Consider the following 60,948-nt stretch of genomic DNA (forward strand, 5'->3'; position numbering starts at 1 on the left):
CAGGTGGGTAAATAAAAAAGGTGAGGGGCACTTCACTGGAACTTAAAACTGGACATTCAAAGCAGATCAGGGACTCGGGAGGTTGGATATAATAAAATATGGAAGAAATCCCCAGCAGCACAGCCACTGCCATGGCCAGACCAGAAGCACCAGTCAAAAGGGTCCCTTTGTGAGCAAAGTGGAGGAAAAGGGAATTAAAGGAACCCGCACTTTTTTTTTTTTTTTGCACCAGGGATTGAACTCGGGAGCACTTGACCACTGAGCCACATCCCCAGCCCTATTTTGTATTTTTTATTTAGCCCTATTTTATTTAGACAGGGTCTCACTGAGTTGCTTAACGCCTCACTTTTTGCTGAGGCTGGCTTTGAACTTAGGATCCTCCTGTCTCAGTCTCCCAAGCCTCTGGGATTACAGGTGTGCGCCACTGTGCCCAGCTAGGAATCTGCACTTTTAGGAGGCCTGAAGCATATCTAGGTATGGAGCATTTAGAGATCAAGGACATTTTCAGATTAAACTAAAAGGCACACCGCATAATATTCTTGGACTGGAAAGAAGCCACCATCTCTCCAGGCAGCGGGCAGAGGACAAAGGGAGGAGCCGTTTTGCAGCAGTGGCATGGGGGGCTAGCAGCTAAGGGAGCCAATTCCTGGCAAACCCAAGTTTGGCCCAAAACACAGGCCCAGTCAACACACACTGAACAACACAGAGTGTGCTTAAGTGACCAGCAGAAAATCATACATGGAGAGAGGTTTACCCAGGAGACAATTGGTCTCAGAAACCCACTCAGGTCTACTCCTCCCCCTCCAATCCAGCTGCTAGCCAAAGAGACTTACTTGTCTGGGAATTTGCAAGGGCAGAGGTAGGAGAGATTGAGTTTTTGAGACTGAACCCAAGATCAGGAAATGTGGGGTCTTCAGGTCACATAGAGGACTAAGAATTGGCTCCTCCGCCCAGGAGTGGAAGCCAGGGGAGATCCCTGAGGTATAGTCTTCCAGTGTGGACTGGCAATTACCGGGCCCTGGAGGTGCACTGATTTAAAATCTTCAGAACCACTTCTCAGAGGAGGACATACAATCAATCAACAAGTACATGAAAAAATGCTCACCATCTCTAGCAGTCAGAGAAATGCAAATCAAAACCACCCTAAGATACCATTTCACTCCAGTAAGATTGGCAGCCATTAGGAAGTCAAACAACAACAAGTGCTGGCGAGGATGTGGGGAAAAGGGTACACTTGTACATTGCTGGTGGGACTGCAAATTGGTGCAGCCAATTTGGAAAGCAGTATGGAGATTTCTTGGAAAGCTGGGAATGGAACCACCATTTGACCCAGCTATTCCCCTTCTCGATCTATTCCCTAAAGACCTAAAAAGAGCATACTACTACAGGGACACTGCTACATCGATGTTCATAGAAGCACAATTTACAATAGCAAGATTGTGGAACCAACCTAGATGCCCTTCAATAGACGAATGGATTAAAAAAAATGTGGCATTTATACACAATGGAGTATTACTCTGCATTTAAAAATGACAAAATCATAGAATTTGCAGGGAAATGGATGGCATTAGAGCAGATTATGCTAAGTGAAGCTAGCCAATCCCTAAAAAAACAAATGCCAAATTTCTTCTTTGATATAAGGAGAGTAACTAAGAACAGAGTAAGGAGGAAGAGAATGAGAAGATTAACATTAAACAGAGATGAGAGGGGGAGGGAAAGGGAGAGAGAAGGGAAATTGCATGGAAATGGAAGAAGACCCTCATTGTTATACAAAATTACATACAAGAGGAAGTGAGGGGAAAGGGAAAAAAACAAGGGGGAGAAATGAATTACAGTAGATGGGGTAGAGAGAGAAGAGGGGAGGGGAGGGGAGGGGAGGGGGGATAGTAGAGGATAGGAAAGGCAGCAGAATACAACAGACACTAGTATGGAACTATGTAAAAACGTGGATGTGTAACCGATGTGATTCTGCAATCTGTATACGTGGTAAAAATGGGAGTTCATAACCCACTTCAATCAAAATGTGAAATATGATATGTCAAGAGCTTTGTAATGTTTTGAACAACCAACAATAAAATTTTTTAAAAAATCAAATAGAACTATCTTACTAATTATGTTAAAAAAAATAAATAAAATCTTCAGACCAACTGGCATTCAGTGAAGAGCCTGGAGCCCACCTAAGCCTAAACTTTGCCTCAAGGAATTCCACCTATGGAATTACCTCTCTCCAGCTGTCCAGAGACTGGAGCATCATGCTCCAGATGACCCAACCTAAAACTGCTGAGAAAGGAAGCTGAAAACCTTTTGAACTCCAATGGAGAGAATTCTTTTAACTTTTCATTAATTTTTTTTATTTTTTTTCTTTGTTCATTTTTTTTGGTTTCTCTTTCTTTTTTTCTTTCTTTTTTTTCCTCTGTTTAATTGTGACCTCAATGGTTCATGGGCATTTACACAACTCATATTTTGATTTTTTTTTCTCATTTCCAGCAGTTTTGAAGCCAGTCATTTTTCATGGATCCGGTTTTTGAGGACTAGGATATTTGATTAGTATATTTCAGTTTTTCTTTTTATTCTTTTACTTTTATTTTTAATTTTTTTTAATTTTTACTTTATATATATTTTTCTCTCACCTGTCTCTCTTGATTCTCTTTCTTTCTTTTCTTCCACTAACAAACAACCTCTATTGTTCTCTCTTTCATTCTTTCTTTAATTTTTTGCTTCTATCTTCTCTCCTTTCCCTCATAATCATCAAATCTTATACCACTTCTGTTCTCTCCCTGTCCACCATTTGAAATTGGAAACCCTTTTGCAAACATGCTGTTTGTCTTGTAGGCAATAACTGATCGTATCATTTCTGTTTATTGTGATAATTAGCACTGTAGATGTTGGAGCAGGAAATATTTGGTTTAATGCTGTGTATTGTTTTCATTGGTGGTTGTTATTATTTGTCTCTCCCTAAACAGTGAGGTACTATAAACCTTCAGAGACACTGTGAGTCCACAGGGTAGAAACTCTACTGCCTCATATCCACACTGTTACATGGGTAGACATGCAAGCAACATGAAAGGAAACAAATAGCCCCAAACAAACCAAGATATTCCAAGAATAGAATCTATTGATACCACAGTGGAAGAAATGTCAGAGAAGAAGTTTAGAATGTAGATAGTTAAACTGATCTGCAAAGTAAAGGATGGCATAAGGAGTGAAATCAGAGAGAAAATACAGGAAGTGAAAGATAACTTCATTAAAGAGATAGAGATTCTGAAAAAAAAAACAAGCAGAAATCCTCAAAATGAAGGAATCGATAAACCAAATTAAAAATTCAATTGAAAACATCACAACAGACTAGACCACTTGGAAGACAGAGCTTCAGGCAATGAAGACAAAATATATAATCTTGAAGACAAAGTTGATTGTGGAGAAAATATGTTAAGAGACCATGAACAGAACTTTCAAGAAATATGGGATAACCTGAAAAGGTTTATCAGAATAGTTGAAGACTCAGAGATACAAACCAAAGGAATGCACAATCTTCTCAATGAAATAATATTAGAAAATTTCCCAGACCTAAAGAATGAAATAGAAAATCAAATACAGCAGGCTTACAGGACCCCAAATATACAAAATTACAGCAGACCCACACCAAGGCACATTGTCATGAAAATGCCTAATACAGAATAATAATAGAATTTTAAAGGCTGCCAGAGAAAAACAATAAAATTTAGGGGAAAACCAATCCAGATCTCAGCTAATCCCTCAAAAGATAGGAGGTCTTAGAATAACATACACCAAGCTCTAAAAGAAAATGGATGCCAGTCAAGAATACTATACCCAGCAAAATTAAGCTTCAGATAGATGATTAAATAAAAACATTCCATGATAAACAAAAGTTAAAAGAATTCACAACTCGAAAGCCTGCATTAAAAAAACATATTCAATAAGATATTTTGTGAAGAGGAAATGAAAACCAGCAAGGAGAGGAACTACATTAAAAGAACAGTGACTCAATGGAGAAAGTAACTAAAATTAAAAACCAGAAATAAATCAAAATGACAGGCTCAGCAACATAGTTAGACCCCATCTCAAAAAAAGAATTCTCTGCTTTAAAAAAAATCAGGTTCTACATATGTGGTATGTAGAGAAGTAACTACGTTCATGAAAAAGTGTAATTTTTTAATGTAACATTGAAATATTCATGTAACATCCATATATCATTGGTTACCCCCTGGGAAGTGGTTGGAATGATGATGGAAGTCAAAAATTTTAACTTTTTACTTTACCTTTTTTTTGTATTATATTTTGTTATCCTAATAATTGATTTAAAAAATAAGGGGAAAATTTCTCTTTAAAAATTAAGTGTATTTGGATAGTAGTATCAGATTAATGTTGAATTTCCAGAATCATATTGTGGTTATATAAGAAAATAACTATCCTTAGTAGATCCTTGCCAAAGTCCTTATAAGTGAAAAGACATTACATCTACAACTTATTCTCACATAACCAGCCAAAAATAAATTGAACAATGGTGTACAGAGTTAGAAAACAAATGTCATAATGTAACAATGGGGGAATCTAGATAAAGGTTATATGGAAGCTCACTGCACAACTCTTGCCATTTTCCTGTACATTTGAAGTGTTTTCAAGGTAAAAAGAATTCCTAAAACATTATGCATGATTTCTGGAGTGGAGATTTTGGTGTGCCTCACATGGAGTATAGGAGGACCCCGGTGGTGGGTGATTTTTATGGGACATACTCAGGAACCCATCATTGTTCTTGACTGAGACTTAAATGCAATTAAGAAAGTCAAATGAGAATATTCAGAGTGGGAGGATGTGTTTACTGTAAGTGATGTAAATTGACTGTGTCCCTTGGACATTATGTGTTCTTGGAAAATGGCGATATGAACGTGTATATTCTTGTTATGAAGGAATGTGAATGCTATCATGATCAAAATGGAGCACTCGTGTCAATCTTAATTTTTTTAAAAAAGTAAATAAAGCAGGGATGTTATGAAAGAAGGATTCCAATACATGACTGCCTAATCATTACTATCACCAAATGCCACACCAGAACCTTATATAAAAAGTACTTCTTCAGGGACATCTGCCCCACAACTTCTTAACTGTCTGTTCAACCTCAGACTGACACCACTCCTATTATTAATCATCATGGTTAAGAATTATTGTTTCAAAATATCTGATGTAATCCTCCCTATTTTTGTCTTTGAAAACTTCCCTTTTTGAAAACTGGCCTTCCCCACCCCATTAGGTACTGGGGATTAAACCCAGAGATACTCTACCTCTGAGCTATATCCTGAGCCCTTTTTACGTTTGGGGTTTTGGGGGTATTTTTTTTTTTTTGAGACAGAGACTCACTAAGTTGCCCAGTCTGACCTCAAACTTATAACCCTCCTTCCTCAGTCTCCAAAGTAAGTGGGATGACAGGGGTGTGCCACACTGCCTCATCCTCTTTGAATCCACCCATAGTTTACTATATCATGCATATTCCTACTGCAATCTCTTGATATTCTCATGAACTATTCTGCTCTTTCCAAATAAATATCAATATTCTTTACAGAATCTGTTTTTTGTTTGTTTGTTTGTTTTGGTTTTTTTTGTGTGTGTTTTTTTGCTGATATTGTCCGATTTCACACAGATTAAAGCAAACCGTGGTTAGGGGAGAGACACTAATTCCTGATATTTCCTTCACTTTGTACTGAAGGAAAGATTAGAAGGAAGAAGAGGAGCAGGCACAGTGGCAAATACCTGCAGTCCCAGCAACCCGGGAAGTTGATCTCTTCCTAAGGACCTGAAGCCAGATGGACCCAGCCACCAAGGCATGGAGGTGACTGGAGAATCATGGGGCTGAAGAATGACCTAGCCATGTCAACAGAAGGTCAGACAGAGCTAGAGACTGCAGGCTGGAAAAGAGGCCCCAAGAATGGTCTTGGACCTGTGAACTCCACAAACACTATCAGCAGCTGCCACTGTAAGTCACCTTCTGCTCTCTTCATTTCCCTTTATCCCTGATCCTCTAAGAGGGTCTGTTCAGGGCTGGGCCTGTGGCTCAGTGGTAGAGCATTCCCCTAGCATGGGTGAGGCACTGGGTTTGATCCTCAGCACCATTATAAAGATAAATAAATAAAGGTATTGTGTCCATCTACAACCAAAAAATATTTTTAACAAAACAAAAGAGGGTCTGTTTAAAGTTGTTATCTTTTTTTAATATTTTTAGTTGTAGATGGACACAATATTTTTATTTATTTTTATGTGGTGCTGAGGATCAAACCCAGTGCCTCACGTGTGCAAGGCAAATGCTCCACCACTGAGCCACAACCCCAGCCCCTCAAAGTCATTATCTTTATATCATGGTCTCCACTGTGTCAGGGAGAATTGAGAGGATCCTGTCCCACATTTTAGGGGTGAGCAAAAAAATAACAGTGACCCCCAGATTTGGTGAACCATAAAGAACAACAAGGCCCATCAATCCCAGGGAGCCAGAGATGGCATCTGAAATCCTGGGGACAACAGCAAGGCAGTAAGACCAGGAGGTCAGAGAGCATACTGAGGAATGACTCCAGAATCCCCATCAGGTAATGCCAAGGACACTTTTGGAAACAGCGCTGAGAGGAAACAAATTTTAAGGAGACCTACATCCAAGAGTTGCAGAGATTTGGCTTGAAGTCATGATAATTTAAATCTACAAAGAAAGCATTAGTTTACTCTGGTCGAGTAGGGGACATGTGGAGGATCCTCATCGGTCCTTTTTTAATAGAAAATAACATGACTTGAATAAAATTGGTTTTTTTATATGCTCCTAAAAGGCCTGCAATGAAAGGAAGCCAAGACCCAAAGCACCAGAAACAGAGAGGACTTTAAAAATCCAGGCCCCAATAGAGGTTTTTGTTTTTAATTATATGATGCCATTTATATGTGCCACCTGGGGGTGCAGGGGGAACTTTATTGGGAAGATGGGGGATGGAGCAGGGGAAAGATTGTATTTGGTTGAAAATGAGCATGAAAAGAGTTAAATCCTCATGTTGTATAGCAGGAAGTCAAAAGCTGATACCTAAAGCTAATGATAAAGAGCTAATAGTAGAAATGTTTATTTAGAACTGTGAAGGCAAATGTCAAAAAGAATAGCTAAAAAAAAAAATGAATGCAGGTGACTCTGGGGCATTATAATTACACGTGATAGAGAACAGATAACATCTATTTTTTTTGGTTTATGTAGCTAGAAACCTTGTAAAATACTTTGCTTTTAAATTGGGTCCACAAGAAGATAATTTTGCAATTTAAAAAAAAAAAAGCACTCAGTTGGAGAGAACCAGAGATCCTCTAATTGATGAGGCAGTTTCAACCTACAGAAAGTACTTGAGTGCCATCTAGTGGCCAGAGTAAATAGCTACTCAGAAGGATGAAAAAGGAAAGAAGTCAAAAAGACATTCAGGATCCGTAAGCATTTATTGTGATATTGTGAGCCAGGCAATGATTTAGGCATAGGGAATATAAGAGTCCATAAAACAAGTGAAATCCTGTCTTCCAAAAGTTAACATTCTATTTGCAGGTGAGGATGACACAAAGTCTATAATGTCAGGTGGTGTCAATGGAAAATAAAGCAGGGTGAAGGGTATTAGAGGGAAGGAATGATGCTTTATAGTACAAGTAGCAAGAGTCTGGATAGCTGGGGGAAGTCATTCCAAGAGAAAGAACAGCCAGTGCAAAGACTCAGGGGTGAGAATGTTTTTGGTGTGTTCAAAGACTAGGAAGGAGGCCAAGAGGACCCCCAGCAGAATGAGAGAGGGAAAGGGATTTGGATATCATCCAGAGAGACCACAGGGCTGGATTAGAGCATCTTGTGAGCCACTGGGAGGACTTTGGCTCTTACTCATAGTGAGATGGAGAGAATTGAATTAATTCATATTTTAGATGGATAATTCTGGCTGCTGGGCTAAGTAGACAGCAAAAGAGCAGCATCAGCACCACGGAGAAGAATTTGGAAGCTAGAGCAGCGATCCTGGTAAAAGAGATGCTGGCTGGACCAGCAGTCTCAATAGGCAGGGGCAAGAAGACTCGGGATCTCTCTAAATGATGTCAGCACAAGTTGCTAGATTGGATGTGAGGTTTGAGAGACAGGAGTCAAGGAAGACCCAATGTTTGGGGCCCCAGTAGTCATTTACTGAAACAAAGAGCATGTGATCCAGGCAGGCTGCAGGGGAAAAAGGAAGTGATCTGATTGAGAGCTCAGCTCCAGGATGTTTGAAGAATGCCTGCTGAACTGGAGGCTCTTGGAAAACTTATGATGTCCCACTTAATTTAAAAAAAAAAAAAAAAAACAGGCTGAGGCTCAAAGACATGAATGAGCCGCTCAGGGAGCCAGTGGCCAAGCAAGCCATGGACTGAAGCTCCTGAAGCCTGGGCTCCTCCAGCTCAGGGCGAGTCAAGGCATCTTCTGAAACTCCTGCTGTTATTTATTTCACAATAGCAAATGAGTTGGGCAATGTCATTCTCCAACCTAGAGTCCCCAAACTCTGCCACTTTGACAAAAGAGGAAGAACATCTGTCTCTGATTCCCCCAGTGGCTGGCTTCGCGACGGTAAGGCACGGACTGTTCCGCTTTCGGGTGGAGATGTTTGCTAGCTGAGACCCGGGCAGCCTGCACAGCCCCCTCAATCTGGAATCTATCTATTCCCAGATAATATAGAGATAGATAGATAGACAGACAGATAGATGTCAGGATGAGCAAGTGGGGCTCAGGAAGCCCCCAAACCATGAGAGGCTGGAAATATGCTTCCTGGACAACTCTAAGAAGCTGCCCTGGCACCTACCCTGAGTGCCAGGGCACGGACCCCCAGCCCCTGCCTGGAGAGTCTGCACCCTGGCCCTGTAGGCAGGCTCAGGTGATGGGTGACAGGGTACAATGTGCTACACACAGCATGTGTCTGTCCTGGATGTAGATAGGCCTGTCCAGGTCCCTCCCCTCCCCTGACCACACCCCTCAGAGGTTTCCTCTGGGTGACTTGTCCTTCCTGCTGTGGCCAGCTCTGGGTTGTTCTCAACCAGGAGATGTCCCAACCAGGAGCATTCTGGAGAGAACTGCAAATGGGTCTGAACTGAATCTTGGGCTCTGAGCCCACCACTTGCATGGCCTCTCTCCCCCCTCCATCTCACCCCCTCTCAATGCTGTGTCTCAAGGGTTGATTCCAGGAGTCCAGATCTCAGGAGAAGGAAGAATCTGAGGAACCCAGAATAGTAAGTGTCAGTTACACCCTCATCTCCCCATCCCTCCATCCTCCCACCCCTCCCTCCTCCCATTCCTCCTCCCCATCACCTTTCCTGACCAGCCCTGGGCCCTGCCCCTGCACCTCCATGGACTCTGACTTCTTCCCGTATCTTCCAGTCCCCTTGGGTCTCCTCCCTCCTGTGGCTCTCCTACCACTCCTCTCCCCTCACTCCTCCTGATATCATCTATATTGGCAGATGCCCTCAGTTTACAAAACTGAGTCCCAAATGCTGAATCGGAGTTTGCCAGGCTAAGAGACATGATCCCCAGGAGAATCGTGCATTGAGAGACGTGCATTGTCCAAGGCAAAGGAAGATCACTCTTCTCTACCTGCCTGATGCCCTTCACCACCCACTCACTTACCCACTGCTCCCCCCATGAATATCCCCAAGGCTCTCCTGCCTGGGGCAGAGATGGCCAGAGGGACCCAGGACCAGCTGGCTCATTACCTGGAGCTACTGCCGAAAGAGGAGCTGAAGGAATTCCAGCTTCGGCTATCCAACAAAACACTCTTTGGGTGTCCTTCTGGTGTGACACCAGCTCAACCAGAGAAGGCAAGTGGTACGGAGGTGGCCTCACAACTGGTGGCTCAGTATGGGGAGCAGCGAGCCTGGGACCTGGCCTTCCATACCTGGGAACAGATGGGCCTGAGTCTGCTGTGTGCCCAGGCCCAGGCACAGACGACCTTGACTTCAAGTGAGTAGAAAAAGACCCTACCCCAGTCCCACTGGCACTACCACCCTCCCACCAAGCCACCTCTGGGTGGGTGACTTGGGACTGTCCAAAGGAGCATGCAGACTAGGCTAGAGTTAGAAGGCTTGCTGGGGGTCTCTTGCTAGACCCCTTGCCCTATACCCTCTTCTGTTCCAGTGCATTTCTATCCCCCATGGGATCCTCACAGTGCCTGGAGGGCTGATGGGGGGTAGACTGGCATTCAGAAGGGTACAGAGAGGAGTGGGCATGGGTTTCAAGCCCGGCTCCCCAAGAAGCCATTACAGAGCATTGTAGTTATGAACATGACTGGGAGATAGGCAGAGGCAGGCTCCTGTCACAGCACTGCCACCCTGGACAAGTCACTTTACTACTCTGCTTCTGTTTCTCCATGAGAGAGTTAAGAGCCTGTGTGGGAGTTAAAAGAGATAATCCATGTGAAATGGTTAGCAGAGTCTAATATACAGTAAATGCTCCATAAATGCAAGCTCTTGCAATTGATGCTGCTGCTGCTATTATCACTATTGGCAACCCAGGGAGGCAGGTGCTGGTAGCCTCACGTGGGAGAGCTAACGCTCAGAGGGGAATGTTAACTTACCCAAAGAAGCAACATCAGAACCAGGAAAGGTAGGCAAATTCCCTGAGCCCCAGATCAGGACTTTTTGCCCAGTGGTGTCTGTGAGGATGTCATTCTCTGGATGAGCCGTGGGGGGAGGTTGTGAGGGCCTCAGTGGGCTCATGGGTTTCTCCCAACCTCACTTGGTTAAGAAATGGGACCTGATTAATATGAAGAACCCCAGGCTCAGTCTGGCTTCTGTTCCTGCCCCTCGGACAAGCCCTCAACCTCTCTGTCTCCTTCCCATAGGCAACTCTTCCTTAATCATCGGCTCCCCAAAAACACCCGCCATGGAGTCCCCCAGCTGGCCCACCTCCACAGAAGTGCTGAAGTTCTGGAATTTTCCTTGCACCGGGTCCACCCGGGAATCAAAGAGAATTTTTCCTGTAACACCTAGCCACATACAGAAAGGTGAGTTAAGAGCCCTGCCTGGGGCTGGGGTGGGGCGGTGAGTCAGCCAGTGGGTCCCCACAGGTACACATGGACCTTCATGGGGACCTGGGGGGCATACTATAGAGGAAAGATGAAAGAGCCAGGATAGGGGTGGTGAGAGCCATACGGCTGGAAGGAATGGTCCTTCAAGGACCTCTCAGTGCTGAGACTGCTCCCCTTTCCGTTTGACAGATGGGGAAACTGGGACCCATGTGCATCAGTCCTGTGTGGCATGGTCCTTGACCATGCAGGGCTCATCCCATAATCTTGGTGGGCACCGAAGATCCACAGGGTCAGGGTAGCCCAGAAGTTCAAAAGAGGCTTCTGTTCTCCAGATGAACACACACACACACACACACACACACACACACACACACACACACATGCATGCACGCACACACATATCTACTTACACAAAATCTGAGCATGAGGCCAGGCTCATTCCTCATCCTCAGCCAGTTCCCTTTCCTAACTTCTCTTATTTTATTCTCTACCGTTTTGGTCACCAGGGTTCAAACCTCAGCTACACCCTTGCCTCTTCCTCTCTTATCCCAACAATCAAAATGGCCACCTCTTGACAGTGCAGAAGAGTTAGAGAGAATAGCCCGCCTGTTCACGCTCACAAGCACTTAGGGGCAGAGCCAGGGCTAGAATCCAGAGCAATCCATGCCTGGGGAAGTTATTTCCTTCTCCACCCTGCCACTGCTTTGTGGAAGTCGTGGGTTTGCCCCAATTTCCTTCCCTTCCTCTGTGCCCACTCTCGATCCTCTGCTCCCAAGTCCTGGCATGGGTGGCTACAGGATCCAACTCCATTGCCCTCAGTTTTCATTCTGACTTCACCCACTTGTGGTGTAATGTGGAACAAGTCTTTCCACCCTCATCTGAGACTTCATACTACTTAATTTTAGCTCCTTGTACCACCTCCAACTCCACAGGGTAGAATTAAGCTACACACACACATGCACGCACACACATATCTACTTGCACAAAATCTGAGCAAACACTCTACTTTGATATGATAAGAGGGGCTAGACTGCTCACATGTCTCCCCTAACAAAGATCCCCCACTATTTATGCCTCCCAAGAGCACTCTCCTCTTTCCATGCCCAAATCAGTACCAAACTGCTCTTCCACTCTCTATCACTTTGAACAATTCAACTCTACCTCCAACTTGCATGGCCTGAGTTCTCAGTGTCTGGCAAAACTGTGCACTGCAGTAAAGAGGATCTACCCTGCCCAGGAAGCTGCAGAGTAACTATGGTTACTTGAAATAGGGAGTTTGGCCTCTCAAGTGGTTCATCAAAATCTTGCACCCTTAAACGCACTATATTCCCACCAAAATGTTTCAGAACAGCCGTAAGAAAATAAAACTCTCCATCTACCTTGATATGGCTTAAACAATAAGATCTTAACAACTAGTCTGCAAGATCATTATGAGAGTCAAAGTGCATTTTCAGTAGCTAATCATTTCTCTTCTGTCATCCCCCATCCCCCCATCCAGGAAATCCTCCCTTGTTCCTCCACCGAGCTCCTTCAAGCTCCACAGACCAGGAGTCTCCAAGCCAAGAGTCACCCAATGCCCCCACATCCACAGTGCTGGGGGGCTGGGAACCTCCATCTCAAACCAATGCAGAACCAAGGCATCAGGGAGCTCCTGATACTGAGAAGCTTCTGGCTGAAACATCTGGAAACTATTACGGAGGTGAGGCCTTGCCGAGCTTCTGGGGCATGGCGGGGGTACAAAGGCATGCACAAAATCAGGTCCCTAGGGGCCAGGTTAACAGGCTGAGCAGAGGACCTGGAGAACCTCTGAATCCACTCCTTAGGACCCCTGACACTGCAGTCACCACTAGACCTAGGCCCTGCTTCTAGGAAGCCGCTAAAAGTGAGGATGTGGGTGCATTCTCCAGCACAAGAAACATACTCCACTGGCCTGGGGTCAGGTAAGCTGGATCTGATGTCCACAGAGCTTCTCACCAATCCCCTGCTGGAAGTGGTCTAGAGAAAGTCACGTGACTGCAAGTGCTCGCTAGACACCCCACTCCACATCAAACCCTGTGCCAGTGCTTCAATCTCATATTCTATTTAAATTTCACAACCACCGTTATGGTCCCATCTTGCAAATGAGAAAACTGAGGCTGAAAAAAGTAAAGTCTCACAATGAGGGGCACAGCTGGAATTCAGCCCTCCTTCTCCCCAACACCACAGTCCACACCTTTAACCCCTATGTCCTACTTCCTCTGCTGTGTAGGCAATGAGGACAGTCATTTCAAAGCCACAGCCACACTGGCTTCTGGTGTTATGGTCTTAACCCATGCTAGGGGATGCTCCTTTTGTATCTGAGGGGTGTTGAGTGAAAAAGAATCCTTCTACACACAACTGGGAGTTAATTTACAGAATTCATGGGCCGAAAATGTGGCCTAAGCTCAATGGGTGTCAACTGATTTAGTCACACCACTTCCCATTCAAAAAAAGAAAAGAAGGAAGAAAGAAGGGAGACAGGAAATGAGGAAAGGCAGAAAAATAGGAAGGAGTCTAGGCATCGTACAGAAACATACCAATGCAATATTACTACAATGTAATAATGATTAAAAAATTTTTAAAAAGCAAGTATAAAAACCGTGAAGGCAAATTAGTTGCTATAATTAAAGGTTCCATTGGTTCTGAGCATCCTGGCAAGCAGGGCAAAAAGAGCAATATAAATGGGTTACATAATAGCTATTATCACTAAGAAGAGAAAAGACCCACTCAAGGGAACCGGAGTCAAATTCCCTCTACAGCTAACCCATTTCCTCAAGTTTTCCCTGATTCTAAATTCTAAAGAAATTCTTCAAGGGTGGAAGTTGAACAGTTTCATAACAAGTACAAAAATCGCAGGCTTTCTGATTGATCAAGAACAAAGGCAAAAAAAATCTGCCTGTGTAAAGGAAATGATAAACAATATTTTAAACTGTGGGTCTTTGCTGCAGCTACTCAAACCGGCCATCACAGCCTTAAGGCAACCATAGACTATACACCAGCAAACTGTCATGATTGTGTTCCAATGACACTATATTTATGGACACTAAATTTTGAATATCACATAATTGTCACAACATGAAATGATATTCATCTTTTGATTTTTTTTCTCAACCATTTGAAAACGTAACAGTCATTCTCAGCTTGCAATTTGTACAAAAACAGGTGGCTGGCTGGGACTGGCAAAAACAGGCCAAATCCAGCCAGCTTTTATGGTTTTTGTGGATTTGGATGGAGCTGACCAACACCTACCTGGTCAGGCGTAACATTAAAATGAAACTCATTCAAGATAGAGGATTTTTTTTAAGTATTACTTAATTCAAGAAAGAAAATATTTTTTTTAAGTGTGACTTGATTCAAGAGGACAGTCCATGGTCACAGATCCATGAAAACTAGGAGGTTTTGGAAAAAGTGACATCAGAAGAGTTAAGTCCTCTCTTGGCATCTCAAGAGGCACAGCCTGAGCAGAGTGGGCGGTGGCCCCAGGTAACAATTGGCAGTGACCTATTGTTCCTAGAAGGTATTCACATTGCTAGAAATGTTCTCACAAGAGACAATAAAGGCAGACCCATAGATTGTGATTTCGGAGGTGAGTTGGACCCTGAAGCTGCAGTCTCACAAAGAATAACAATATGAATTGACTCCACACTCCCTACTCTCCCCAGATTTTCTTCATCCTGCCTGAAAGGTAGGACAGGTAGTAACCTTGACCTCCAGATATAGCCTACCAGGTGTCCTGGGGTAAACTGGTCTTCACCATCCCAGATGAACCATCTGGATCATCTTTAAAATTCATCTAGAGGGGAAAGCAAGAGATGTTCAAAATGTTAGGAAGTGAAATGTGGGGCGAGATTATAACAATTGCTCCATTCAGAATCTGACTTAATTTGGAGCCTGAGGACCCTCTGTGGGGAACGATCTCTTACATGATGAGCTCAGCTTCTCACTGTTCACTAGGCATCTTTCCATCTTTCACAAGTTGGTTCCCTTAGAAGCAGGTCCTGAGATGAGTTGTGTGTGCAGGTAGTTTATTGGGGAGGTGATTCCCCAGAGGCACTGGGAGTGAAGAAGGAAGTGAGTCTGGGGAGGAAGAATTCCTGCAAAGGTGTACCATGGAGCTGGCTACCCCTGTGAGCATCTGTCTTAGTTCATTTTCTATTGCTACAACAAAGTAACTGAGACCACGTACTTTATAAAGAGAAGGGGTTTACTTATCTCCTGCCAGTTCTGGATGCCAAGAGTCCTAAATCAGATGGCCGCATCTGCTTAGTTTCTGTTGAGGATCTTGTGCTGCTCCGTGTGTGGCGAGAGGGATAGGGGGCAGAAGAGCAAGCAGGAGGTTGCAGAAGAGAGGAAAGGGAGTCCAATTCCCTCCACAGCTAACTCATTTCCTCAAGAAATGAATGAATCTCTTCATGAGAGCTCCTCCCCCATGACCTAAATGCCTCCCATTAGGCCCCACCTCCAACACCACTACATCAGCAACCAAATTTCAATGAGTTTGGGGGGAAATAAATGACATCCAAACCAAAGCAGCAACTGAGGTTCAATGCTGTTGAGGATGTCTGGGAGACAATGTAGAACATTCCTCAGAGTTGCCTGTCCTGAGTACAGAGGACCCCATCTGTTGTCAGCTAATGCTTTCTCTAGAGCATTAGCTTTGCAGTCTTTCTGGCACATCCCACTGTGGGCCATGAGAGAGCCCTCAGACAATCACAGGTGCTTATTGAAGGATATGATTGGCAGGTCCTGCAAAGGTGGGTGTTGAAAAGATGCCATTCAGGAGACAACAGCATCTGCTCCGTAATCTATGATTTCCACTCCTCCTACAAGGAGATATCAAAATGCCCAACTTACAGATGAGAAAACTGAGGCTCAGTGCAGCTCATGGCCCAAGTCCTAGGCTTAATGAGGGCAGACAGTTGTGTCTGTCGGTTCACTCTTTATTCCCAGCCCCTAGAATAGTGCCTGACATTTGGAAAGCCCTGGATAAATATTTGAATTAAAAAAAAATATATCAGAGAGTATGATTTGGTAAAGATTTGAACTAAAATCTTCTACTCCAAAGCCCTTGTTCCTTCTACGTCACCTGCCAGAACCCACCATTATCTGCCGTTAATGTGCTATGTGGCTCAGAGTAGATACCTAAGTCCATTCAGTTGTTAAATGAATAAATGATCAACTCTGTTCTGTACCATTAGTTCCCATCTTTTCCTCCCTTATTTAGGAATCAGAGAAAGATATCAAAACCAGAGAAAAGAAAAGCTCCGCCACGCACAATCCTGGAAAAATGACAATATGCACCAAAAATTCACACAGCTGCTACTTCTACAAAAACCTCATTCCAGAGGCAAGAATCCCCTGGCCAGGAAAAGCTGGCATCGTGATGCAGTGGAGGAGCAAGGACATTTAATTGAGATCCGTGAATTATTTGGCCCAGGCCCAGGTTTCCAGAAAGAACCTCATATTGTCATACTGCATGGGGCTCCTGGAATTGGAAAGTCAACACTGGCCAGGCAGGTGAAGGGAGCCTGGGAAGAAGGCCAGCTGTACAGAGACCGCTTCCAGCACATCTTCTACTTCAGCTGCAGAGAGCTGGCCCAGTGCAAGTTGGTGAGTCTGGCTGAGCTCATCTCAGAAGATGGGACAGCCCCTACAGTGCCCATCAGGCAGATCCTGTCTCAGCCAGAGCAATTGCTCTTCATCCTGGATGGTATCGATGAGCCAAAATGGGTCTTGGAGAATCAGAGTCCTGAGCTCTGTGTGCACTGGAGCCAGTCACAGCCTGTGCATGCACTCCTGGGCGGTTTGCTGGGGAAAGCCATACTCCCTGAGGCCTCCTTGCTGCTCACATCTCGGACCACAGATCTGCAGAAACTCATTCCTTCTTTGAAGCAACCACGTTGGGTAGAAGTCCTGGGCTTCTCGGAGTCTGGCAGGAAAGAATATTTCTACAAATATTTCACAGATGAAAGCCAAGCAAACAGAGCCTTTACTATGCTGAAATCAAACCCTGAGCTCTTGACGTTGTGTCTCATGCCCTTGGTGTCCTGGATGGTCTGCACTTACCTGAAGGAGAACATGAAGTTGGGGAAAGTACTCCCACCCACCATTCAGACCCTCACAAGCCTGTATATGCACTACCTTTTCCAGGCCTTTCCAGCTCCACACCTAGGGACACAGCTCAAGGACTTCTGTTCTTTGGCTGCTGAAGGCCTCTGGCAAAGAAAGACTGTGTTCAGTGCAGGTGACCTCAGGAAGCACGAGTTAAATGAAGCCATCATCACCATTTTCTTGAAGAGGGGTGTTCTCCGCAAGGGCCCTGACTCCCCGACCTATAGCTTCATTCATCTCTGTTTCCAGGAGTTCTTTGCAGCAATGTCCTATGCCTTGAGGGATAAGGAGGAAAGAAGCCAAAGTCCTGATGGCCTTGGAGGTATGGAAGAGCTGCTAGATGTGTATGGAAGGAACAACCTCTTTGGGGCACCAACCGTGCGCTTCCTGTTCGGCCTCTTAAGTGATCACTGGTCAAGAGCAACGGAGGAACCCTTCACCTTCCAGTTGTATCCGGAAAGGAAATGGGAGCTGCTGCAATGGGTGGAGGCCAAATCCCCACCAGGAAAGCCACACTCTCTGGAGTTTCTCCATTGTTTGTATGAGACTCAGGATGAGGAATTCCTAATGCAGGCCATGGACTGTTTCCAAAGAACAAGGATGTATGTCCAGACAGACATGGAGCTTCTGGTGTTCATTTTCTGCATTAAATTCTGCGGTCATGTGAAGAGGCTTCAGCTGAATGAGAGCCCACAGAAGGGACAAGGATGGAGACCCCCTGGAGTTGTTCTGTGAGTATCCTGACCTCTCCTCTCATCAGCTCCCACCCACTTCCTGAGCACTGGAGACACTCACGCTCAGCCCCAGGGGCCAAAGGATGATGTCACCATGATTTCTAACTGCCCCATCCAACCACCATTCTCTACCTTCTTAAGATCCTCTACATGACTGGGCACAGTGGTGCATACCTGTAATCCCAGTGGCTCAGGAGGTTGAGGCAGGAGGATAGCAGGTTCAAAGCCAGCCTCAGCACCTTAGTGAGGCTCTGTCTCAAAATAAATATAAATAAAAAGGGCTAGCGATGTGGCTCAGTGGTAAAGCACCCTGAGTTTAATCCCTCAGTACCAAAAAAAAAACTCTACCCTCTCCAAGGATCAAGCAATCCATCTGCCTCTGCTCCTCTCTCTCTTGATATGCTATCTCTCCAGGAAATGATAAATTTCTATTTCAACTGCTTTAAGCACACCTCCCTCCTTCCCATGACAATGACATTGACCCTGAGATCTACCCCCATCACTTCAGGATACATGTCTATGAAGTGGAGTCCCCAATTTTTCCCTGAAAAACTGATTTCCTTATTTGCATCAATGGTGCCACTATTGCCCTGGACACTCAACCTGAAACACACTCTCTAAGCATAAAACAGTGGCTGTCTGAGTGGCCATCCAACCCCAGCAACCCTGGGAACTTCCCCTGCCTGTGTTGCAGTATTGATCTTTCAGTATCAGTATGAGTCTATCTTCCCCTCTTAGATGGTTCATTCCAAAAATATTAGTTTAACACTGATTTTGTGCCATGCCCTACAAATTACAAATCAAAAAAACAATCCCTGCCCTAAGGAACTGGGAGAGAAAACAGTCATCCATCAAATAATTACAATAGAATTTGACGGCCTGCGATAATAGAGGTATGGAAAAGGTATTATGGGGAGCCTAAAGAAGGGAATGAGCACACAAGTGAACCAGAAAAGGAGAAAGGCCCAGAGGGAAAAAAAATGTTTTATTTATTTGAGTCTTCTCTTTTCAGATTTTTAAAGCTTTTTCTCATAATAAAACCCATGTTCACTGTAGAAAGATTAAGATATGTAGATAAGCAAAAAGATGTATATTAATATCAATTGTAATTCTGTCACTCAGAGATGACCATTATTAAGAATTGAGGGCTGGGAATGTGGCTCAGGCGGTAGCGCGCTCGTCTGGCATGCGTGCGGCCCAGGTTCGATCCTCAGCACCACATACCAACAAAGATGTTGTGTCCGCCGAGAACTAAAAAAAAAAATAAAAATATTAAAAAAAAAAAAAAGAATTGAGTTATTGCCGGGCATGGTGGCTCTCACCTGTAATCCCCAAGGCTCAAAAGACTGAGGCAAGAGGATTGCAGTTCCAAAGCCAGCCTCTGCAACTTAGCAAAGCTGTAAACAACCCATTGAGACCCTCTCTCAAAATAAAGAAATGAATACGGCTGGGTGTGGCTCAGTGGTTAAGGGCCCCTGAGTACAATCCCTGACACCAGAAAATAAGAATAATAATAATAATTCAGTTATGTCTTCTACTCATTTGAACCATGCTATGCATTTTATATCAGTCAGCTTTATTTTCCTAAAAGGTCAAGTCTATCTTCTTGTGTTATTAAGTCTGATACAACAGCATTTTGAATGACCATGGGGTCATCCCTCAAGAGAGCTCTGTGGCTGATTTGACCATTCCCCTATTTATGGGATTGTTTCTAGTTATTCTTGGTTGTAAACATGATGTTGGCCTTAAAGGATATGGACACAGGTGTTGCAAGTGGCAGTGGCCTGATGTGCATCCTAGAGAGGCACAGAGGCAGAGACCAGATGGGGGACAAGAGGAACCAGGGACACCAAGGCCAGAGAAAGAGAGTTTGGAATGGATGGTAGCAGCATCCTATGGGAAAGTGGGAGGTATACAAGTGGAGAGGGAGATTTGAGAGGCTCCAAGTCAGCCAGGCCAGGCAGGGAGAACAGCCAGGAGACTAGAGTCCACCAACAAAAAAATTCCAGGAAAAGAGGCTAGGAATATAGCTTGGTCAGTAGAGTGCTTGCCTTGCATGTACAAGGCCCTGGGTTCAATCCCCAGCACCACCAAATACATCAAGGCAGGATGAGAGGCCTCAGGTATCTATTTGTCTTATAATCAAGCATCAAGCATTTTGAAGAATCAGTTTTGAATTTTGCCCTTCAGGTAGTATAAAATGCTACGTATGAATCAACAAAATCCATCCTTTGGAACTTTAATTATTTGATTTATTTTATATTTATTTAGTTTTGTAGAGCTTGAATAATACATGTTTAAATTTTTGTTTCAATCAACACTGGCCACCTGGAGAATCTTTTTTTTTTTTTTTGATGCATGCGTAGCATTTATATTTTTGAAGTCATTAATGTTTAAAATTGCGCTAGGATTTGGGAGAGATTCTGCAGTATCTTATAATCGTCACAAACCCTGTGCACCATCAAGTGCTATTGCTGTCCTGATTTTGCAGCTAAGGAGACTGAATGAGGCACAGGGAGGTGGACTTGCAAGCAGGAAGCTGGTTCCAGAGCCTCTGCTCCACACCTCTGCACTGCTCTGGAGGCTTTAGGGGAAAAATGAGTTAAGACTGACTGTAGTGGGTGGAAGAGTTACTGGAGTGTGGTGATAGAGACCTCTGGCAAGGAAACAGAAATGTCACTCTGAAACATGGAATCGAGCTTGAGCAGTTGAAGCCCTGTGCTTCAGTAAGCTTTTGCATCTCTGTGACCCAAATACCCAACAAGTACAAATTAGAGGAGGAAAAGTTTATTTACGGCTCATGATTTCAGAGGTCTCAGTCCATAGATGGCCAACTCCATTGCTCTGGGCTTAAGGTGAAGCAAAAATTTAAAGATGTGTTATTCAAGCTCTACAAAACCAAGCAAGCTCTGGGCTTAAGGTGAAGTGGAGGAAAGCTTCTGAACTCAAGACAAGGTCAGGAAGCAAAGAGAGGGAGGGGAAAGAGGCCACAGGGAAGGTGGACCTTTCCAGGGCACAACCCCAGTGACTTATCTCCTGCAGTCATGCCCCACCTGCCTATGGTTACCACCCAGTTCATTCAAACTAGAATGGACTGATAAGACTACAGCTCTCACAATTCAATCATTTCACCTCTGAAGATTCCTGCATTAACAGGAGTTTTGGAGAGACACCTCATATCCAACCAAAACACCCCAGAAGCAAGTGAGATCATTAAAGTATTGGGTGAAAATCGAGAAAGTATATGGGTGGAAGTCATATAAGGCAGAGTCTACTCTAACACTCATGTGAAACTCATCATCCTCTCCCATCTGGGTTGCAAATATTCTCTCCTAGGACATTCCCTTTGCCATCTCTTTCCTGTGGAACTTCACTAAGGTCTTGCTGTCCTTAGAAAACCAACATGAAGAGTAGTATATCTAATCATATCCAACATCCCATCACAAAATCATCCTCAAACCGTCTCTCCTGGACTCTGTTCCCATCTCCTTTCTAGCCACTGGGACTCCAAAATTCTGTGCCAAAGACAGGTATGTCTTCATTGATGGGAGGAAGGCTGTCCAAATTTCCAAGCTCCTCCTCTATGCCAGGGGCTATGCTGAATACTACAGATAAAAAGAGATACCAACTATCTGCCCCTGCATTCAGGGAACTCCCAGGCTCAGACAGAAACAGATGGAAGGATGAGCACATCGGTATACTATTGGTAAGGGTTGTAGAATGAGGTACCACACAGAAGAGGCCACCTAACCAGGTTGGCAGGAGCAGGTGGAAACGTGGGTCAGTCCTGGCAATGTCACTCCCCATTGAGGCCTGGTGCTCAGGAGGACAGAACCCCTCCCTGTTGTGCAGTGCTGTGCACACAGACTCTGCACATCTGGGTCACATCTCTCCTGTTCCTCTCTGTCTCCCTCAGGTCCAGATGGGTCCCCATCACCGACAACAGCTGGCAGGTTCTCTTCTCTACTCTCAGGGTCAGTGGAGGCCTGAGGGAGCTGGACCTTAGTGGAAATTCGCTAAGTCTCTCTGCAGTGCAGAATCTTCGTAGGACCCTGAGACCACCTCTGTGCTACCTGGAGACCTTGAGGTAAGTCTGGCCTGGGGTATCCAATGAAGCAGTGAGGGGTGCGAGATGGGAGGCAAAGGCTGAGTCTTAGGATGAAAGACTAGTCTTTGTATTTATCATATACCCATTGATCCCCTCTGACCGTGCACTATGACGAATGCCTGTGCTACTATGGTAAACGCATGCACACAAAATCTTTCCCGCAGTTTGTGAGAGATTGGTGTTAAGGACCACAGCTAACAAACAAGTGACAACAGGCCCAGATAAAGGCTCTAGTGGAGAAAACTTCCTTGAGGAAGTAACTGGAAGAAAATCTAAAAAACACAGAGGATTTGACTAAGTGAAACCGGGGGTGGGGGGGGCGGAAATATCCCAGACAGAGGGAATAGTATCCCTCTCCCACCTCTCCATGGAACCTCCATGCTACTTTTTTTTTTCTTTTTAACCAACAAGTGAGATCATGCAGTGTTCTTCTATTCTGGCTTATGTCACTCTTGGGGTTCATTTTGACATCATTATATAAGCATGGAATGTAATTTGCTCCAAATCAGTCCCCAGTGCTTCTCATTTACCTTTCTCTTTGACTTCTCTCCTTCCTCCCTCTCCTCCCTTTCCTCTATACTATTGATCTTTATTCTATCTATTTATAATCTGTTTGGGGGAGTATCAGAGATTGAACTCAGGGGCGCTCAACCGCTGAGCCACATCCCCAGCCCTATTTTGTATTCTATTTAGAGACAGGGTCTCACTGAGTTGCTTAGGGCCTTGCTAAGTTGTTGAGGCTAGCTTTGAACTTGTGATCCTCCTGCTTCAACCTCCCAAGCCCCTGAGATTATAGGCATGCATCACCATGCCCAGCTATTTATGGTCTATTTTAAATAAGTGCATTATAGATATACATAAAGGTGAAGTTCACTAGGGTATATTCATATATGTATTTAGGAATGTTTGGTCAGATTCATTCCACCACTCCTCCCTTTTCCTGTTCCTCTTCCCTCCCCATCAATCCCTGTCCTCTACCTCACAAATTTCTCTTCCTATTTTCATGGCATTCTCCCCTCCTTTATTCCCCCTTACTTTGATCTAACTGCCACGAATGAGAGAAAACATTCGACCCTTAACTTTCTGGGTCTGGCTTGTTTCACTTAGCATGATGTTCTCCAGTTCCATCCATTCACCAGCAAATGACATAATTTCGTTCTTCTTTATGGCTGAGTAAAACTCCATTATGTATACGTACCATATTTTCTTTATCCATTCATCTCTTGATGGGCACCTAGGCTGGTTCCATAGCTTGATTATTATGAATTGCACTGTTGTAAACATTGATGTGGCTACATCCCTATAATATGCTGACTTTAGATCTTTTGGATATATACCAAGAGATGGGATAGCTGAGTCATATTGTGGTTTCATTTGCAGTTTTTTTTTTTTTTGAGAAATCTATACTGCTTTCCAGAGTATTTATGCTAATACTCAGTCCAACCAACAATACATAAGTGTACCTTCCCCCCACACATACATCTTAGCCAACATTTATTATTATCTGTATTCTTGATAATTGCCATTCTGACTGGAGTGAGATGAAATATCAATGCACTTTTTATTTGCATTTCCCTGATTTCTAGAGATGTTGTACATTTTTTTCATATATTTGTTGGCCATTTGTGTTTCTTCTTTTAAACAGTTATCTATTTCATTCTTTAGCCCATTTATTAATTGGATGATTTGGTGGGGGTTTTTATGGTGGTTGTTGTGGTTGGTGTTGTTGTTTGGTATAAAGGTTCTTCATATATTCTGGATATTAATCCCCTAGCTGAGGAGCAGGTAGCAAAGATCTTCTCCCAGTCTTGGAGGTTCTCTCTGCACCCTCTTGTTTCCTCTGCTATGCAGAAGCTGGTTAATTTGATGCCATCCCACTTGATTCTTGGTTTTCTTTCTTGCACTTTAGAAGTGATGTTACGGAAGTCAATGCCTGTGCCAATACGTTGGAGTGTTAAGCCAACATTTTTTTTCTACCAGTTGCAGTTTCTTGTCTAATTCCTCAGCCTTTGATTCACTTTGAGTTGGCTTTTGTGAAGCATGAGAGATAGGGATCAAGTTTCATTCTTCTACATATGGATATCCAGTTTTCCCAGCATCATTTGTTAAAAGGCTATCTTTTCTCCAGCATATGTTTTCCACACCTTTGTCGAATGTCAGATGACTATATGTATATGGATTTCTCTCTGTGTGTTTTCTACTCTATTCCGTTGGTCTTCATGTCTTTTTTGGCACCAATACCATGCTGTTTTGGTTACTATAGCTCTCTGGTATAATTTGAGGTTAAATATTGTGATGCCTCCAGCATCACTATCCTTGCTCAGAATTACTTTAGCTATTCTGGGTCTAATTGCTTTAGCTATTCTTCCAGATGAATTTTTTTTCTAGTTTTGTAAAGAATGTCATTGGTATTTTAATAGGATTTGCATTGAATCTGATAATGCTTTTGTTGACAAAAGATTAGTCTTTTAGTATGACAATTTTGATAATATTAATTCTGCCCATCCAAGAAGAACATGGGAGTTCTTTTCATATTCTAAGGTACTCTTCAGCTTCTTTCTTCTTATTCTGTAGTTTTCATTATAGAGGTCTTTGACTTTCTTGGTTAGATTTATTCCCAGGTATTTTCTAAGATTATTGGGAATGGGATATAGTTTTCCTAATTTCTTTTTCAGCTGATTCATTATCGCAGTTTAGGAAAGCAATATATTTATGTATGTTGATCTTGTATCTGCTGCTTTGCCAAATTTGTTTATCAACTCTACAAGTCTTCTGGTGGAATTTTTTGAGGGTTTTTGTTTGCTTTTTGGAACAAGGGATTGAACCCAGAGGTGTTTAACCATTGAGTCACAACCCCAGCCCTTTTTATATTTTCATTAGAAAAAGGGTCTCACTGAGTTGCTTAAGGACTCACTAAGTTGCTGAGGCTAGCTTTGAACTCATGATCCTCCTGCCTCAGCTTCCTGAGCCACTAAAATTACAGGTGTGTGCCACTGCACACAGCCTTTTTTGGTTCTTCTAAATATAGGATTATGTCATTTATGTCACTTTTGGATTTTTCTTGAAATACATTGAATGGGCTAGAATCAAGAATTCTGAGATTTTTCTTTAATGCACTTTCATGTAAAATGCATTACATAAGAGCATATTACATAAACATAGGAGGAGTTGTAAGAGAAGAGGATGGAGAACTCAGAGATCTAGAAAGAGCAAAGCCAGAAGGAGAGCAGAAGGACATAGGATCAAAGACACCTGAAGGAGGAGACTTGGGCTTCTCTGGAACAAAGGGACAGAGACAGACTGTGTGGAAACATGGCAACTGAGGAAGAGAGGTTGAGGGACACTGAGGGTTTCAGGTCCCACAGCAGCATCCTTTAAACACTGCCAGGCACTGTCCTAAACACACAGCACACACTATCTTCTCAGATATTTACAACCACCTTGCCCAGTAGAGTTAGCAAATCCATGTTATAGGTAAGTAAGTGAAACTCAAAGAGAATAAAATCTGCCCATAGTCTTCTACTGGTGACAAGGTGAGACCTAAACCAATGTCTCTCTGGCTCCAGAGCCCTTATACAGTCCACTCTTTCACCCCTAGCCACATAACCTCAGCCTCTTCAATGAAGCCTGAGGCCTGATGTCCTTGGTAGTCTGGGGAGAGGTTGAGATTTGAAGAAGGAGAATCCCTGCAGATGAAGAGGGCCACAAAAGTGGCTCCTTGAGATCCCACCCACAACTTATGTGCACACAGCCCACCAAATGCCAGGTTTCCCCTCCCAGCAGTCACCAGACCCATGCACCTTGTCCCAGAGTGGGTGCAAAACTCAAGCCAGAGAGCATGTATGTGCCCATGGTTCTACTACCCAATCCACAGCAGATGGGAGAACCCCATCACCACCACCAGGGTATTGCCAGGATGCATGCAGTATCCAGATCATTAGTGGGTGAGTCTTGTTCTCTCCAAATTACCAAATGAGCCATGGTTCTAGGTGCGCCACCCTTATCCTCCCCATTCCTGATCCAGTCCCACACTGGAGACAGTGGACAACAGTGGTCACTGGGTTGAGGGAAAGGCTAGCTGATACCCTGTGACACCAGGAGGCAAGGAAGTAGGAAGCCAAGAACTCTTCTAGCTCAGGGAAGGAGAGAACTGACTTGAGATAAGAGCATATATAAGCCAAGATTCTGTTATTCCATCAAGCTTTGCTTCCAAAACATAAATTCAAAGATAAGCATATTTAAAAATCCAAGATGGCAGCCACCAAGAATTAAAGCCCAATCATGGGCCCTCCTAAGCACTTGGCACTATGTGACAAATACACTTAGTTGTGGACCTGAGAAGCTGACCCTGTCTCCTCTCTCATCTGCTTTCTCAGTAAGTGGCAGTAGTTTCAACTCCATATCCAACCCTGGTCCCAAAATCTAAAGAGTCACTGAGTGTCATCTAGTCTCCCAGAAACATCTCCCCATAGCCATGACTCTGACCCAGGTGTTCATTCTCCCACCATACCACCTGCTTCTTGCATTGCCCCACCTATCACCCTCCACTGGCTGTCAGGGATCTTTCCAAAGTAATACAAAAATCACAACTGTCCTCAAGAACTTTCACAGGCTCATCAGTGCCCACTGAATAAAGTCCAAACATCTTATAGTGACAGTCGAGACCTACCACTATCTTGGTATCCTCAAACTTAATCTGTATGCCAACGAGATTAAACATCCACTGTGATTTCACATCCACCCTGCCATCCAGGAGTGCCCCCCACAACCACCCTCACCTTTGGGAGCCACCCATTCCAGGCACACCTTCATCCTCCTTCTTTTCTCAATCACTCATTCCTCTGCCTTCAGTGACCTTGACTTACCCCTTTTTTGATGCTATTCTGTGCATTCATCTACAGACTTAAGAAATGCACTAACCCAGGGGTGGGAGTGTGGCTAATAACAAAAATGGACAAAACAATGGATTTTATTTTATGAAGAGGAAGGAACACAAAAAAGTCAAATAGCAAGTAAAATGCATTGTGTTGATAAGAGCTGTAGAAAAAGCAAAGCAGAATAAAGTTGTGGGGAGTCTGGGGGTGCATGTATAATCTTGAATAGGCAGTGGTGAGCAAGACTTCATCAAGGTGACTTACCATTGAGCAAAGACCTGAAGCTTGTAAAGGAATTAATCATGAGGTACTGGTTTGTTCCAGATTGCTCCAGGCAGAAGAAGGAGCAGATGCAAAGGCTCTGTTGTGTTTAAGAAACAGGGAGAAGTTTAGTAACAATGGAGCTAAAAGAGATGGGGACAGAGATGACAAAGATCCAGATCATCAGGATGGATCCTGGTGACCAGGATAAGAACCTTGAATTTTACTCTGAGTAAAAGCACTGTAGAGTTTTGATCAAAAACTGACCTGTTGCTATTTGTTTCTAAGTCTATCCCCACCATGGCATGTGCATTTCTGGGGACCTGAGATAAGAGGTCTTATCAACCTCCACCTGGACCACAAGTGTGGCCCCAGTAGGTGCTGCATGGTTGTTTGTGGGTATACATTGAACCACAAGATGATAAACTTGAGGTCATGGATGTGTGTGTCTCCTACAGGTTGGCCAGCTGTGGCCTCACCGCTGAAAGCTGCAAAGACCTTGCCATAGGGCTGAGCACCAGCGAGACCTTGACTGAGCTGGAGCTGAACTTCAACTTGCTAACAGATTCTGGAGCCCAGCACCTTTTCCAGAGTTTGAGTCAGAGGTATTGCAAGCTACAGCGATTGCGGTAAGTGTTCCTCTTTGAGGGATATTGCCTGGTGAGGGTGGACATGGACAGTGGAGAAAGAAGCTGACCATGTGGCAGATTAAGAAAAATGGCAGAGAAAGGGGGGACCTGCTTCGTGGGATGCGGAGGAGCTTGCAGAAACACAATGTTCTGTGGAGGCTCAGGATGATGCTCACTCACACCTGGGCTGAGGTGGGGTGGGGGGTGACCTCAGGGCTCCACATGCAACAAGAAAAGCCAAGTCCCAGTGTACGAGCCCTTCTCAAACACCTATCTTAGTCACCTTTGCTATTGTCCCATTGGTAAAAGAAGATTTCCTGATATCCAAGCCCAGATTCTAGGGGAGGAAAAAATAGACTCTAGTTCTTGATGGAAGGACACTACCATGGGGCACAGGTGCAAGGTGGGCACCAGGAGAGAACTTATGTGGCCATTTCACAATCTACTACAGAGGATGATGGTAATAGCACAAGAGTGGATTGCTCATGTCTCCCTAGTCTCTCTGGAGCCCCCCACCCCTGATGCACAAAATCACACACACACATGCACACACAGTTGCCATCTCGTTTTGGCTTCTGCCTGAGCCCCAAGAGATGTTTGTTCACATCTCTGGTCCTACTTGCATTTGACCTTCCCAAGGTCAAATATTCTGCTTCACAGTGCCGGTGCCTGTTCTGCTACTCAATAATCCTGAGCAAAGAGGTAGATGGGATGGGAGGATGGACAGGGGAGCCACTGGGGTCTCCTTCTAACCCCAGGGATCACCCATCCCTAGAAGGCTAGGGTAATATTTTATCCTTTCTACATCTACAAAAGACAAAATGGGTCAAAGGTTAAATTATTTTTATAAGGCTGCATAAGTGGGAAGCAGTAGCACTGGGTTTTGAATCCGGGTCTGACATCAAAGCCTGGTGGTCCACTTTCCAAGCGCCCCCTCTTCACCAAGACCCTTTAAGGACTAAGTGGCATGCTACCTGGTTGGTTTGCAAATAAGTCCTGAGTGTTCTGCTGTGAGCAGAGCAGATCAAGTTGTGGAAGCTGAGGGCAGCAGAAGTTGAACTAAGACACCAAGAGCAGAGGAGCTCTAGACAGCAATCACCTAGAGAAAGCCTATTTTTGCATATTGCACATGCACAGCCTCTTCCTGTAGAAAAGGTCCCAAATGCTCTTCTGAACCTTGACTCATCATTAAAAGCAAATCTTAGAGATGGTCCCACATTAATACATATAGTTGCTTCATTGTTTTTAATGGCAGCACAGAATTTCACTACCCGAATTCACCATTAGTTTTTTAATCACTTCCTTAGGCATCTGGGTTATCGCTAATCTTTATCACCATAAAAACAGAGCTGCGATTAATATCCTCTTCTATGTATCCTGAGACACAGTGTATTATCTGTAGACTAAACTCTGAGAATTTCTGGGTAAAGACTATATGTACTGCTAATTTTGCCTTCTACAAAGGATGTACTAATTAAGGGGAACATTGTTGAAGCTGGGCACAGTGGGACACACCTGTAATCCCAGCGACTCAGGAGGTTGAAGCAGGAGGATCACAAGTTCAAAGCCAGCCTCAACAACTTAGCAAGGCCCTAATCAACATAGTGAGACCTTGTCTCTAAATAAAAAATGAAAAAGGTCTGGGAATGTGGCTCAGCAATTAAGCACCCCTGGGTTCAATCCCTGGTATCAAATAGCTGGGAATGGGTATTTTTTACCAAAATTAAATAGGACACATAAGCCTCAATCCCAAGCACCTAGCACCAGCCCCTTCTCAGTGAATGTCTATAGCTACCCCACTTCTACAAGGGGGAAAGGGGACTTTATTTGGAAAAACAGAGTAAAACCATCCTTCCACTTCATCCTTGCTTCTCCCAGATGAGCCATCCCATCCTCTCCCTATGGAGAAGATGGCCATGATCAGTAAGAATCAGGTTTTCCCAGACATCATGGAATATGAGCCCTTCTTCAAGCCCAGAAGCAGCAGACCAATGGATCTCTATGTCCGTTCCATTTGACCTGCAGCTCGACTATAAGAGATACAGAGTTATCCAACAGATAAGACAAGGCATTAGAGCTTAGCACTGCTCAGAGCAGCATGCAGCATGTCAGATATGGCTCTGGCTTGGGCCAGCATATGTACCCAATATTTACCCATATGTACTGGAGAATACAGGAAAGGCCCTTGATTCCAGTAGAACCTATCATATTCCCCTCAACTTCTGTTCATATATTAGAAACTCGGTAGTTTTTCTCCTAGACTGTGGATCCTCTTAATATTGAAACCCACCAGAGCATCCTGTGTCCACTGACTTTGAGTATTTGGCCAAGCCAGTGTGGTTAACAACTAAACCCAGACACACCAATGGGACGTTGAGTAAATTGTTCATACAAGGTGGATACAGTGCATGGGCAGATTTCATGTGACTCCCACAGGAGCATAAAAGGGAGGTGGCCTGCATCCTGAATGGCTCCTGGGTCGCAAATTAAATTTAATAATTGAATGGTTAATTTTCCTGAAAGGAAAATTAAAACCTCCCAGATTACCACAAGTCAGGAAGGTCTTTATGTTCCTTTAACATCACTTGGGAACACCAAAGGGCCACAATAATTAGAAAAAGAGACCAGACCCCAGTTACCCAAAGGAATGAGTCCTCAGGACAATGACCAGTGGTCCGTGTGCATCTCTCCGGCAGACTGGTCAGCTGTGGCCTCACTTCCAGCTGCTGCCAGGACCTGGCCTCTGCACTCAGCGTCAGCCCCAGACTGTTGGAGCTAGACCTGCAACAGAATGACCTGGGCGACCATGGAGTGAGGCTGCTCTACAAGGGGCTCAAGCATCCAGCCTGCCAACTCACACTCCTGTGGTAAGAGCCCTGTGGGTCCTTTCAGGTCAGGGACAGGGGTAGAGGTGGGGTGCTGAGAGATGGGACAAGGAAAGGAAAATGGATAAATGCATAGCCCAGGTGGCCTGGGCTCCTTGTCATCTGTGCCGCTCATACTGTGTGAGTTGGACAAGTCATTATCTCACCTAAAACTTGGTTTCTTCATCTATGTAATGGAAATATCATGCCCACCTTTTGGGTTATAATGAACTGCATATAAAAACAAAGATGGTACCAGGAAGAGAATTGAGCATGATCACATGATCATTATTGGGGAGACTGCATGTTCTAAGGGTCTCTCCCATGTTCACCTCATTCCAGGGTAGTACTTCATCCATTATTTACTCATACACCAATGCCTGCCAGGCTTCCCATGTGTCAGGCACTGCCCAGGCCCTAGGGATACAATAATGAGCAAACAGAAATGGGCCCTGCCCTCCCAAAGTGTACAATCCAATGGGAAAGAGAGTGTCATTGAGTATCTGGTTCTATCTGGCTTTCAGGAGGGGTCCAGAAAGCCTGTACCTTCAGGGTTTCTTCAGCCAGGCCTTCTGCCTTGACTCCCAAACCTAAAGGAGTAGTTGGGCAAGATAATGGGAATGAAGAACTTACATTCAGGTTCTCCCGTGGTTAAAACCGGCCATTTACAACCAGGGAAACTCTACCCTGGGTGCTAGTGCCTTGGTTCCCCACAGAGGTCTTTCAGAAGTCTCTCCAGATCTGATGCTGTGGGTAGATCTGGGTTCAGATCTTGCTCCCTGAAATTCTGAGATGGCTTCTGCATCCTCCTTCTTGGAGCCCAGGGCGTGGCAAAGAGGGACAAGCTTCACTTCAAGAGCTCCATCTTCTTCCCCCAAAGGACAGCTCAACAGCAGTAATGGTGACAATGCACAGTCTTTTGCAGATGTAGGTTCTTTTCACCCTGCCTCACGATGAGCAAAGCAGGAGTGACCAATCCCAGGTTGTAGATTGAGGACACAGAGGCCCAGAGAAGAGAGTAACTACCTCAAATACAACAGAAACCCCAGGATTCTGTCCTTCCAGCCTCTGGGAAGGAAACCCCAGACTAGGCCCTAGGTGATCACTCTGAATAGCCATTCTGTGGTGGACACTGTGAAATGTAGCCCAGAGTCCCTTCAGGAATGAAGACATATCCCTCCACCACTGGAGATGCAGATGGCAGCTGGCCACAGGGATGTCCTGTGCCAATGAGCGCCACCTCACCCAAGGACATCCCCTTCCTGGGATAGCCTGCATCCAATGACTGACCCATGTTGGGGTGTAAACTCCCAGTCCCTCATCCCAGTTCTAAAGTATCATTTCATCCTGGCTTCAGAAACCCCCCATGAGCTAGCCAAGGCTGCCATTTAGACTATATCACAGCAGTTTCCACCCCTGCCCAGTTCTGCTGCCCTCCCTCCCCTTGTCCTGGTGTTGGCCCAAGAACACTCCCTAATAAACCTCCTCACTCTACCTCCAACTCAGAGCCTGATTCCCAGGGAACCTGTGGCAGATTCCTTTAGCAGGTGGTGGAACCCGGGAGCTGGGTCCTTGAGGAACTTAGGATCACATGGAGAGTCCCAGGAGAATCAGACCCCACCCCTGTGCTTGCAGGCTGGACTACATCCCTTTGAGTGACCAGGTGAGGGAAGAGCTGAAGGCCCTGGAAGAAGAGATACCCAGGCTGCTCATCTCCAGCAGATGGTAAGGGGTGGACCAGGTCTCCCTCTGACCCACCCAGGCCTAGGGCGGAGCCCTTGCTCCTGGTCCGGAACTAAGAGGTGGACAAAGGGTCTTGGGGTGGTGGGAAAGACCAACAGATAAGGAATGGCCACCGGGACTGGAGATTTGGAACAGTGAAAGCAGTGACCATAAGGGGGAGACAAAGACAAAGACACCGAGAAACCTTTGGAGGAAAGACCACCATCACATCTCCCCTATCACTACCACCATCACCACCCCCACCTACTCCCTCCCCACCATCACCCCACCACCCACCCACACTGTACCCATCCCCTGGACTTGAGTGAGCACCTCAGAGCAAGAGAGTCCATCCTCCACCCCAGGGAATGCACTGTAGCCCCCATGTTCTCTTAGTTTGGCATATTTCAGCACCTGACTGTGAAATCCTTCTGTCCTCAAGCTCCTGGAAGCTGTGTGCCTCACTATAAATGGAAAGAAAAGGACTCCTAGGCTTAAGCCACAGAGTCATCCATTCATCAAAAGAACAGGAGGCACTATTTGGGGATCTGAGGACACAGAAGTAAACAAGACACAGTCCAACCCCCAGGAGCTCAGTCTGTCACTGGAAGGGGTGAGGGAGGTCCTGGACAGGAGGTCGTGGACCTCAACTCAGAATAATGAGGTCCTTGACATACATCAGAAAAAAAGAATTTTAATGTGTCAGAGAGGCACAAGAAGAGATTTGTTCACGAAAGCAAGGAGTATATATTCAAGACAGAATGTGGGTTATCTTAAGTGAGAAAGCACTTTGGGGATCTTGTGTTCTTTTTTTTAAAAAAAAAGCAAACTTTGTAAGGGTTGGACTTGGGAAGGTATGGGGAGATGATATTTTTTATGGTAGTCTGGTTGTTCTCAGGATCTTTGACATTGTCTGCATTATCTGATCAATAGATAATGTTTGGAACGTTCCCTATGTTACAGGTTACTTAAAATATCACATCTCCCTTTGCTCCATCTGTTCTAAAAGTACATGGCACATTTTCCTGAGTGAATTTCCAGTAACACTAAGATTGTAAATAAAGATTTGGAGACTTCTCAGAAATTTGGGAGTGACAGGCCTCAGGAAAAAAAAAAAAAAATTGGTTTGGGAAGCAACAGGCCTGGGAGGGATCCTGGCCTAAGATGTGAAAGTGTGAGGAACTTTAGCAAAAGGCTCTCAGATTAAAGTGACAGTCCCTTTTTGCTTTCTTTCGACTCCTTTCTATCTCTTATGTCTTCTATTCTATCTCAAGTCCAACAGAGAGACAGGTACAAGTCCTGCCACAAGCCTGTGTAATTGCACCTGGGGTTGGTGTGAGCACACTAATGGGCCTGTTTGATCTTGTCCAAGGAGCTGAGGGGAGTTCTGAAAGATGGGGCAAGGTCAGCTGAACTGAGAAGGGAGAGGATTCCAGACAGAGGCTCTGAAGCAGGAGACAGCTCGGCTCCTTTGAGGAATAGCAGGAGGCCAGGTGTGTGGACAGTGCCACTCAAAGTGTTGTCCACAGACCAGCAGCAGCAGCCTCCCCATCACAGAGGAACTTCTCAGGAACGCAAATACTCAGGCCCCTCTCCAGACCTACTGAATTGGAATCTCTGGGGTGGAGCCAGTTTCCCTCAATGGAATCTGTTTGAACAAACGCTCCGTTCCATTTTTAAGCACATAGAGTCTGAGTACCACCTGTCTACAGATCAGTGAGTAGGGAGAAAATGGCCCAGATGGAGTTGGAGAGAGATAAGGGCCATAGCAAGGCCCTTTGGACCATTTTAGGAACTTCTCGTTCCCCTGCCCCCTCCCCCAGAAGCAATAAAGAGACATTACAGGACTTTTACAGTAAAATGATATGTTAGATGCATATTTTAATATCAGCTACTGTGCAGAAAATGTGCTGGAGAGAGACCCAGAGCAAAAGCAGGGAAACCTTTGGTGGGATGCTGCAGTGGTTCAGGCCACAGATGCAAGGCCCTGGGGCCACAGATGCAAGGCCCTGGGACTAGAATAGAGGTGCTAGAAGCAGAGAATGGAGAACAGAAAGGAGAGCTACGGGGGGCGGGGAGGGGTATTATCAAGGTGGTCTGCTGTGGGCAAATGTCTTACTTTCTTTTGTGCTGCCATAACAGGATATCTGAGACTTGGTGCTTTATAAAAAACAGAGATTGTTTCTTACAGTTCTCAAGGCTGGGAAGTCCAAGGTGGAGAAACTTGCATCTGGAAAGGCCCTTCTCTCTGCATCATACATGGCAGAAGGCAGAAGGGCCAGAGACTACATGTGAGAGAGAAAAAAATGAGGCTGAACTTGCTTTTATAACAAACCCACTTCGGCCTCAACAAATCCACCCCCTGTGATGATGACATGAATCTACTGATGAGACCACTACCCTCCTGACCTCATCATGCTTAAAAAGCTCCCACCTCCCAATACCATTGCATAGGGGATTAACTTTCTTATGCATGATCTTTTGGGGACACATCAAACCACAGCAGGGAGGAAGGAGTCAGGATGATGCCCCAATTCTAGCATGGATGCCTGTGTGGATGGAGACCATTCACTGAGACAGGGACTATAGAAGCATTATGGGACTGGATTTGAATTTAGATAAGTTGAATTTCAAGTGGGGATGTCATGTAGACAACCCTAGTTTTCCCCAAGATCTGAGGGAGCATGAACATCTCTGGCAGGAAGCCAAGTGTGATGATCCCTACTGGGGACCCGGATGAAGGACAGATGGGTGAGAACATGTCCTCACTCAAGCGACAGAGACCACAATCAGGTATTTGAAGGGACTGGACTGGGAGCATCATGATGGAGTGGGTACCTGTAAGATATGGGATGATCTCCATATCCCTAATTCTGGAGTAGGATGGGGTTCCCCATCCAGAAAGGTCCTGCCTCATGCAAGATATTCTTGCAAGAACCTAGACAAATTTCTGTTTCCCTCTCTCCCAGATTTGGGGGCTGCTGCTGCCCCTCTCCAATGTCTATGGCATGCATCAGACTCTAAAGCAGGGCCTTGTCCCCCATTCTGGGCTCCTGAATTCAAAGAATCACCTCTCTATCACTGCCCATCCATCTTTTGATCTGTCTACCTAGGGCATGCTGAAAACAGTGACACCTCTGGGATTGTTGTTGTTGTTGTTGTTGTTGTTGTTGTTGTTGTTGTTTTGGTACCAAAGATTGAACCTAGGGGTCACTCAGCCACTGAGCCACATTCCCAGCCCAATTTTGTATTTTATTTAGAGACAGGGTCTCACTGAGTTGCTTAGCACCTAATTGTTGCTGAGGCTGGTTTTGAACTTGTGATCCTCCTATCTCAGCCTCCTGAGCTGCTGGGATTACAGGCGTGCCCTATCTCGCCCAGCAGAGTGACACATCTGACCCAGTGGGAAATGGGAGGTGGACAGAGGCTGGGTCAAGGGTCAATGGGGGGATATTCTCAGATAGCAGACAGCCCCAGGAAAGCCTGCTGTAGGGCGCTGGGGAGAACAGACAAGAGAACATACAGCTGACCACTGTCCTGCCTATTCCAGAGGAAAGCTCCCCACAAGTAGCACAAGTGGAACCCTTCCATCTGTCTTCTCATGCCTCTGCTGAGGACTTGCACATGGAGCCTCTGGGGACTGAAGATAACTTCTGGGGCCCCACAGGGCCTGTGGCTACTGAGATGGTAGACAAAGAGAAGAGCTTGTACCGGTGAGTGAGGGGTCTCTGCCTGTCTCAGGCTGGCCTTCTCTTCCCCATTCCCCCTGGGAACTCTCCCCTTACCAAATCAGCAGGAAGGGACAGGACTAAGATCCTGGCTTTGTGTTTTTTATTATGGGGAAAAAAAAGATGTTTTATTATGAAAAGTTTCAACCATACACAAAAATAGTACAAGGAACTTCCACATCCCGTTACCCAATTTCAGCCACCATTTTGCCAAATTCATTTATTCTCTTTTATCCTTTTTCATTATTGTTACAATACTTTATTTTTTAAATATTCTTATTAGTTGCTTTTTTTTTTTTTTTGGTGGTGGTGCTGGGGATTGAACCCAGGGCCTTGTGCATGCAAAGCAATCTTATTAGTTGTTGATGGACCTTTATTTATTTATTTCTATCTGGTGCTAAGAATCGAACCCAGGGCCTCACACATGCTAGGCAAGCAATCTACCTACCACTGAGCTACAACCACAGCCCCCTGTTACAATATTTTAAATTCAAGACATTGGGTTATTTTATCCTTAAGTATTTCATTTGGCATACCCAGAAAATAAAAATACCTTTTCTTCTATAACTGCCATGCCATTATGACATCTAACAAAGCTGACATGAGCTTATATCATCTAACACCCAGACTGTATTCTAATTGGCTCGGTTATCTAAAATGCCTGCTTGCCGGTGATCCAAACAAGATCTGCTCGTTATATTTGGTTATGGCCCTTAACTCTCTTTTAATCTATGTGCTTCCATTGTATTAATAGCTATACTATGTGATAATTACCTACTGGTAGGGGGGAACCCTAAGATGAATATGGTAACCCTGCTCTCCAAGCCTTTGTAGTCTCATGAGTCATAAATGCCTATAATCAAAATCATGATCTCTTATATAACACATTACCACTCACCAAACACTGTCAAATCACTCTCTCCAATGGGAGATACTGTCACTCCCAACTCGCATTCACAGAATGTGGCATCTGTCAGCCCGACCATGTGCCACCTGGAGAACCAAGAGAAAAACACTGTTTTTAGCTCCAAGGGTTATAGTTAATATCAGTATGTAGATTGCTATTAACTACTGGTGGGTAGGTCCTTTAATAATAAGAACACTTGCTCATTTCATCATGGTTTTCATGGTAATAGAAATAGCTAAGGGCTCCCAGGCCTCTACACTGACGTATATTAAAATGACTCATCACTCACAGCCCTAGGAGATGGGTCTTGCTATTATTCCTATTTACAGTCTGAGGTTATAGCTGCTCCGCTCTGTCCACAAGCCCCTGCCCCAGGGCTGCTTCCAGTAGGTGTTTGAGGAGTTTGTGTCATTTAGTATCATCTCCCTCTTCTTCCTAGAGTTCATTTCCCCATGGCTGGCTCCTACTGCTGGTCCAACACAGGTCTCACCTTTGTGGTGAGAAGGGCGGTGACCATCGAGATTGAGTTCTGTGCGTGGGACCAGTTCCTGGGCAACACTATCCCACCGCAGAGCTGGATGGTGGCAGGGCCTCTGTTTGACATCAAAGCTGAACAGGGAGCTGTGGCCGCTGTGTACCTGCCTCACTTTGTGGCCCTCCAAGGTAAATGAGGGCAGGTTAAGGAGGAGGGTGGTAACAATGGGACTGAGAATATAGAATAATGGATAATGAGAAAGGAGCTTGTGTCTTCCTAAGTAAGGCAGAGAGTAAGGTTACAGAGGCAGAGACTGAAGTTTTCCCTCATTCCATTCTTATTATATATATATATATATATATATATATATATATTTTTTTTTTAAGTATATGTCTCTCAGCCTTATAATTATTATTTTTTAAGAATTGTTTTTTTTTTATTTTTTTTCAGTTGTAGTTGGACACATACGTTTATTTTATTTATTTTTATATGGTGCTGAGGATCGAACCCAGGGCCTCACACATGCTAAGCTAGTGCTCTACCGCTGAGCCACAACCCCAGCCCCTATAAATATTTTTTAATATTTATTTTTTAGTTTTAGATGGACACAATCTCTTTATTTTACATTTATGTGGTGCTGAGGATCGAACCCAGTGCCTCATGCATGCTAGGTGAGCACTCTACCACTGAGCCACAACCCCAGCTATAATTATTTTTACCTAAGCTTACCTGAAAGTTTCCCTAAATAAAAAATTATCAATCCTCAATCACAATATTAACTAGCATATTAATGTTAAGTGTTCTTTACTCCTCGAACACCTACTGGATGCAGCTCTAGGGCAGGGGCTTGTGGACAGAGATTGTACCACTCAGGGTTCCAGGAAGAGACAGGTGAGATGCTCAGTTGAGATTTTCAAGGAGATTTTAAAGACACAATTATGTCAAAGTAAGGCAAAGTGAACTAACAGGGAATATTTAGTAGCCAGAGCCTATCAACAATGGTAAGCCATTACAACCCTGTAGGCAGGGAGAAGACAGAGTTGCCCAGTTCCACTGGAGAGCTGGAGTCATGGAAGAGGGACTTCCTAATAGAAGACAGTAGTTATAAAGTCTTCTGTCCTCATTCACCTCCAAAGACTTCCTACAAATAAAGTGCCAAATACTATAGCCTCATGGTAAAAAAAAAAAAATGTCATTATCATTAACAACCACAAGTAAGAGCCAGAGGAACCCCCAGGTACCAGATAAGCCCTTTAAATGCTTCAGTTACTGAAATTATCAGAAATAGAACAGAGAAAAAGTGTATATAACATGCTCCAAGAGATAAGATTACGGAGGTGCATGCCTGTAATCTCAGCAGCTCAAGAGGTTGAGGCAGGAGGATTACGAGTTCAAAGCCACCCTCAGCAATTTAACAAAGCCATGTCTCAAAAAATAAAAATGCTAGAGATGCGCCTCAGTGGTAAAGCACCCCTGGGTTTCATCCCTTGTACCAACAAAATAAATAAATGAAATAAACAGGGCACACAGACCCCTGTTCTCCACATGGCCTGCCCTCTGGCAAGGCAAATTCCCTCATTTTTCTATACTCACTCCTTTTATCCACCCATCCAAGGAGCTCACCCAGATTATATTGCTGGGACCCATATTGGCTCTCTGGGACCAATACCTTCTGATTGTACAGCAGTAGAGAGCCCCTGATCTACTCAGGTTCAGCAACATGCATCTTCAAAAGATCTTACTACTTTTTCCTTCCCAGACCCCAAGGGTTCCCATGAGGACTGAGCCAAGTTGTTTGAGGAAAGAACCACAAGAGTCGAGTGATGATATAGTTGGTCAAGTTGCATTTCCATGATAATAAGGAAGCCCCTGCTACCCTAAGATACAAACTCACAATCTTCATAACCACAATAGGAGGTGGGCCATTCTTGGTTGCACTTTTCAGATGGCGTATGGGGATGTTTTGTAGTTTGCTCTGAGCTGCATTGCTAGGAGTCAAGTCAGGCAATCCTTATCATTTAACCGCTCTGATGGACAGTCTTCATGTATGAATTCCATTGTCCCTCTTTGAGCAGAAAAGTCAACAGCTCACCTGAGTCTGGAAGGTGTGGACAACTCTCAGCAAAGGACAGGGCCAGGGTGGCATCAGGTCACAGGCCCAAGGGCAGGTCCCAAAGAAGTAAGATCCACCTAGAGAATGGGAACAGCAGTGACCAAGACATGAGGCTGGGCATGAGGCTGGGGAAAAGGAGGCTGCCATGGTGCTTCGCCTGACAGAGCACTTGTGATCCTTTAGACAGTGATCTATTTACTGTCTATCTTCCTTGTTGGACCACAAGCTCCAGCACTGCAGTGTTTATGTGTCCCAGTTCCCAACTACATGCATGGAGCATCCATAAGTAAATAGAAGGCCTGGGCCCCAGGCCTTGCCACAGAAACACTCTTACCTCTGATGGCTTATTCTGAATATGTCTAATGAGACCAACCAAAGGCAGCTCCAGACTGAAGGCCTTGGTCTTCCTGCCAATGATACTTGCCCCAGTCATCCCTCAAGCTTCTTCCCCTTCAAACCACAATCTTCTCCCTCCAGTCTATCAGACAAATACACTGTTGTCAGGAAGTTGGGAGAAGGTAATTCTGCTATAGTCTGTGGAAGGGACAAAATATGTGTTAAAGAGAATTGACCAAATCATCTTAGATGGCCCAAGATCTTCTTGATCTTAGCACTGAAAGTTATGCATTCCAGAAAACTTCTCAGGATACTGTAGCAAGAAAGTAAGTTGGAGAGTCAGAGCATCTTCCAGAATTCAGTCAAAATTAGAGCATCTGTAAGTGCCACAGACTATGGTCAGAATGTCAGAATTTGTCACTAGGGCTGTGGCTGGCTATGGGAAAAGGGCTTCCTTCCCAGGATTACAGACATTTTGGTACTGTGGAGGTCCAGGTGAGCCCATTCACCTAGTGTCACTGATGACAGTGCCAAGCAAGCAGTACCACCCCTTAGAAAAGCAATTTGGGAGACCAGGGGAAGGCCATATGTTTTCATATCCTTTTCTCATCCTTTGGTACTGATTGATTCCAAGTCAATTACCCAAAGGAAATAGAAAAGCTCTCTGCAGAGATGTGTGCACTGCAGTACTATTCATCATGGTGGAAACTTGGAAGCAAACACTGCAACCAGATGCAGATGGAGAATTACAGAGAGAGGCATCCACTGGCAGGGATCCCATGCTGTGGTTATGAGAAAGATCCACAGATGCTTGCAACAATTTAAACCAGAGGGAGAAAAAGCAGGAGAAAAAGCTACCTGGACTAGGATGGCTATGTGGAAAAAGTGTTGCTGCAAGGAACAGCTGTAACAGAAAAGGGAACAATGATCATAATAACTGTGTTGCTTGATTGCTGAAATTCGTAGGTGAATTCTTGAATTTTTTTTAAGAGGTCCACCACTATGACATTATTTTTCATCCAAAAATGCAATTAATAAGTGCATGGTCCTAAGTAATGGTCCTCATGGCCCTGTCCAGAATTAATATCACTCGGTAATGTTCTGATTGTTGCCACACTAAGGACCTTGTCCAGCTAGATGGATGGCTTGCTGCCCAGATGCCACCTGCATTGCAGTGGTTGCTAGACAACATAGGGATGGAGCCCGAACTCTTGATCTCTAAGCCAGTGTCTCTCCCATGCCCAGCCTTCATCGCTTGAGTTGTCTCTATGGCTTCAATATCCCTACCTGGTAAACTGGTCAGAGGTTACAATCAAAGAAACATTCTGATTTGTTTAGGAAGTAAAGGAATATATTAGAATATTCTTGAGTAGCCATATTCTTTTTTTTTTAAAGAGAGAGGAGAGAGGAGAGAGAGAGAGAGAGAGAGAGAGAGAGAGAGAGAATTTTTAATATTTATTTTTTAGTTCTCGGCGGACACAAATCTTTGTTGGTATGTGGTGCTGAGGATCGAACCCGGGCCACACGCATGCCAGGCGAGCGCGCTACCGCTTGAGCCACATCCCCAGCCCTTGAGAAGCCATATTTTTAACAAAAGGTTATGTGACAAGTCTAAGAGGTGGGAAAAGTCAGTGAACCAATGATGGTAAGAAACCAAGGACATAGCCAAGGTCACACCAAGAAAATATAAAGCAATATCTACTGCAGTCACAGTCCCTGTGGGATCCTCCTGCCATAGGACCATTGGATTCTTGATCCCACTGCAACTGCCAAAATTATTCCCAGCCATCTCTTCATCTGAAATTCACCCCTCTAGACTCTAGGTCCTGATTAGGATCACCCTTTTAAGTCTTGGTCACATACTTGTGTCATAGCTGCCAAGGAGTAGCTGCTTCCTGGGTGGAAGTCTCAGTTTATCTCCTGCCAATACCCACCCAACAGTAAAGAAAGGGGTTCTTCCCAAAATAGTTGAGGTTTTGTTGTTGTTGTTGTTGTTGTGTGTGTGTGTGTGTCTTTGTGGGGAGAGGTGACCAGGGATTGAACTCAGGGACCCTCAACCACAGAGCCATATCCCCAGCCCTATTTTGTATTTTTATTTAGAGACAGGGTCTGAGTTGCTTAGCACCTCGCCATTTCTGAGGCTGGCTTTAAAATCATGATCCTTTGTCTCTGCCTTCTGAGCCCCTGGGATTACAGGCATGCACTTCTACACCCGGCCCCAAAAATAATAGTCTGAATGATAGCCAAACAGATAAACAAGGTAGGCTGCCCTTGGTCACTCCATTTCCCACCACCACATCCTCCTTTTTGCTCTCTGCTGCCTAGAGTCAAACCTGCCAGCATCACTCCACAGAAGAGTGATATATTATGTAAATTTCTTCTTTGAAATACGCACTTAAGTTGTGGGTTAATTCATTACAGGTTAAACTCAAGTCATGAATTAAATGGCAAACAGCTGTTTGTATGGAACAGATCACTTCCATCTTATTTGAAATGCCTGTTGTCTTCTGAGTCGTAGGCTGTTAGGAGTGGTTCTAGGTCGTCGTCATCATCATCATCATCAACAACAACAACAACAAAAACACTCAACATTCAGAGTTACAGAATCCACACCAGCACAGGAAACCATAGTTTCAGTATCCGTTCCATCTCCAGGGCCAGGAGCTAGACCTGTGTCTGAGTTTTAGAAGCTCAGTAGTTGGGGTTCCTGTGGTACTCTCACCCTAGAGACAGTATTGCCCATGGCCACTGAAGCCACCTCCCCCACTGCCCAGACATGGCCCTCTTCCCTTTTCTGGGTGTCTTGGTCCATTTGGGCTGCTCTAGTAAAATATTATACACTCAATAGTGTATAAAAAACAAATTTGTTTCTCACAGATCTGGAGGCTAAGAAGTCCAAGATCAAGGTGCACTTAGATTCAGTGTCTAGCAAGGGCCCTCTTCTTCATTGGATAGCATCTTCTAGTTGTGTCTTCCCAGGATAGAGGGGGTCCCTGGGGTCTCGCTAATTCTATTCATGAAGGTTCTACTTTCATGACCTCCTCACCTCCCAAATACTTCTGGTGCCATCACCTTGGGGGTTAGGACCTAAACATGTGAATTTTGGAGGACCCAAACATTCAGACCACGGGCTTTAGGTTTTCCCGAGGATGATCTCTGAGCCAAAACCCCGATATCCTTCTACCCCGGCCATGCCTGACCTCGTGAGGATACTGAATCCACACCTCTCAAATCCGTTCTTTGACAGAGGGGCCTGTGGACATCTCCCTGTTCCATGTGGCCCACTTTAAAGAGGAAGGGATGCTCCTGGAGAAGCCAAGCAGGGTGGAGCCACACTATGCAGTCCTGGAGGATCCCAGCTTCTCCCCGATGGGAATCTTGCTGAGAATGATCCCCACCGCCCTGTGCTTCATCCCTATCACCTCCACCACACTGCTGTACCATCAACTCCATCCCAAGGAGATCACCTCCTTCCACCTCTACCTGATCCCTAGTGACTGCTCCATTCAGAAGGTGAGGCTAAGAACCAAAAAGACAGGGCCAGGGTGGGCTGACCTTGACCACGAGATGCAGCCAGAGAGACTCCTAGAGGGATCCTCAACTGGGAATAAGGATGGGACTCTTGATGAGGAATAATCTTATCCTCTGCTCAGGGTGGACTAGCCTTCTGACACTCAAGTCCCCCCAACCTGGTTCACTGCTCCACTACTCACCTCTTGATAACCTTTTGCAACCTGTTTCTAAGAGTCAAAAGGAGAGCCAAACTGTCTCCTTTCTCTATTCTCCCTTCTTCTCTCACAATGACCTCTTTTCTACCCTGAACAGAGCAGAGGCCAAGCTTGGGGCTATCTAGTGACAATACTCTGCAGAACAGGGAGGCAGAGGTGGTGTGGTCCCCAACACAAACCCACTGACATACCCACACACCATTCTCACCATATTCAGACCAGATTCTGTAGGGCAGATCTCCCTTACCCAATTTTCTGTATATCCCTCAGGCCATAGATGATGAAGAAAAGAAGTTCCAATTTGTGCGAATACATAAGCCACCCCCAGTGACCCCCCTTTACCTGGGATCCCGCTATACTGTGTCTGCTTCAAGGAAGCTGGAAATCATCCCCAAGGTGAGCAATCCGGATATTTCCCCCTCAGTGAGTCAGAAGTCATATTTAGAAGAGTGTATGGGGGCAAGTCTCAGGGCTCTCCCAGGGACTAGGTAAATTGAGATTGGGCAGAAAACAAGTGGGATTCAGGGTGAGTAAGAATGCTTCAAAGACTGAAAGAAAGAAAGTTAAGGGAGGAAGGATCACATTCAGGATGGGGAGAATGATGGGGTTCAACTTGAGGGCACTGGGAAGTATTTGGACTACAGGGTATCAATGCCTTCCAGCCAAAATGCACCAGGAACACACCTGTAATCAAACTCTCTGGGTTTATTACTTATTGCAGCAGGAGAATACACACCATGGGAAATCATAGAGCATTTCAGTAAAAGAATGTTGAAAAGAAACTACCAGTAGGGATGAAGAGCAGGAGAAGAAGATTAACATTAAATAGGGACGAGAGGGGGGAGGGAAAGGGAGAGAGAAGGGAAATTGCATGGAAAGGGAAGGTGATACTCAGGGTTATACAAAATTACATACAAGTGGAAGTGAGGGGTAAGGGAAGAATAATACAAGTGGAAGAAATGTTTTACAGTAGAGGGGGTTGAGAGAGAAGAGGGGAGGGGAGGGGAGGGGATGGGGGATAGAAGAGGATAGGATAGAGAGCAGAATTCATCAGACACTAGAATGGCAATATGTAAATCAATGGAAATGTAATTGATGTAACTGATGTGATTCAGCAATCTGTATACGGGGTAAAAATGGGAGTTCATAACCCTTTTGAATCAAACCGTGAAATATGATATATCAAGAAAGATGTAATGTTTTGAACGACCAACAATAAATAAATAAATAAATAAATAAATAAAACAAAACAAAACAAAAAAAACCTAGTGAATGTACCCAAAATCACTGAATTGCTCACTTAAAAAGAGTGATTTTTATGGCATGTAAATATCTCTATCTAAAATAATAATAATAATAAAACAATAAAATATTCTACTTCAAAAAAAAAAAAACTACCATATGGGCTGGGGTTGTGGCTCAGTGGTAGAGTGCTTGCCTGGCATGTGTGAGGTACTGGGTTCAATCCTCAGCACCACATATAAATAAATAAAATAAAAGGTCCATTGACAACTTAAAAAAAAAAGAAAAGAATGAAAGAAACTAACATAGCATCTCGGCCTCAGTTGAATAATTTGAGGAAATTTCTAAGGACACAGATTTACTTTAGATTGGATATTGTCAGGAAGCAGGAGAATTCTATGATTGAGCATCTCAATAAATCTTATCTCTAGAAGGGCAATCTAAAGAAAGCAGTTATATCCAGGCATAGTGGTACATGCTTATAATCCCAAGGTTATCCATGCTTATAATCCCAAGGTTATGGAGGATTGCAAGTTCACAATAAAATGGTTTTTAAAAAGGGCTGGGGGGGCTGGGGATGTGGCTCATAGTGGTAGCGTGCTCGCCTGACATGCGTGCGGCCCAGGTTCGATCCTCAGCACCACATACAAAGATGTTGTGTCCGCCGAAAACTGAAAAATAAATACTAAAATTTCTTAAAAAAAAAAAAAAAAAGGACTTGGGGTGTAGATCATTGATAGAGTGCCCCTGGGTTTAATCCCCAGTACTGAAGGAAGAAAGGAAGGAAGGAAAGAAGGAAGGAAGGAGGGAGGGAGGGAGGGAGGGAGGGAGGGAAGGAAGGAAGGAAGGAAGGAAGGAAGGAAGGAAGGAAGGAAGGAAGGAAGGAAGGACAAAGCAAGAGAAGGAAACACACAAAGGGCGTTTCATGGAACATTCTATCCCAAACAGGGCAAAGGGGTAGTATCACAAAGGAATAGATGAGTGTAAGTCAACCCCATGGGTGACACGCCCACATCTGAAGACACACCCTCAACTTCCTGAACTGGGACATCACTCAATTCACTATGAAATGTAGTGATCCATCAGAGCCTCTTGCTTCAGGAAGGAAGGCGTGGGTCATTCGGAGTGATTCCCCACCGAGAATGATTGCAGTAAAAGAGATAATCAGTATCCTTAATGGGGTTGGGCCGGGCCAGGAAGGTATCAGGTAAGGAAAGACCTCACATGCAAGATGAACAGTGGCTTCTCACATGGCAACTCTTTGTCTCCTCAGGAACTGGAGCTCTGCTATCGGAGCCCCAGAGAACCTCAGCTCTTCTCTGAGTTCTACATTGGCCACTTGGGGTCAGGGATCAGGCTGCAAATCAAAAACAAGAAAGGTGGAACTGTAGTGTGGAAGGCCCAGCTGAAACCAGGTAAAACCAGGACAAGTCTAGACAGCTCAGAAGTGGGGGAAAGAAGATCAGTGTATTGGGGAAAGGGGGAGTTCATAATTCATTAAGGAGAATAGCCCAGAGAAGTTATCTGGCTTTTTCAAGTTATGTAACAGATGATATAACTGGAATTTAAACTCAAGTCCATATAACTTTAAGCACCCATTTTCTCTTTTTTTTAATTAATTGATTTATTTATTCCAATTAGGTATACATGACAGCAGAATGCATTTTGATTCATTGTATGCAATTGCAGCACAGCTTTTCATTTCTCTGGTTGTACACAATGTAGCATCACACCATATGTGCAGTGATACATATACCTAGGGTAATGATGTCCATCTAATTCCACCATCTTTACTGCTCCCATGCCACCTCCCCTTCTCTCACTTCCCTTTGCCCTATCTAAAGTTCCTCCATTTTTTCATGCCCCCCGAATTATGTATCAGCTTCCATTTATCAGAGAGAACATTCAGCCTTTGGTTTTATGGGATTGGCTTTCTTCGATTAGCATGATATTCTTCAACTCCATCCATTTACCTGCAAAATGCCATAATTTTATTCTCTTTTAATGTTGAATAATATTCCATTGTGTATATACACCATAGTTTCTTAACCCATTCATCTACTGAAGGGCATCTAGGTTGGTTCCACAGTTTAGCTATTTTGAATTGAGCTGCTATAAACATTGATGTGGCTGTGTTACTATAGTATGCTGATTTTTAAGTCCTTTGGGTATAAACCAAGGAGTGAGATAGCTATCTCTTAAATTCCAGTTATATCATCTGTTACATAACTTGAATTCCAGTTATATTATCTGTTATATAGCTTCTCTTTTCCAAGGATTCTCCATAATGCTTTCCTTATTGGTTGCAACAATTTGCAGTCCCATCAGCAATGTATGAGTGTGCCTTTCCCCTACATCCTCACCAACACTTACTGTTGTTTGTATTCTTGATAACTGCTCTTCTGATTGGTGTGAAATGAAATCTTTGAGTAGTTTTGATTTTTATTTCTCTAGTTACTAGAGATGTTAAACATTTTTTCATGTATTTGTTGATCAATTGTATATCTTCTGAGAAATGTTTTTTCAGCTCCTTAGCTCATTTATTGATTGGTTGTTTTGGAGGGATTTTTTTTTGAGTTATTTATATATCCTGGAGATTAGTTAAGCCCCATTTTCTCTCCAGTGTACTGTTGTATCTCCACACTGGGGGGGGGCAGTGTTTATTTCTATGTTTGTTTGTTTGATTTTGATGCTGGGATTGAACCCAAAGGCAATATACTACTAAGCCACATTCTCAGTCCTTTTTTATTTTTTATTTTGAGACAGGATCTTGCTAAGTTGGTTAGGATCTGCTGAAGCTAGCCTCCTACTTGCAACCCTCCTGTCTCAGCCTCAGGAGTCACTGGGATTGCAGTCACGTGCCTCTATACTGGGCTCTACCCTGCTTTTGAATCAGTAGATTTTGACCTCCATCAAGCTTTTGACAGAGTTCCTCATGATAGCTTGGATATGAAATGAGAGAGAAAGCACTAGATGGTTCTGCCATTGATGGATTAAACCACTTTTGCCAACCTTGCACCAACATTATATAGACTAAGATCAGTCAGTATTTTCAAAATAGACAAGAGAAAATCAAATAATGAACTTTCAGGGGTAAAGAAAACTTATAGTTTCTTAGCCCAGCACCAACGTCCCCCAAAACCAAAATCCCATAATCAGTACTTTTCGGGACAACCAGCCCTTGTCAGCTGTCAAACAATGGTGATGGCACCACCTGGACTGACACACAGGCTCCACAGCATGGTGGAAAGGGGATGGGCTGGACTCAGCCTTGGCTTGGGTACAACCACAGCGGGAGAAACAACCAGCCCCAGCCTCAGACCTGGTTTGAATCCCACCCCAGCATTTACTTGCTAGATAACCTTGGGAAATTACTGAACTTGTTTGAGCCTGGGGTTCTTCATCTGTAAAATGAGGATCAAAATGACCAACAGGTAGGATTGTTGGAAAGACTAAATAAAATGATGTCTGCCCGTGCCTCAAGCAGTGATCCTTAATAAATAGTAGCAATATTCTTCTTCTTACTCATGTTAAGCCAACCTCTTTCTCCTATCTTACTTCCGTCCCTTGAAGCTCACAGAAGTCTACCTCCCTCCCCAGGAAAATGTCTTCAGATACTGGAAGACTGAATTCATGGCCTCCTCATGTCTACCCTTATGCAAGCTAAACATCTCCAGTTCCCTCTATCATTCTTCTTATACTTTGGTTTTTAATCCTGGGTCTCCCTGTCACCTTTCTCAATAGATGCTCCAGTTTGTGTATGAGTCAGGATTGACTCAAAGATTTCTGAGTCAAAATTGAGTAGGAGGAACACCATCCCCTAAAACCTACCACAGCATACAAATGGACCCAGTGCCCCCAGTACCACAGCCTGGGTCCTTGTGCTCACTTCCCTACCCTTTGGGTCCCCTGAATTTAGGGTCTGCTCAAACTCTCAGACCTCATTCACGTAAACTGCTGAGAACTACCCCTTCCCCTCTATGGAATTAATTATTTAAGCCACTTCATTTGCTGCTGTTTTGCTGCTGCCTCTGCTGCTGACTTTCCTATTAAAATTCACTCATTATTCCCATGTGCAAAGGTTTTGCTTGTTCTTGATTCTGACATCCTAATTCAGAACACACATATTCGGTCTGTGTGCATGGAAGATCAAACAAGTACAAAGAGAGTGTTTTTGCTCAGAATAAGATGTCAAATAGTTTAAGCTATCTGGCAAGGGACTTGGCTAGTTCTCCATCACAGATTCAGTGCCAGCCAAGACAAGATAAAACCTTGAGTCTGAGATATTGAGGGAGAAATTGCTATTGCTCATTCAGATAATTTCTCTCTTTATTAGTCCATGATTATCCCCCTCTGAGTCTCAGTTTCCCTATCTGCCTAAGGAAGGGATTCATCTAAATAATCCCTAAAAGCCCTCCAGGACTTATTCCAGATTCTACCCCAATTGGTCTGAAGCTTGTTCTCAGAATCAAAGAATCTCAGAAGTGGGTGGGAGTCTTAAGGTGTGTCATACATATTTATAACCATTACGAATGCTTCTACATCTCTCTTTTCCTCCAGGAGACCTCAGACCTGCAGCCACTCCGATCCCTCCAGTCACCAAAGGTCAGTAACAGCTGTCAGAGACCACAGGAGCCAGGTATAGTCCTAGGGTGTACTGTCTTGTCTTGGAGGGAAGGGACAAGAGAAAGGAGGGGAACTTCTCATTGCAAGCCTCACCAGGGATCTGACTGAAGAGTGGTGCATGCCCAGGGCAGAGTTCCTCCCCATCTGCCTTGCTTCTGCCCATGGAGGCCCTAGCACCCCTACCCTCTGCCATAATGACCCATCATGAATCCTTCCTCCCCACTCCATCAGAATGACAGGCTAGATGCTGTCATGAGGAAGGGCTAAGGTGCCTTGATGATGTCCAATGCCTTTCCAGAGGGAATATGAAGCCAGAGATGCAGATGAGATAAGTGACAAGAGCCAGAACTGTGGGATCAGGAGTAGAGCTTATGGTGGGAGCCTTTCCTTGCTCATTGCCAGCCTCACCTTTTCTCCCCAGATGCCTTGGGCTCACTGCACTTTGTGGACCGGCATCGGGAACAGCTGGTGGCCCGAGTGACATCTGTGGACCCTGTCTTGGACAAGCTGCATGGACAGGTGCTGAGCGAAGAACAGTATGAGAAGGTACGGGCAGAGACCACCAAGCCGGGCCAGATGCGCAAGCTCTTTAGCTTCAGCCGGTCCTGGGACTGGGCCTGCAAAGACCAGCTCTACCGAGCTTTGAAGGAGATTCATCCTCATCTGATTGTGGAACTCTGGGAGAAGTGGGGGGGAGACTTAGGGAGTCTCTGACAAGCTCAACAACTGAAGTCTTGAGAGTTCGCAATTGAGTCCTGGCTCTGCCTGATGCTTCTTTGGGTCTAAGTTTCTTCATCATTAATAAGTTATCGTTTGAGTTGCCATCCAGCTATAAAGGGATGGATGATGCCCCCTGATGGACATTCCTGCCCTGAGATGCCTCACAGGCCCCCGGACTACCTCCTTTAACTTTCACAGCCTACTGTCCAGGTGGGATAACAGCATCTCAGGGAATGTTCCTCTGAAGCTGGCGAGATTCCTGCAGATCTTGAAGTGCTTGGCCTTGTGGCCCCAGCAGCCAAGCCCAGAGCACTCCTTGTCCCATCCAGATGCACACAGGAGTAGGGAGGTCATGGGGCTGTTGGCCTCTGACTTGAGACAATGGTAAAATGGACATGTGTGCTTGGAGAGTGTGAATGACCTGTGAATAGGAGAGGGAAAGATTTATTTCTCAGTTATTCTATCCAGCCAAACTCAGAGCTGGAGTTTCACCTAAAGTAATGACAGGGGAATTGCTGCCAGGGACCATCCCAAACCATCCCAAGATAGAGCCAGTTGGGTTTCCAAAGGGGAAAAAAAAAAAGCACTAAACGCCAGGGTGATCTTATCTAAAGCATTTATTGTAGAAGGTATTAGATGAATATCAAGAAAGGACATGTTTTATGCAGGCAGATCCATGAAAGAGGGTTGGGTCATAGAGTTCATGGAAATTCAAGAGCAGGGATAGTTTCTACGTGATGGCTCTCTCATTGTTTAATCTAGACAACTTTATCAGTACCTAGGAATGGCCCAAGGCCACAGCTTGGGTTCCATCCTTCAGAGGAAAACATGCAGCTGGCCAGGTAACAGAGCAGTCAAGGTTATCTGTGTGACTTAGTAAGAAAAATAAAGGGAGGCAAGACTGTGGGCACCTCCCATTATCATGTTGGACTTGGCTTTGATCTTGGTTCAAATGTTGTGTCTGAAGTCTAGATGTATTCCTAGAGCCAGGAAAGATAAAGAAGGTGGCCTGGTTGGGGGCGGGGGATGGAGTCTAGGTTTTAGCTGAGAGATGTCCTCCTGTAGAAAGTGATGCCATGCCCTTCCACTGGGTTTAGGTACCACACTGCCCTGTGCTCCTGAAGCACCCTGTTTCCCTCTTGCCCATCAGACATAGCATCATCCCTGCTGCTTCATTGCTCATCTCCTTCCATTAAACAGTAAGCTTCCTGAGGGAAGGAGCCATGTCTAATGTGCTCATCAATTCCTTCCCGGTGCCTAGTATACTGCCTGGCACATGGGGAACTTATTAATAGGTAAGTGGTAAAGGAACTTTCTCTAGATATCTCCCTTAATTCCCTCCCTGACCATCACATTATCCATGTGATGCAAGAGTCCACCTTACTAATCATCTCCAAGTTAATAGACCACCCATGACTCCAGTGAATGGTGATCTTAGAATTGAATCCACTGGAATATTACTCAGCTATAAAGAAGAATGAAATTATGGCATTTGCCAGTAAATGAATGGAACGGGAGATTATCATGATTAGTGAAATAAGGAAACCTCAAAAAACCAAAGGAGTAGAGGTTCACTGGATTGGACAGCAAGGCAGGGTGGAAGGAAGGGGCAGTGGGAATGGGAAAGACAGTAGAATGGAAGAATGAATTAGACATAACTTTCTTATGTTCATATATGAATATGTGAAATTCCACATCATGTGCAATCAAAGAATGGGAAGTATACTCCATGTATGTATGATATGTCAGAATACATTCTACTGTCATGTGTAACTAAAAAGGACAAATAAAAAAATTGAAAAATAATAGTTTATGAAGCAAGGGGAAAAAAAGGAATTGAACCCATTGGTATTGTGACATTTATACAAATGTTGCCTTTGACTCATGAGAGAAAAACTTCACTCACATTACCCCTGCCCAAGATTCAGAACCACAAGTTGATCTTCCCCAGTCAGCCAACACATTTGAGTCTCTACCCTGTTCCCTTCCCATCAACTGCACAGTGCGGGGCGGGTCCCTCTGGGTGGAGGGATCTCTTACATGGTGTCCCTGACCTTGAGGGTTGTTCTAAGAGTGTCAGGGGATAATACATGTAGGTGCTCAGATCAGTGTCAAGCATACAGTTAGTATAGTAGTCCCCCCTTTTCTTCAGGGGATACATTCCAAGACCCCCAAGTGGAAGCCTGAATCTGTGGATAGTACTGAAGCTTATAATTATATTTTTCCTATACATAATTATCTGTGATAGAGTTAATTTATAAATTAGGTACAAAAGAGATTAACAATAGCTGAGTTCAGTGGTGCACACCTGTAATCTTAGTGGCTTGGGAGGCTGAGGCAGGAGGATCCCAAATTCAAAACCAGCCTCCGCAACTAACTGAGGCCCTAAACAACTTAGCAAGACCCTGTCTCAAAATGAAAAATAAAAAGGACTAAGGATGTCACTCAGTGGTTAAGCCCCTAGGTTCAATCCCTAGCACAAAGTGGGCAGGGGGGGGAACTACAATGATCAATAATAAAATAGAATATATGTGTGTGTAGATAGTTAAATGAATGTGTCCCTCTTTCTCACAATATCTTATTGTACTTGGCCTTTTTCTTAAAGGAAGCTCTTTGTGGCTTCTCTTGGGCATATCTGAATTCTTAGCATCACTACTCTTGCACATTGGAGCCATTAAGGAAAAGGAGTTACTTGAACCCAAGAACTATGACACTATGACAGTTGGTCTGATAACCCAGACAGCTACTGAGTGACTAACAGGCAGCAGCATATGCAGCATCCTGTACGCACACAAAACAGGGATGATTCACTTCCCAGACTGTACAGAGCAGGACGGCGAGAGATTGCATCATGCTACTCAGAATGACACACAATTTAAAACTTAGGAATTGTTTATTTATGAAATTTTCCATTTAATATTCTTGGGATACATTTGACCTTGGGTAACAAACTGCACAAATTGAAACCATGTTGGGGTGGCTGGGAGGGACTACAGCAGCAATAAAAAGTAGGTACAATCTCTTGGCTTCTCTGCTCACTGGATGGGTGAGAGAGGTCAGCATAGCTCAACCACCCACAACTATCCCTACAGAGAATTTAATAAGGTTAGTGCATAAGCATAAAACAAATTGGAAAGGGAGGGGTTCACACATGTGATATTAGTCCCAGCTGCCTCACAAGCATGAGCCAGAGAGATGCCACTTTCTGGACCCACTGATCTTCATGCTCAGGCCACACTGTTAACAAGTTCCATAAATTTGGTTGATTCTATCAGGATCCTCCTAAGGGGATGAGAATGTCCCCGAATTTTTGTATGCCAGCTCTTGCCCCATAACGGAAAAGGAGACTCATACTTTGAAAAGGATGTTTTTACTTAAGATCCAGATAACTGTAGCTACTTTCTGCTGCTAACTGTATAAGATCCTAAGGCCTCTCAGGACCCTACAGCCAAGACTCTGTTCACTTCCAAAGACAAGAAAGCTATACATAATGAATTGCTGCTTTAGATGGATTCCAGATCAGTTTCCTGTGTCCACACAGTGTTTTATGTTTTCTGCTAAATGTGGCAGATTCAAAACTTGCATCTGAATTTGATTCCTCAGCTATCTTAAGGACAGGAGGCCATATTTATCTTAGACTTTGTTTCTTCTCAACATGACTGAAGGCCTCATAGAAGTCTCTCAGAAGCATAGAGAGATCAAACTATTTGCTTCTTTTGCCTTGCACTGCACATCACAGTTCTAATCTAGAAGAAGCTCTGAGCCACACCACCAGGAAGCTGCAGTTGGAGACTACTATCTCAGGATCTGTCCAAGGAGCTGTCCTTCAAGTTGTAGCTCCCAGATGGAGGTGCCACAGTTGTTGGGATTGCAACACCAAGAGTCATTGAAGGCAGCCTCCAACTTCCTGCTGTGCCACCTCTGAATGTCTGACTTGCAGGGAGACCCAAGTGTCTCTTGCTGCCTTGCTGAAGGTAGAAGGGCATTTTCAATAGCTTTGGGTTGTGTTCAAAGAGCAAGAGAGCACAGGTATCTTTGAAGTTCAACCAGATGTGTGAATACTGAAGTCTCTTAGCATGGCCCCCAACCATGCCCTGTTTGAAAAGTGTTATGTCCAGGGGCTCATCTAATTCTAATGACAACCCTGTATCTCTCAGGATTCTCCAGAGAAGCAGTATCAATATGATGTACAGAGAGAGAGAGAGAGAGAGAGAGAGAGAGAGAGAGAGAGAGAGAGATTGATTTTAAGGAATTGGCTCAAATTATTATGGAGGCTGGCAAATCCAAAATTCGCAGGGTAGGCTAGTGTGAGGAGCCACTCTGAATGACCCACGCCTTCCATCTTGAAGCAAGAGGCTCTGACCGATCCATGGATCACTACATTTTGTAGTGACTTGGGCATTGTCCCGGCTCAGGAAGTCGAGGGTGTGTCTTCAGATGTAGGTGTCACCCTTTGGGTTGAATTACACTCACCTGTCCCTTGTAATCCTGCAGCCGGCCTTCCTCTGTTATTCCCAGGAAATGGTCCCTGCTAACATCTCCTCCATGACCTGTCTGCTAGGGCTAGGGAGAAAAGGTCCGTTACAAACATGGCTATTTCTGCTACCATTTAGTGTGCTGGGGAATGGGGCAATCGGGACATGTCCATTATATTCTGCCACTTGACTGCCCCTCACATGAGGACACACACACTCATCAGAACATGCAAACATTACATATACCACCCACACAGCCAAGCTTTCCTTCATCCACACTATTTCAAAGATGCCCTGGCCAAATTTAATCCCCTTTTGTTATACAAAATAGCAAATAGTAACTGCCCTCTGCAATGAAAACATCCTCTAAAAGTCCATGTTTCTGCAAGCAGGGGTGTAATGGTGGAGACATGACATTTCCTCTGGAGGGACTGGGGGTTCTATTAGTTTTCCAGGGGAGTGGTTAACCTCAAGGCGGGAGTACTAGGATCACCCCAAGTATTTCCTACAGGAAACATGGACCCATTTCCCACATCAAAGTCATTTTTGTCAGATGGGTAAAATAGATGAGAGCAGACAATTATATGTAGGGCAAAATACAGATTCTGAAAATAGCTGTTTTACCAGTTGGCTATATACTACTGGTTAAAGAAAATTAGAGCTTCTTGGAATTTGGTGGGTGCCACAGGAAATTAAAAACAATATATTTCAGGGTCACAAAAGGAGTAGAAACCTATGGTTTTTGACAAATTTATCTTCTTGGCCCCTTAGTGGGCAATGACAAGTTCCAGGAATCTCTACATTGGATGCATTTCCAGGTCTTCAATGACAGCAGGCTATTTGTCCAACTGAGCTATTTGTCCAGCAGAGTTTGCAAGGAGCTGAGTCCCATCTCCACCATTTTTTGTTTGTTTGTTTGTTTGTTTAATGATATTAAATCATTAAAGCTGAGAATAGTAAACTGCCTCTAGGTTGTGATTGTTTCCCATTCTTTGTTGGTAAACTTCCTGTGGGACTCTAGGGAAGTTATCTAACATCTCTCTCTGCCTTGGTTTCCTTGTAAATCAAGGATGAAGATGAGAATAGTACTTGTGATCATAGGGTTTGAGAGGGTATGTCTTCAGATGTAGGTGTCGATCAAATATTACTCTGGATGTTTCTGTGAAAGTGATTTTGGAGGAGACTAATGTTTAACTTGGAGGACTTTGAATAAAGCAAATTGCCTTCCACAGTGTGGGGAAGCCTCACCCAATCAGTCCTAGGCCTGAAAAGAACTAACAACTGATCTCCCTGAGTGAAAGGCAATTCTCCGGCCCGAGAAGGAGCACATCGGCCAGTTTGTCTTTGCCCTGGACACTAAGACAGCTATGGCTGGTGGTCTGATGATAAGGAAATTAGCTGCAGAGAAATTGAATATCCCTCAAGCACCATATCTGCTTGCAAAGAACTGCAAAAGGAAATCCAGTCCTTATAAAGGACTCGTTGAATCCTTACCCTAATTTCAACTTTAACACCTCTCATCAAGAGGATTATGCAGAGCTTACTAGGGAACCTGAGCTACAAGTTGGAATTGATATAATGAAGACTAGTTTTCCAGGCTGAGGTTCAATTCCAGAATTCTTTCATATTATGAAAAGAAAGTTTACCAACAAAGAATGGGAAACAATCAAAAGCTTTAAGGCTGAATGGACTCAGCTAGATGTGTTTTATAGGAATTGGGTGCTGAAGGAAATCTTCATAAAGCTATTGGTGTTGGACTGAGATTTGAATTGCAGCGGCTTGAATTTGATATATCTCCATTAAACTTGGATATAGGCCAAGTTTATAAAGAAACACGTTTGTTCCTGGATGGAGAGGAAGAAAAATAATGGGCATCTGAGGAAAGCAAAATATATGAACCCCATTTTTTTTTTTTTGCAGTTCTTAGGAAATCCAGCGGATCTAGACACAAGGATGTTTCATCCCAAGATGATTCATACCAACCTAGAGGCAGTTTACTATTCCCAGCTTTAATGATTTAATATCATCTGCTGTTCCCATGAAAAATCCTTTATTTGGGGACTGTTTTTGCTTCATAGAAGAAATTCCAATCCAAAATGGCACAAAGTCATGACAAGATTCCCTACATAATAAAGGGAACTTAAAATTGTAATCTTCCATATTCACAGAAAAAAATATCAATGCCCGATGGTATCAAATTTTATTTCACAAAACAATTTTTTTAAAAACTGAAAACTTTTACTACTAAAAAAACAGACTTCTGGGGGCTGGGGATGTGGCTCAAGCAGTAGCATGCTCGCCTGGCATGCATGCAGCCGGGGTTCGATCCCCAGCACCACATACAAACAAAGATGTTGGGTCCGCAAAAAACTAAAGGAAATAAATATTTAAAAAAAAAAAAACAGACTTCTAGTACAATACGATTACTTACCTCTTCCAGTCAGAAACTGCATTGAATTGATGGAAAAAGGCTGGCAGAATTTTACATGTTCCTTATAGAAAAAAAAATAGTGCAAATATGGAATAAGGAAACATTTGGATCCCATCTTTCAGAGATAAATTACTCTTTAACTCTGAGTTATCTTTCCAGACTTTTTTTGGCCATTGAACCCATGTTAACTTTTTTTTTAATGGGAAATACTGTTTTATACATTTTTAAAAACTGTTCATAATACCTCTGTTATATAAACTTTTAGCGGTTCTAAGGATTTTTTATTTTTGGCCTCAATTTATTGATTTTGCCTTAGGCTCATCCCACTCTCCAGCATAATGCTATAACTTCTAGTCTTATATCTTCCTAAAATTGCATCTACAAGGCACGAAAGACCATTTTTCCTGTAACATTTATTTCATGGGTGTGGAAGTTTTCTCCTCTTAGCCTCCAAACGATTTCCCCTCATTTTCCATCAACTCAGATTTGGTCATAGAGAAAGCTAGCATCTGACATTCTTTTGGCCTCTGTTAGAAGTAGACTCTGTTGGAAAGGAAAAAGCTAAAGGAGGTTTGGGATTATGGCATTGAGATGAAGCCCACTGCTTGGCATAAGAAAGATGTGCCATAATGAACTTATTTTCTGTTGTTAGGCATTTTTGATTGTCTGCATTATATTACTGTAAGTGGTGCAGTGAATGTCCTAGTACATTTTGAGGCACATGCTTAATTATGTCTTTAAGAAACTCTTTAGAGGGGCTGGGGTTGTGGCTCAGCGGTACAGTGCTCAGCTAGCACATGTGAGGCCCTGGGTTCGATCCTCAGCACCTCATGAAAATAAATAAATAAAATAAAGGTATTGTGTCCAACTACAACTAAAATTTTTTTTTTTTGTTAAAGAGAGAGTGAGAGAGGAGGGAGAGAGAGATAGAGACAGAATTTTTAATATTTATTTTTCAGTTCTCGGCAGACACAACATCTTTGTTGGTATGTGGTGCTGAGGATCGAACCCGGGCCACACGCATGCCAGGCGAGCGCGCTACCGCTTGAGCCACATCCCCAGCCCAACTAAAAATTTTTTTAAAAATTTAAAAAGAAAGTTTTCAGAAGTTGAGTGACTGATCCAAAGGGCTTAAACATTTTTAGAGTTTTGGTAAATATTACCATATTGTTCTTCAAAAAAGCTGTAGAGTATGTGTGACCATGCCTATCAGTATATCCCTGGTCAACTGTAGGTATTATCTTTTATTTTTCCTTCATATTTAATCTTTGTCTGTATAACTGAAGAATGTTGTATCATTTTTTTAATATTTGTTTTTTAGGTTTAAGTGGACACAATATCTTTATTTTACATTTATGTGGTGCTGAGAATCGAACCCAGTTCCTCATGCATGCTAGGCGAGAGCTCTACCTCTGAGCCACAACCCCAGCCCTTCATTTTTTAAAATTTGTGTTTTTTTCATTACAAATGGGCTTGATAAAAAACATTACTGGTTATTTGTATTTCTTTTTTTTTATGATCATCTTGTTCACTGTCTTCATCTGTTTGGTTGATTGTTGCTGGGGATTGAACCCAGGGCCTTGTGTATGCAAGGCAAACACTCTTACCAATTGAGCTATTATCCCCAGCCCTTCATCTGTTTTTATTATAGTAAACAGGACTTAATTTAAAATGTGAACATAATATATTAAGATGCCAAGACCATCATATCGATGACAGAATCTATCATATGATTGTAGTGCATGTCTTGGGAAGTTAGTATTGTTATTGTTAAATATCAAGAAATAATTTCATTGTTTCTATTCCTAACATTGAAAGTGGTATGTAAACTGTATAAGAGTAGGTATTTTTGTTAATTAAAAATCTTGGAATGTTTTATAATTTTTTAAATCTTATTAAGCATGCTCATTTATTCCAAGCATAATAAGTAATGTGTTTAAAAAAGATCAAGTAGGGGCTGGGATTGTGGCTCAGGGGTAAAAGCACTCGCCTAGCACGGGCGGGACCCAGGTTCGATCCTCAACACCACATAAAAATAAAGGCATTGTGTTGTGACCATCTACACCTAAAAAATAAATATTAAAAAAAAAGATCAAGTAGCATCTATAAAACAGAAAGTATTGTTATCTCTAGCATGAGTGTAATGATGACATGAAAAACCATTTGTCTTGTCACTATGATAATGAAATGATTAATACTTTAAAAAAAATCATTATTGTGTTCCTACTAATACAATATATTCAGCTCCTTATTGTTAGAACAAGAGTCTAGGTTGGATGCAAACTTCACAGATCATGTCAGCCTTTATTCAGGAACGGGACTACACCTACAGGAATGAACCCAGTTTCCTGATGGAAAATGAGCCCCAGAACAAAGGAAGGGACTAGGCTTATGTAGGTTTGTAAGGGTCCGGTGAACGTCGGAGGAAGAGACCACCAAGAGACCGACTCATGCAACAGCAAAAGGGGGTTTATTGAGGATCCAATCCAGCGTGCTGGGGCTCCAGGCTCACTCAAAAAGAGAGAGTGGCCAAGAACCCCGAGCAGGGGTTGAGCAGTGCTTAAGTACACTTTTTGGGGAGGGCGGGGGCTTTGCATACATCAGAGCAAATCATTATGAGGCACGGGAAAATTGAACAACAACTCTCAAACATGATTAGTCCATTCATTGGCGGGAACAGGTCAGGCGGGGGTGATAGGTCAGTCCTAAGGAGGGGGGGTATATTCAAACTGATTGGTTTGGGCCCTGAATGCCTACGTGCCAAACTGCACAGGGTCCAGGTTATTTAACAACTAAATGGTCAGGGGGAATATCTACTGGGCAGTCCCAGGAATTGTCTTAACAGCTACAGGAATTTCAGGTTTTGAGTGTAGCATAGGAACTTAACAATACCTGGTCCTTTACATTTTAACTCAGGCTTTGCAGTTTAGAAGCAGCTTTACAATGCCTGGTCCTTTACATTTTAACTCAGGCTTTGCAGCTTAGAAACTTTACCCTTTCAGGTTATACTGAAAGGTGAATTAATTAATGAGTATGTCAACTTGGGCACTCAGGAATTTAGGTTCTGTTTTATTGGGCAAAATGGGAGGGAGTCTAGGGTCAGCAGTCAGTCTCTGGGACTTATCTTACTGGACCTGATGGAGGCCCTAGGGTCAGTGGTTGGTATCTGAAAAGGATTTGTTTACGGAAGGATTAATGCTTTTTCCTCTTCCCAGAGACTGTCTTTCTAGGTTTGATGGACACCTCTTCCCCAGAGTTTGTTTTATCACCAGGAACGAATGAATTGGGAAAGGATCAATGCTCTCAATGTATGGCTTTCCTTCTCACTCCCCTTTTCCCAGGTCTCACTATTTGGGGGCGGGTGTTGTCATTTTTCATATATACTACTTATTAGAATATTAAATTTGTGTCTATCAGCCCCTGTCAATCTAAGGTTCAAATGGGGCCCCGACAGGTACTATAGGGTATGAATTCCCCTGCCTCAACCCTATTCTGAACTGCATTCCTCAAGTGAGCACATGGCAAAGCAGCATATTGAGTAGACAGGGCACTACAATTGAGGAATATATGGAAGATGTTAGACTTTAGACTGGTTACTAGGAGACAATACAGAGGAACAGTACAGGGAAGTGCCAAGCTCTCACGGCAAGACAAGGGAAGGCAGAAGAAGACCTATTATTAGGAGAAAAGAAGCAGGAATGTCACAAGAAAGGATGAGCCCAAATACTGATGGGTCATTCATTAAAAAGCAGAACCGGTCCTGAAAGTCCAGCCCCTTCATTGCCCTAGATTTTCCCTTTT

The 60,948-nt window shown here is 43.9% G+C and overlaps 1 protein-coding gene and 1 pseudogene across 1 annotated transcript; both read left to right on the plus strand.

Annotated features, from left to right (window-relative positions):
- The first annotated feature begins 8,832 nt into the window (after positions 1–8,832).
- Nlrp1 (NLR family pyrin domain containing 1) lies at positions 8,833–52,047 on the plus strand. The gene is made up of 17 exons (XM_021734618.3): positions 8,833–9,252; positions 9,481–9,979; positions 10,860–11,021; positions 12,544–12,744; positions 16,288–17,905; positions 21,825–21,995; positions 27,610–27,780; positions 30,477–30,647; positions 32,280–32,369; positions 35,068–35,159; positions 35,917–36,079; positions 37,441–37,664; positions 43,173–43,438; positions 43,924–44,049; positions 46,169–46,310; positions 49,456–49,500; positions 49,943–52,047. Exons 2-17 carry the CDS (start codon positions 9,661–9,663, stop codon positions 50,233–50,235), a joined length of 4,254 nt encoding a protein of 1,417 aa, XP_021590293.2. The 5' UTR covers positions 8,833–9,252; positions 9,481–9,660; the 3' UTR covers positions 50,236–52,047.
- Positions 52,048–55,786: 3,739 nt separating this feature from the next.
- LOC144375642 (L-aminoadipate-semialdehyde dehydrogenase-phosphopantetheinyl transferase pseudogene) lies at positions 55,787–56,829 on the plus strand (annotated as a pseudogene).
- The last annotated feature ends 4,119 nt before the right edge of the window (positions 56,830–60,948 follow it).

Source organism: Ictidomys tridecemlineatus, chromosome 3, assembly GCF_052094955.1.
Source record: "Ictidomys tridecemlineatus isolate mIctTri1 chromosome 3, mIctTri1.hap1, whole genome shotgun sequence".
NCBI classification, from domain to species: domain Eukaryota; kingdom Metazoa; phylum Chordata; class Mammalia; order Rodentia; family Sciuridae; genus Ictidomys; species Ictidomys tridecemlineatus.

Coding starts and splice junctions, on each gene's coding strand:
- Nlrp1 (XM_021734618.3), top strand. CDS start 9,661: ATGAATATCCCCAAGGCTCTCCTGCCTGGGGCAGAGATGGCCAGAGGG. Junction 27,781..30,476: donor TGCAAGCTACAGCGATTGCG/GTAAGTGTTCCT, acceptor TCTCTCCGGCAG/ACTGGTCAGCTGTGGCCTCA. Junction 46,311..49,455: donor GAAGGCCCAGCTGAAACCAG/GTAAAACCAGGA, acceptor CTTTTCCTCCAG/GAGACCTCAGACCTGCAGCC.